This window comes from Equus asinus, chromosome 1, assembly GCF_041296235.1.
Source record: "Equus asinus isolate D_3611 breed Donkey chromosome 1, EquAss-T2T_v2, whole genome shotgun sequence".
NCBI classification, from domain to species: Eukaryota; Metazoa; Chordata; class Mammalia; order Perissodactyla; family Equidae; genus Equus; species Equus asinus.
In genome coordinates, this window is record NC_091790.1 from 115,623,352 (window position 1) to 115,695,440 (window position 72,089).

The 72,089-nt window shown below is 39.3% G+C and overlaps 1 long non-coding RNA gene across 1 annotated transcript; it reads left to right on the forward strand.

Annotated features, from left to right (window-relative positions):
- The first annotated feature begins 18,792 nt into the window (after window positions 1-18,792).
- Window positions 18,793-43,638, forward strand: LOC139041139 (uncharacterized). The gene is made up of 4 exons (XR_011495891.1): window positions 18,793-18,922; window positions 22,636-22,749; window positions 39,686-39,856; window positions 41,757-43,638. It is a non-coding gene; the product is annotated as an uncharacterized lncRNA (long non-coding RNA).
- The last annotated feature ends 28,451 nt before the right edge of the window (window positions 43,639-72,089 follow it).

A 72,089-nucleotide genomic window follows, 5' to 3' on the forward strand; every position in this document is an offset into this window, starting at 1 on the left:
CTTGGTTAAGTATTCAAATATTCTGGTTGAGTTGGAAAAGTTCTTTCTACAGAGAGTGGAAGTTTCCCCAAATAATTTTGGCTGAAATTTGTCTTCGTCAATTGACTTTTATATTCATACAATTGGCAAAGTTTTTTATAGTAGAAAACTTTAATATTTCTTAAGTATGGCAGATATAGATAGATAGATAGATAGATAGATACAGATATACATATATACATAGGTAGATAGACTTTTTAAAAAATTTACATCTACTAAAGCACAAATCTGAGGTTTGGCTTCCCACATGGCATAACCCAGGGAAAGAATGCCCTGGTGATTTGGACTCAATTACTCTGGTTCATGTCATGGTTGTTTCTCATCATAGATCAATAAGTTCTCACACTTTTGTCAGTTCTCTGCAGACTTCATTCCTTAGCACTGAAAGCTGTTTTTTTAAGGCATGGCGCCAGATCCTAAAATCAACATTTTACTTGGTGAGGCGAGCCAACCTTCAGCAAGCTTTCCTGTGGACACCAGTGCTGGCATCCTTCTGGGGTTTGCTATACATTTCTTAATCTAGATATATTATTTATGGTGACTATAGGCTTTTTCCACCTTAACCTATAACAGGCTTGCCATATTGAAGTACTAAACTGAGGATTCCAATACTTTTTCTTCCCCAAGGGTCACATTGGTTGAAAGAAAGGACAATTTCAAACAGAACCTATATGTGTTGTTTCCTTCACTTATTCCTTTATTCAGCAAATGTATATAAAATACTTGTTGTGTTGTAGAAATAATGCTCAACATTGGCAATACAACAGTGACCAGGTTAGAAAGAAAGACCAATGTCTTCAAGTTCATAGTCTCATGGTAGACAGAGATTATTAAATACACAATTATTCGGTGATGCTGTGTGACTGAGTTTGATGGGTCAGTAAAATTTTACTGAAGAAAGTGATGTGTCAAAGTAGAGACCAAAAGGATGAGTGGAATTTCTCTAGAAAAAGTACAAGTGGAGTGGTGGAGGGACCTTTATTTATTTTGACAACAGATATTTACGGATATGCCACATGTCACATCCCTGTTCTCAGGGATTTGCATTCTGTTTAGGGAGACAAGGAAAACCAGTTGTAAAATCTATAAATAAATCACCTCTGATGGCAACAGTGTCATGAAGAAGTGAAACTGGGCTGTGGTGCACATTATGTGTGCCTACCAGCTTCTAAGTGCTCTGATTTTTGGGCGGGTTACTCTTTCCCCACGCAGCTCATATACTTCTGGGAAAGCTCATGTCTCCCTTAGTAGGAGGTATGAACACAATTGTTGAAAAGAAATTCCATTTCTTTGCAAGCAGTTAGTCGAGCAACCCAAACTTCATTGAAGCAGCTTTTGCATCCCCTGACCCTAGATCTTAGATCAGGGTTGGCAATGAAACACTGTTCTAGCCACTGAAACACGAGGGGGAGATTGTGCTAAACCTCGAGGGAAGAGGTTGCCTCACTCCTACGAGAACAGGAAAAAGATGGCCTCTTTCTTGCTGTGGTTGTGATCCCCGTAGCTGCTGCCTCATATCCCTTTGTGGTCGAGAGACTCTCAGAGAAACTGAGCAATAAGTTGACTCCATGCTGGTTTCCACCTGCCTCTGGACGTTCAGTCACATGAGCCAGTGACCACACCTGTAGAAATCACCATTTCTGTTACTCATCTGGAAACAGTGGAAATGGAACCAGAGAAATGTTTGCTGTATTAGAAAAGAAGTGAGGGGAGGACAGGGGACAGTGTAGGCTCTGCTGTAGACTGGCCGGTCCAGGACAGTCTTTCCGAAGACGTAAGATTTAAACTGAGGTGAGAATTCAGCCACGCTAAGCCCTGAGCGCACAAAGAACAACTCAATAGTCACACAGTTCAGCTGGGAGTAAGGAGACACCACACGGGAGATGAGCGAAGTTCTGGTCATTCCAGGCTCATGAGTCACGTGCAGAGGGTCAGGATTCACTCTAAGAGCCATTAAAGCATTTGAAGTTTGGGGATGACAAATTATTGCCTTTTTGTTTCCTATGTAATAAAATTCTGATGTTTTCAACTACCATTAAAATGTGTTATTAGTTTATAGCAAAAACACTTCATTTTACAGTGTTGATAAAATTAAAATGGAATTAACATCATTCTTAAGACACGTGAACTTATCTTATTTCAAAAGTATTTGATGACAGGAATTTCTTGCAGAAGGCAATGACATTCAGTTAGTAAAATTAGTTAACAAGAAGTAAAGATCCAAGACAGTATAATTTTTATGAAAAATAAAGGAAGTTTGGAAAATTTGTCTTTTTAATTATTGTAGAAATCAAAATAAATTAAAGTTGCAGGATATAACTACCAAAGAATTTTTTTTATCTAAAATAATACTTTTTCAATGAAGCATTTTACTAAGAATAGAAATAGTTGAGATAATTAAGGAGGTATGGCTTGAAGGGGTGAGAATTTTTAATTTGCTTAGAGATAAATTTAAGGTAAAAATTTAAAATGGCTTTTCTAAACTTTCATATTGCTACTCTTAAGAAGTTGTATATCATAAATATTTTTCTTTAATCATGCACCTCTTCACTAAAATATTCACTATGGAAACCTACTGAGTAATTTCCACAAATATTTGCTGAATTCCTGTGTGCCATGCACTATGCTGGGGACTTTGAAGAGAAGTACAAGAAACAAACAAAATTCTCTCCCCACCATAAAATATGATGCCATCTCAAAGAGGATAAAAATACTATAAAAGAGAAAATCGTATAAAATAGAATGAGACACAAGTTGAAAAGAGGTGTGGACAGACATTAGAGAAAGATCACTCTTGCTGGAGATCCAGAAAGGCATCGTGGACAGGCATTCAGAAGAGTCTTCACACACAAGCCAGGTGCGTGCGGGTGGGGCAGAGGAGTCGGAGCAGTTTTGAATTAAATAATAGATTTTTAGTGGGTGTAGTGTTATGACTACAGCATTACTCACCTCTGACTGGCCAGCTGCTAATCTCAGGAAAGAATTCATGTTTAGAATCCCCACAGGGAGTCACACATACATGAAGGTTGAATGTCAGAAGCACATTTCCTGATGTCGAGAAATTAGCAATACGACGGAAATCTAGAGAGGAAAAACACAGAGTTTTGCTGATTTCCATGCACGTTTTTCTGAGAGTGACTAGGCGACAGCAAAGTAGATGGCAGAAACCATGGGTAGCCAGGGAGGCTGTGAGGCGTGTAATAAAAAATTACAGTCCCAGTTCCGTTCCTCAAGGCCTGTGTGATCCTGCTCGAAGCACTAAGCCACACTTAGCTTTACTTTGAACATTTGTACACTGGAAATAATATGCCCGGGCGTGTTCTAAGACATGAGAAAATGTATGGAGGCATTTTTTTAAGCTCTGGAATTGAACTGTCCAACACTAAGCCTCTAGTCTTACGTGGCTGTTTAAATTTAATGAATTAAAATCAAAGAAAATTTAAAGTACAGTTCCCCGGTCACACTAATCGAATTTCCATTGCTAGCAGCCACATGCGGCCTGTGGCTACTGTACTGGACAGCCGGACGTGGGACATTTCCAACACCACAGACAGCTCTCCTGAACAGCACTGTTCTAGGAGGCAGTGCAAATATCCATTGCTTTTTGTACTTCTCTTCATGGCCGCAGAATAAGGTGTTCCAGTAAATAAATGAATCCTTCTGGGTAGAAAAAAATTATCTGTAGGAAAGATAAGGAAAAGTGGTACAAAAATCTATCTTCATGAGAAAACGCCATATTAATAAACTGCTATCTCCACAGTGCTATGTGTTAGGTTTCTCCAGCTCCTCACTTATTTTCCTTGAGATTTCATGGAGAAAATAATCACACTTATAGTCTCAGGAAATGGAATCAGGAGTAAAAATCATTCTGTAGTCCTCAGGTAAAAGTAGAAACCACATCACATTTTAGAATATGCTCCAAACACTGTGACATGTACTTTTAAAATGTTTATGTATAACACACATGACACTAACGTGTATGAATCCCGAGTCTATGCTTGATGAAGTTTTACTTACGTACACACCTGTGTAACCACACTTCCAGTCCCAGACGGTCCCTGTGGGCCTCCCACTCGATAAATCCCTCTCCACAAAGAGACCACTCTTCTGACTTTGGTCACTAGGAGATTAGATTTCCTGTTTCTTGACTTTGTGTAAGTGGCACTATATAGTCTATACCCTTTTTTATGTGGCTTCTCTCACTCAGTATTGTGTCTGTGACATGAGACCATGTTCTTGTAAGAAACAGTAACTAATTCTTTTCTGAAAATGAGAGGAATTTTGATACTATGCTCTCCTGTTTCGGTGAAGTGAGATCACCATTCAGAGAGGACAGTGGAGTTGCCTAATTAGTTCTGACGATTAACAAACTGTCTTTCCATAGTTCTGATGCATATTAGCCACACACATTGTTAAGAACTCGCCTAAAGGAATAGATTTATTTTCCTGACTTTCTTTTCCCCCTTAAATTGCAGAAGGTCCCCAAAGATTGTTCTTATCCTTCCAAAACTGCACTGAAAGCTCATTTTCCAAGGTGGCCACATCTTTTCTGAATATGGTGATTCTGCAGCTCCAAACCTTCTGTGAATTTCTAGCTTCTTGAAGCTAAGGGTTTCTCTCCATATAAAGTGCACTTGGATGCGACAACTAAGGCAGAGGGCAAGAGCAGTCTTCTTCCTCAAATGTGGCTGTGAATCCTCTTGCCTTTTGTGGAAAAGCAGTTGTGAGTAATACTGTTTTTCTAATCTCTAGATCTGCAGTCCTATTTGAAGATTAAACAGCCACATAACTATCCTTGTGAGTCCAACTCTCTAAACGTTAGATCTGGATGAGTTTAACCTTTAAAAGTTCCCTGTGTAAAACAGTGCACATGAAGAGCCCCCGCTTCTTACTGTGTGCCAAGTGCCCTGAGACCCTTTACATAATCATCATTCATATAAAACTCTCCCCACTGCTCTTGCACACTTATGAGATTTTAAGGTAAGAATTATTTTCCTCCTTTATAGATGGAGAAACAAAGCTCAGGAACTTAAACGTTCTCACCCAAGGGAGCCGAGGACAGAGCCTGGCTTCAAATTCCTTGTCACATCAAAGCCACGAGTGCCCACGTCTGTCTTTCTTCTTTGTGTTTTCCTAAGAGAGAATGGGAATTGTACAGATTTTAAAGCAATATTATAGGTTCTGTGCATCTTTATATCTGTGTTTTTGTGTAAACCCTGTTCCTCTGAAGGCAGAATCAAATCTTTTAGAGAAGAGAGAATTCATCTAATTGTAAAAGCTAAATGCTAACTGGCAAAACGGAAATGATCTGAGAAATAACGCAATGTAAACAGATCAAGAATACAGGGTTTAAAATGTAGATCCCAAGTGATATTACACAGTTTTACAATTTGTAAACTATGTATATTGTTATAAAATGTGAAATTGTATTCTATAGAGCTATGTACCAACTACAGACTTCCAAATTTCCTTTTCATTATCCTAGAAAAAAGGGTTTCCCTTATTATAGCACAAAGAAATAGCAAAGCCATGGAAATAAGAACTTTCATTTTTTTCATCGAATGCTGTTCTCTTGCATATTGGAGGGTAAATTTTAAGATTAGCATATGTAGGTATTATGACTATTAGCATAATATTCAGACACATTCTAATCTAAATGTGGGGAAATGGATTAAACTGTGTTGGAAAAGTCAAAGTAACTAACGTAGAACATACAAAATCAGATGTTGCCAATAAGCCTACACAATTTAGGCCTCTATTTCAGGAGAAAAAATGCTTTAAAAATCCTTTTAAAGATAAAGACGTACTGGGTCTCTCTTGTTAGGTCAGCTTCTCAGCAAGTTTAAGAGCTGGCTGACACATAATCTTGTACACGGTAACTATAAACACATGAGATAACAACGGAGCTGTTGTCTTGGTCTCTAGGATTCACTTTATGGCAAAGCTTCAGATCAAAAGACAGAAGCAGCTACAGTCCGGTATTTAATACAATTATCTTTTCCTCTATTTCTAGGCTTTTAGCCGTTGTCTAAGGTTTTGCTTCTTCAACTAGCTTATTTAGGCAGATGAGGTCTCAAGAAACAATAGGTGAAACTTCCATAAATGTGCAGTTGGGTGTGGGGAGTGAAGTCAGTAAAAACTGCAGTTGTTGACGAAGCCTGTGGTCCCTGTAAATTACTCACTTTCAATAACCCTAGAAAGGACTGAATCAGTGGGTCTGACACGGAAATATGTTTGGAGTAATCTAAATAGTTGCCGTGATGTTTACATAGTAACTGAGCTTTTTAAGAAAATTCAGCCAGATTATGAATGAAAAAGGTGTCCATTCTCAGGTCTTGTTTGGCTGCCTTATTTGACTATGAAAGGATTTTTATTTCTGAGACTTGGAAAGGTGGATTTTCACAGGAGGCAGTTCTCGTGACTTAACGGGTCCCTCACAGGGAGTGAGCTCCAGCTCATCCAGCTCAGGAGGCCAGAGTCTATTTTCTATGAGATGAAGCTCTAGAGCAGACATTTATGGGAATTCTCCCACTTCACCCTCAGCTGCTCGGCCAGTTGGTTGGCGTTTGCTGCTGGTGAGTCAAAGGTCATAAGTCTGACACTTGAGCAGATCGCTTTGCGTCTCACAGAGAAATCTCTGTGACAAACACGTAGATTACTGCCTCATCTCTGCCAGCGCCTGCTGAGTTGCAAGTGTGAGCCTGTTCCCAAAGGGGACCAGACTCTCTCAGGGCCTGAGGGTCCCCTAGTCAGCATCATATAACTTGTCTTCCTCATCAAATAATTTCTGCCAAAATGGAAAGACAACAATCACAGGGAAAATGGGATTAGATTTCTTTCAGTGTTTTCTGGAGAAAGAATTGCTATTGATGTCAATCAACATTGAAAAAATGACATCCAAAGTTTTAACTAGAATGCATATTTTTTAAGTTGTGTTCTTTTATAAAGTGGACGGCATTTTTTTTTTAGGGGGAGAATAAGTAAGGTATTTCTGATCTAAGACAGAAAGTTAGGATGCTCAACATAGAGTCAGTCAAGAGTTTTAGAAGAATATTTTAAAATTATATCCATATGTGGTAAATTTTAGAAATGTGTGACTTATTTATGCCATGAACTTTAAATGCATTTATCCCTTGCCATCTTTGAAACTATTTCACTTAATTAAATCAGTCTTTTGTCAGTTCTACTGGGAGAATTTTGTTTTTAAATCTTATTGTACATTTTTAATGTAGAAGCATATAAAATAAAGAGAACTGAATAGTTCTTGAGCTTGGTCTTGACTTAACTACCCGCCTCCCACCATGTAATTGGTAACTAAATCCTATTAATCTTATCTCTGGAATCAGACATTTTTGTCTCCACATATCCTGCCAATACTCTGGGGCATAACCCTTCCCCTGAACTTCATAATGTCCTCCTGTTGGTCTGATCGCCTCCAGAATCACAGTCATCTTTCCAGAAGGATCTTTCTAGAGCGCCAGTTTCATATGTCATTTCCTAGCTCCCTGTTCTCTGAAGGTAAATGTGAAACTCTCCATGATTGGTGCCCTGTTAAGACGGGCTTGGTCTCAATGACCCAGCTAGAATGAATTAGTTACAGTTTCCCAAATGTGCACACTGCCTGATGGTTCCGTTCATTTACACCCTGTCTGAAATGTTTGTTTGCCTCCAACAGTCATCCTCATCCCTTTTCCCTTGCAAAACCAACCCAAGAACTGAATGTTTTGCTTCCTCTGTGTGGCATTTGCATGCATGGGGTTGAGCAGGGGTACCAGGCCCCCAGCAGTTCCAGGATGAATTGTGATTAGTCTAAGTCCAGAACCGAGCTTGTCTTTTCTCCCGTCCTCTCCTTGTGCCCCTCCCTCTCAAAGCAAGGAGGCCAGACAGGAATTTCCCTTTGCTCCTGCTCTTGGTTGACATTTCAGCAGGATGCGACACACTAAACACCGTTGAGAGAAGAGCTCAAGGACGACAGCTAAGAGCAGAGCAGAGAAAGAAAGGAACCTTGGCACTTTGGTGATGTCCTCAAGCCACCGCACTACCTCCGGACTGACTCTCCCTCCAGTCTTGTGGCAGAAGATGATAGTTTTCCCACTATTTAATCCACTTTTGGAGATGGATCTTCTGTTCTTTAACATCAAGAGCATCCTGATGGATACAGTTCCCACAGCTCCCAAGACACACGCCTTTGCTGATACACACTTATCTTTGTGAATCCTCACTTCCTCTGTGAAGACGCCCTCAATCCCGCCCCTTAGAGTCCACCTCCTCTTTTGTGCCATTACAGTTTATACACAAGGCTTCTACACACACTCATCACGTAGCATTGCAACTCCACTGCCAAATCCAAGATGGCTCTTGGTGTGCTTGGCGCATATTGTGTTCTTGCCACCTGGATGCGAAGAAAGCACGAGAAAATCAATAACTGTTTCAATTAATTTATTTAAGCTCATGGACTGACCTTCATATAAATGATAAATTATTCTTGTTGATGGAGATAAACAACTGTTCTATGTGCATAAGAGTGTTATTTCACCACAAAACACCAAAGCCATCAGCAAAAAATCACATTTCAGATAGTTTTGATAATACTACATAGTTTTGAAATATTATTATAATGACTTACATTGGTAACAACCACAGTAAGCAAAGCTTTGCCCCTCAAAACTCTTCATGTATGTAATTGCATTTTTTTCCTTGCACTATCTGTAAATATAGGGAGAGCAGTGTGTTTATTTACATCTTCCAGGTAAGACTCCCTTAGCTATAGAGCGGAGGATTCATCCACCCAAAGGATGAGCTCTTGGAGCTCCTTCTCCAGAGCTCCTTCTCCAGAGGGCCTTCAGCTTGCATCCTCCCCTTGGGGCATCTCCGTCTAGCTCTGTCAGGGCGCATGCTCCGTCAACAGATTTCCGCCCATGGATGGGACCTGCCAACGGATGGGACCCACAGCTCCAACAGAGAACCACTTGGACTCTGGTCCCCAGACCCCTGCATCAGGATCCCCCGAGATTCTTGTAAAAACTAGTTCCTGAGCCTCATCCTGGACCTTCTCAATCACATTGACTGGGCTCCATTAGAGCTGAAGAAACTAAGCTTCTTAAAGCGTCTTGGGTGATGGAGACGTCCGTTTTAGAACCACAGTTCTGTGGCTTCATTCTCACAGTTTTACTTTCTCACAGCTGTCTTCACTTGCTCTGACCCTTATTTATTTTCCTGGGCCGTGACTGTTGTTAGGGCAAGAATGACACCTGTCCCTTTTGCTTCCTGTCCATCAAGACAGGCCCCCTTCAAAGGACACGTCCTCTGTAGTAAGAGTTGAGCAGACGACACAAATGCAAATCTCGGAGAGGCTGCAGTCTCTAGTCCATATTGAAACATGCAGGCGAGGTTGCTCTCTGGCTGTTCGATTTCTTTGGCAGATGCTGTGGTGGTCGCTATATGGGTGCTGAATTTAGCTTATGGAATTCATTTCTCTTTACTTGGCAACAAGAGAAAACTTTCTTTATCATGTTATGCTTAGGCTTATTTGCTAGGTGCATAAGAAGTCCTCAATTGTATTCCCTTTTTATAATTGCATAAAAAATTACCAGAGACTTAGCAACCTAAAACAACACAAACTGTAGTTTCAAAACTGTATTTTTTCACACTTTCTACGGGCCAAGAGTCCAGCATAGCCTAACGGGGTCCTTGGCTCAGAGCCTCACAAGGTGGTAGTCAGAATGTCAGCCCGGGACGGCTCCCGGCAAATGAAAGCTGCCCTCCAGCTCCTGCCAGACAGGCCCTCCACACACGCCAGCTCACGTCTTCAAGGCCAGTAGGAATGTCTTTGTGACCTCTAAATCCTCTTTTAAATGGCATATTTCATTAGGCCAGACTCTCCCAGGAAATCTCACTATCGATTAAAGTCAACTGACTAGGAACTTTGATTATATCTGAAAAATCCCTTCACCTTTCCCATGTGTTGTAATATAATTACGGGAGTGAAATCCATCATGTTGACAGGCCCCACCCACACTCAGGGTTGGGGACGATACCGGGCACAGACACCAGGAGGCAGAAATCTGAAGGCCGTCTTACAATCCCAGCTATCACAACAATAAATACTTGTTCATTTTGAGTATTTTTTGCATTCCCTATTGTTCTTCATTAACATGTAAATGTAAAAAATGAAAAAACACAAAAGAGTATGTGATGAAAATATGTCTCTCTATCACCACTGACTTTTGGTCTCCTCTGTTGGTTGACAACAATATTTTAAGGGATTCTCATGTATGCTTCCAGAGTATTCTATGCACCTATGTGCTGAAATAACAATTTTCAAATTGCTTTTTCACTTAATCTCGAGACATATTGTTAGTATAGCAACACATACGTATCTACCACATATGTGTGTGTATGTATGTATGTACATTTATATATACATACTTGTAAAATTATTCCATTGCACAGATGAACCATAAATTATTTAACTAGTCCTGTATTGATAAAAAGATATTTACTCTTTTATTATTGTAAATATTCTTGCTTTTTATGTCATTTTGCATGTGTTCATCAATTGCAGGACAAATTCCCAGAAGCAGAATTCAAATTGTGAGTGCTCCTAATGTTCTCATAAATATTGCCAATTTTTTTCAAAGATGTTGATCAAGTTACATGCACAACTTCCTTCTAGTATTGCCAATAATGCTTTAGGAAATTTTTAGCTGTCCCAGGCTGAGAGGTGAACAAAACTCCATTATCACTATAATTTGCATTTTCTTAATTGGGAATGTGGTTGAGTACCATCTGACACTTAAAAGCCATTGTATTTCTATTTCGATAAATTGCCTACTTGTGTCCTTGACTGATTTTTATCCTGTGGCCCTTGTTGGTCTGAAGCAATGAGTGGAAAACTCAGGGAAGAGGACTCACTCCAGTCTAAGAATCAGAAAGTGCACTCTGATGCCTTAGAAATGGAATGAGTCATGTAACGTCCCCACCAACGGGAAATTCATAGCTGGGGCTTCCACCACAAAGCAGCCTGATCATCTCCTCCACCGCGCTCCTCTCTCCTCTGCTTCACCCCAGCACAGTCACTTGAGGTCCTTCTATGTCCACGGTGTCCTCCACCTCCCTCCTCTCTCCCTCTGCTTCACAGGAGCTCAGTCACGTGAGGTCCTTCTGTGTCCATGGTCTCTTCTTCCACCTCCCTCCTCACTCCCTTCACTTCACCCGAGCACGTTAGCTCGATCAACTTAACTCATTCTGTGTCCCAGTTCTTGTAGTTAAGTGGCTTTAAAAATCCTTATGCAGACTCAGAAATCTGAATTGTACTCCAGTTCTGATATTTGCTAACTATACCCCATATAAATTTAGTCCTTGTATAAATCAGTTAAGCCAGCCAAGCTCTTGGGATGTGAGTCTTAAAAGATATAATTTATGTGAATGAAATAAGTTAAATAAATTAGTATTTAATGAAATTAAATCTTTTTCCATTTTCCCACAGGTTTATTATGTGATGCCATCATGTTCTGAAAATACTTCTTTATCTTTCCCTTGTTTTGGAAGATTGTTCCTGAACAAATATCTCTTGCCAGTCTTCCTCTTTTTGCTTGAGGAAGAGTGGCCTCGAGCTAACATTTATGCTCATCTTCCTTTATTTTGTATGTGGGTGGCCACCACAGCATGGCTTTAATGGTATGTAGGTCCTTGCCCTGGATCCCAACCCACAAACCCTGGGGCCGCCAAAGTAGAGCGCATGAACTTAACCACCATTCCATTGGGCCAGCCCTGAAAATTCTAATTAATTTGAACCTACAAATGCAACAGATGAAGTAGCACAGATAAACACATAAAAATGTCAGTCTCCTTTGTTACTCAGAGGCGAAACGTATGCCATACCACAAAATAATGTTTTGGGAGTTGCAATTCCATGATGCCTTTAAAATGAAAGATTTTGAAGAGTTTCTTTTCTTTAGCTATTCATATCATTCAACAATCTTATCAATCTTGTCTTAAAAATGCTTATTCTGAAAGGTTTAGAAATAACTAAGTACAGGCATGCACCATGTAATTATGATCCGGTCAGTGATGGAGTGCCTAAATGACAGTGGTCCCATGAGATTAGCACCATATCACCTAGGTGTGCAGTAGGCTGTGCCATCCAGGTTTGTATGAGTACTGCAGGGAAGGGAGAAATTTTCCTCTCCCCTTCTAGATTCTTTTCACTGGTCTAAGAATTGAATTGCATGAGACAGATTAACAGGAGGAAAACAAACAGAAGTTTAATAACACGTCTACACAGGAGAAACCCAGGAAAAATGAGTAACTCCTCAAAATGACCAAAGCCCTCACCTTAAATACTATGCTCAGCTAAAGACAAAAGAAGATGTTGGGGGTGAGGAGAGGCAGGGACTTCAAAGGGAAGAAGGGCAGTTCACAGGTAGGTGACAAAGAGCAAATGTTTGGAAAACAAGTGTTTGTTTGGCCACAGAAACAGAACACAGAGGGGAGCCCAGCAAACAGACTTCCCCAGGTCCCTCCCTGCCTATGACCTAGTTCATGTTAAGCTAAGGTGATAGCTTGCTTCCTGAGATTTTTTTTTTTTTATCTGAAAACTTTTAGGCAGTTAAGGGGGAGGTAACAAGAAAAACCTGAATCTTTTGTTTCTTAAAAATAATCAGCCTAAAATAATTTTCATGTTAAAGAGATACATTTTAAGGTGGCAAATTTGTTCCCCTTCAGTACACTGCATGATGTTTACACAACAATGAAATCGCCTAAAGTCACATTTCTCAGAATGTGTCCCCATCATTAAGTGACGCGTGAGTGTACTTTAAAAAACATGAGGAATAATAATTTTCTGGTTCTGAGAATATGATGAATAAAAGCGGGTGTTCAAAGGAGAGACAACACCTGAAGAGATCGGTTAGTCCAATGAATAGGAGGAAAGGAAACTGTCCCTTTGAAAAGCTTGAGAAAAGAGGGTAAAATTGAATTGTCTTCACACTCATGCTGCTCCTAAGGCCTAAAGCAAGACTAGCATCCCATATAAACTGTCTAAACTGTCCTTTCTATAAAGCATTTTATTTAAATGTATAAATTCGTATAAGCAAATCGAATTTTTTTTAACTTCTCCATTTCTTAATTTGGAAGGAAATCCTTATCAGTTACAACTTTACACTGGAAAACTGTTGGCAGGACCATGAATACAGCGGCCAGCCTGGCTCCCTTATCCTCCAGCCCTCCAGCTTTCACATCTGGGGGCACTTGAATTCCACCTGTAGGGTCAGTTTCCCCCTCAGGCCATCCCAAGCTGGAAAAACGAATAAGGACGATTCCTGTCTCAGTATCAAGGCAGGCTTTCTGTTGGTCCCTTCCACTGGAGTGAGGAAATGGGTGTAGGGTCATTGTATGGGGTGAGGTGAGGCACTGAGGCCTCGTGAAAGGTTAATCCCCGTTGTGAGCCTCGATTCTCTTACACTTGGATATGCTCTTTCAGTCCAGAAAGTGAGGGGAGGCTGCCGTGAAAACAGTGTAGGATGTGCACATGTAACTTGTTGAAACACCCTCAGGAAATATACCTACGGTAAGAACTCCACAGGACATGTAACTTGGCCATAATTGCTCTTTCACCTGTTTCTCTATCAGTAAGACGCTAAAACACAAGGGGCCTGTGTGCTTGTCTAAAAGTGGAATAGCCCATTGGAGGGAAGGGAGAAAAGAAGGGAGGGTCTCTCTATACTTAGTGTGGGCGCCCTGCCAGAGGGAGACCTCCTTACAGGCAGAAGTTGAGCCAGTCTCCTCCAAATTTGTACCTTGAATGAAGGCACGAATGAGGAAAGATATCAACTTTATGTAACAAAGCTTCTCGAGGCTGGCCAGCTGGCAAATCAACCTAGAATTCATGACACTTCCCCTCCACCTGGTATTTCACACGTGGTGACCACATCCCTCACTCAGCCCTTTATGCTGGAGTCGCTCCGTTGATTTCATGCCTGCTGCCTCCGTCCATCCAAGTCCTCAACCCACCTTCTTCCAAAGCTGCAGATCAAGTCAGAAGCATCAGCCATTGGTTGCCTACTTGTGTGTATTAACCAAGTCGCTTTACATGCCTAAGGCTCGATTTCCTCATCTACGAAATGGTAATAATCACACCAACTTCACTGGTTTTCAGTAATTCCAGAATGCCTTGCACATGGTAGGAGAAATTATTGCCATCATTATTTCCTGTCAGTCATGGACACATTTTCCCTGGGCTCTGGAACCACTTGCTCAAGGCTTCCACCCCCCGAGACTTCTGTGGGTGTTGTCCCACCCTCCAAGGCCCTGCCTGCTGCTGAGCTGAGGGTCTCTGAGAGAACAAGATTTCTTGTTGGGTTTCCTTGTACCTGCTGCTGTTGAATCCTGTCCTGACTACCTGTATCTACTATCAGCTCCCATGGGCTCTATTAACACCCAGCACCCCACCCCTCCACTCAGTCTGCCACCCCGCTGACTCAGGGTTCCGTCACTGCTTTACTCAGTGAACACACATTGAATTTAGCAAAACCAGTGGTAAATCCAACACACATTCTAGTGAAATTCAACATGAATACTCTGTGAAATTTCTGCACTTCAGCCACCCTTCTATTTCCAGATAACTTATGAAAACACTTTAAGCTTCCACATGCAACACTTAGAAATCGTTAAAGAAACTGCTGTGGCTTAGTGTTGCAAAAGAAGCTAACCATTTTGAGAAATACCCCTAGTATATTCTCATGTTCTTGCTTTTAAATTTAATTTGGAGCTGATGCTGAGTTGTGTCATAAAACTGGACTGACTTGTTTGGCAGACTTTCAAAAATTTCAAAATCTCCATTACAGACGCAGTGTTTTCCAAATCCGAATGCACACACCCACACACACGTCACCAGCAACGTCTATTTCAAATGGCATTTTATTCTTCTGTTCTTTAGCAATTTTGTTATTTAATAGGGCCTAATGCTATTATTATTATTAAAGCAGAGAATATGAATGACTCTTTTCTTTTCAGCAAAGAAAGATAAGTAATTGTTACACCCAACTCCATGTACCTGAGTTCTGGGCTTTTCTGTCGTAGGTAGAAATTGGTTGTATTTGTTGCTAAAAGGGGGAAGCCCCTTGAAGGCATCCTTCTTGGGCCTCTGATTTGGAAGGTCTAAGCTTTTGAGGCTGGATTATTGGAGAACCCCTGTAGGTGGTGGAGGCCATTGACTTTCAGGAAAGGACGAGATTAGCCTGATCCCTGGTGGTTATTGAGACAGTCATGCGTTAACTCAGCCACCCCTAGAGAAAGAGCATGGGCCCCGGAGGGCGCTTGAGAGGTGCATGGGCTGCATCACCTCTGAGGGCTTCAGCCTTGGGCATTTCAGCAATGGTGCTTGAGGCCAGCCCTGTGGTCTGTGAAGAGGGACACTGTAAAGGAATCTCTGACCACAGCGACAACACTTGACTAGTAGAGACCATGAAGAACAATGGTGCTGACAGTGAGCGGCAGGGATGGAAAACCAGAGCTTTTCTCCATTGTTTGCCTGGGCAAAGCGATGTATCCTATAATCTATAATCTACACAGACGGGATGAGAAGGCTGTAAAGACGAGTGACACTGGCTTTGGGAGGTCAAGTCACAGGTTTCCCTAACACAGGACATACTCCCTGGTACAACTTGACATGTGATCTCGTGCGTGTCGTGGGTCTGTGTCCTTCACCCGTTTACACCCTCACCCACATCTAGGAGACTTGAGAAATTATCCTAGAATTACTGCTTCAGCCTCAGCTTGAAGCAAGACTCTACAATGGGCTTCCGACTGAAATCGCTCTGTAATGAGTACCTGTGAGTGCGGGACACTTGCACCTGGCAGGAACTGTAAACAACACGTCAGATGTCAGTAATTGTGAGTCAACCAACTAATCCAGCAGCATTGGTTTTGTATGTTCCAAATTATGGAGTCAGAGGCCACTCTGTTTCACTGGCTTGTGCACCTCTTCCAGGTGGATGCCGTCCACAGACACATCTTGGTGACTGTATGGAACCTTCGTGCAAAATAGAAAATTGTGCTTCTTCTCTTACCATGGGGCCACAACCTCATGGAACAGCTTTAGGGCTTGGTAAGCGGCAGGCAGGCTGAATTTCAGCTACCGCTTTCCCCTTTTGGCTGGGTGCTCTTATAGAAGAGATTAACAGCACGACCCTGTTGGCTGCCCTGATTCCTTGTCCAGCTTTCTGAAGCTGGTCTTCTTTGGATAGCAATCTATAAGCAATCAATAAACCTTTGTGATAATTTTTAAAATAATTGCTCTCACTTGCCCATAATTCCTGTGAAATATGCCAAAATACATAGATACGCAGTGGAAAATCAGGTCAATAAAAGTAAGAATGGCTTGCATATATTTCACAATGCATATTCATCAACAAAAAATGCGGGGATTTACTGTGGAAATTTAAGAACAAAAATAGAACGGTGTACTCGGAATCAACCTTAGGAACAGAAAAGCAAATTTTGATGGAAAAGAAAATAGACATTAGGAAGAAGCTCAGTGTTAAATGTAGGGATCTGAAGCAGAAAGACAGAGGTTGGTCAACAGAGGAAGAGAGAAAAGTAAATGCTAGAGAGAGAAGAAATGCTTCCTCTGGTGTCTTTAAGATAGCCTCGAACACCAACTAAGCTGCCCAATTATGGTCATAAATGTGACAGAAGAGTTTCCATACTTCCAAAGCATATTACCTTCCCAGAATATCAGAATAATAGAACACTGCTGGAATTAGGAAACATTTAAAACATTGACATCAGTTGTGACAGAGAAGGGAAGACTAGACAATGATTATTAATCCCTTTCAAGCAGCTAAGAGCTTGTTATCCTGGGAATGCTGAACATTCTTCTCCCTGGAGAACTTCAACAGAAAAACAATATTTAATTAGAATAAATACCTCTCTGTAGTTAAAAGAAAATAAAAGAAACAATAATAATTAAAGAATCAAAAGAAAAAGGGTAAGAGTGGGTAAAATCTTCATCAAAGGCTCATTAGTACATTGTCATTCACCTGTAGCTTGAGCAACACCACTGCCTCCAGAGGCTCCAGGGAAGAATCTGATCCTTGCCTCTCCCAGCTTTTGTGGCTACCAGCATTCCTTGACTCCTGACCACATCACTCCAGGCTATCCCTCTGCCCTTACATTGACTCTTCTCCTGTATGTATGCATCAGGTCTCTCTCTGCCTCCCTCTTATGAGGGTACATGGCATTTAGGGCCCACACAGATAATCCAGGATAACCTCTCTATCTCAAGATCCTTAATCTAATCACACCTTCAAAGACCAGTTCCAGAGAGTAGAAGCTGATATCTTTAGGAGCCATTACTCAGCCTCCTACAGTTGACCTACAGAGGAGCATGGCAAGAAGATGGAGATGAATAGCAGTAATCAAAGGAAACAATCTCCCGTATATGCCACCTGTTAGGAAAAACTGTCAGCTCTGAGAATGAGTCGACACTGGCATAGTCAACCACTGCACACGGCCACATCCTTAACTTTGAAGATCTTTAACACAGTACAAAAGTCACCCAAGTGCTGGGTTTATGAATGGCCTATTTAGAGACAAGGGACCTGGTCCTCTGGTGGGATTTTCAGTTCCCTAGTTAGAGGATCTTTTGATTCATTTTCTAATTTTAATATAATTTTAACATAACTATAGTTACTAGCATTCAAGGCCATATATTTTTTAAAAATTTCCAGTTTCACATACTTTCTTTTGAAAAATGCAAATCATTTGTCTCCTTAAAATTAAGTGCTAATGAGTGTGGGCTCATGTCTGAGGTCAGAGGTGAGAGTGCTCAGTGAGGTCCAGAAAAATGACTGGAGGCGTCAGGAGCCAGTTTGTGATGGGAGCTCCAAGGTCTTTCAAACTTGGAAATAGATTTTTTTTAAAAAAGACATTTTTCTTTTTATTTTATGGGAGAGCTTTTATTTACTTGAATTAAAGTGTTTCATCTCCCTTTTATCTTACCCAACATCCTCTAAGACTATGAAGGTCAGTTATTACTGTCTTCCTTTTATAAATAGGACAACTAAGACATAGCAAGATGAAATTGCTTCCCTTACATTACACTGTAAAATGTGTAGTGTAGTCAGTCTTAGTTATTATGACTACCAGCCAAGAATTCATTAAGGAATCTGCATGCTCAAAATTAAGAAAATAAAATGGAGACCAGGAAAGAAACGAACTTCTCAAGAGTCCTCACAAAGGTAGGAATTTTTCAGAAATATAGAGGTTAGCAAATGAAATGCAAGAAGTGCATCTAACATAGAAAATAAATTCTAATTAAGGATTAAATTAAATAAAATTTCTGGGTCAAAAAAGTCAAGCCAGTGAACTCAGAAGTATTACAGAGTCTTAGAAAACTGTCTGAAAAGACATCGTCTTGGTTGGTTTAAACTATTAACTAATGCTCTTTAGTTTTCCTCCAGCTCTGCAATATTCTTACTGAAAAAACTGTCACAGATTAATGTCGTTAACATAACACACACCAACATTTTCCGTATTGGCTGTTGTGGTAGAGACGGATTACCGTGTCCTTGGAGCCCATGTTGCTGCCTTCGTGTTTAGTTCCCGTGAGGCTGGGAGAGGATGCTGTTGCTTGGCAATCATGCTGCACACAACTTGTAAATCCGCGTATCCCCGTGTCTGTCTGTGAACTCAGCAGAAAAATATGTACATGCAGTTCGTTCCATTTCACCTCCCAAACCCCCAACTAGAGAGAATCACAAGTGTTGCATACGACGTGCAGGGAGAGCCCGTGGACACGGTACAGCAGAGCGCTGAAGCTCAGGGGAGGACGGACGGTGACCTAAGAATTCTGGATGCTCTTGCAGGACGTGTGGTGATGGTGAGTTAAATGCAAAAATGGAAGACCTTCAAGATAAAGTCCAATGGATCACTTTCATATAAAACTATTTTTCTAAATTAACAGCTCTATAAAACCAAGAATTCTTCCAAGGCAGGAATATGACACATTATTATATTTATTTCTAGTGCCTAACATAATGGGATGAATGAATAAAATAAAATATAAATAGACATATTAGTGGTTAAATCGGATAAAATGAATTTCAATTCTAAATATAGAAATTGCATATTATACATTCAATTTATAATTGAACTGGAAGGATTAATCTTCCAAATGTTTTGGTTTAAGATGTCTAATAGGAATTTCAAAATTAGTGAGACAGTATAAATGACTTTAAATATACAATTTTGACGATGATTTGGTCCTACTTTAATGATTTTTCTATTAAAAATATCAATCTTTTATTATAATTCAAATAGAATTTGACTGATTGTTTCATTACTATGTAGGTTGAATTTAGCCAAACAACCATTTAGCATATATTTCATCGAAGTTCACAGCTGCCATCTGAAAAGTGGCTTGGCATAGTGGAGATAAACCTCAAACTCTATTTTGACAGTCTAATTGAGAAAGAGAGTTGAGATGGTATTTTAGGCCAAAAACTCCCAAATAAATCCACGATCACTTTTGCCTGGACTACCTGGACATTTATTATGCGTAGCTGTCTCAAATTTTGTTTTCCACATCTGTTCTTGGACAGTAAGACACTAAAAGCTTAGGTTTTTTCATAAACTATAAAGTGGTTATTTTTTAAATATTTTTTTGTAATGTTAGCTTCATCTCTTTCTTCAGCATGCTTTTGGAAATAAAGCCAAGAGAACGTGTCTGCTGTGAATATGATATATAGAATCCACTTAAAGTAAGGTCAAATATTTTATATAAGCGTAAGAATCAAGTGATGTCAGATCTGCAACACCATTGAGATTTTTAAAAATGATTATTGGTGAAATTAAAAATCATTTCCTGTATTCTTTTGCCCTGGAACACCTAAAATGTCACAGTATTTTACACATATGTACCATGAATACATACCTATAGATTCATACTTACATACTTATATAATATATATTTATATTTAGTAAACAGATCTTTAAAGTAATTGAATTTTATGTTTGAAGCAGTCTTGAAAGTCCACTTCCCTTTATCAGAGAAATATCCTGAAAAAGACCATATGATGTCACTGAATGGGCCAGGGACCTCGCTTCTTCCAAGGAATGTCACGTGACTGTTGGACAATTGACTTGTTTATTCACTAAATATCATGTCTTCACATACAGTGGTTTCTCAATATGCACAATAAGTTAACAAATCCGAACACATAATTCTTAACTTTCACGTATTAACCCCAATAGCGCCTGTAGCGATGCAAAGTGAGTCTCGTCCTCTGCTCCATAAAACTCAGAGACAACTATTTAGAGCTTCCAAGTCTTTGCTTTTTCGGTATAAACACACCAATAATAGCTTTTCCCCAGGGCAAGAACTGTTTCACGATGGATGTTTATCAAAGTCATATCTCTCCTTTCTTCACATACAGAGCACACAGTGAGGCAGCTGAAACAGACTCTGGGCTTACATTTCCGCTGATGAAAGCCAAGGTTTTATTCATCCTGTGAGTCCCATCAGACTCTTAAGTTTCGCTGTCCTTATGGTTAAAATTGTTCCTGTTGTTGTAGTTCTTCCTTTTGCTTATAGGTTTGCTTTTATAGTTTTGGGGTTTTTTCCTCATTATTTACTGTTAAGCTAAGTTTTACACACCCTGTACTTTTAAAATCAGGGATGACAGAAATACAGCATGATACCATCGTGCCCCTACTGGCCCCTACCAACCCCTACATAGACACTCAATTAATCACAGCTCTTCTTCTTGCAAGGTCCAGGTGCCAGCTCAGAACTTCCCTCCAGTCTTTTGGTGTCGACTCATGATACTTCATTCATCTCTTCAAATCTAGACTTCAGGGTGTTCATTCAAGCGTATCACATTTAACCATGTTAGTTTGTACTGCTGCGTTATTTGAGATGTTTTTGATTCCAGACTCTGCCAACTAACCTCTGAGCTATTGTTCCCAACCAGCTCTCTGAAAATGTGATGAGCCTTTTTGCTTCTGTCTTCTTCCAGACTGTCCTAATCTTCTTAGGACTATTCTTCTGTTTTAAACACATGAATTTGGCAGACAATTACTTATCTTACATTTCTTTCTGTTTTTATGCTAATAGACCTCCTTGTGGGCCTACTGGTTTTGGCCCTGTTTTCAACTATTCCCTTGTCGACGAAAATAATCCATAACCAATCTGTAAATGAAAATTTGGGTGAGTTTATTCTGAGCTGAAATCCGAGGACCATGGCCTGGGGCCTTTTCTTCCCAAAGGAAGAAAGGGCACTGAAGAAGTGGGGTGCACAGAGTGGTTATATACCCCCAAACAGGGTGTTTCACATATGATTGAAATGTGCCTCCCACAATAGTCACAAGATTGCCCTGTCGGCACAGCGTTTGATAGACACAGCAGGTAGTGGGTCTGCTATCTCAGAGGGTGTAGCAGGAGGCAAGACTATTGTCTCGAGCTGGGCGGTCACAGGTGAGCGCAGCAATCAGTTTCTAGCCCAAGGAAAGATGCTTAATCCTTAAGTAGACGCCAACGTTGGGAGGGGCAAGGAAGTTGCACCTTTATCTCAAGGGCCTTTGTTCTTGCCATAGGGAATATCTAAAGCAGATATACAGTGCATGCTCAACAGCCATGGTCAGGCCCTTTTGGAAAGACAAGGTCAGGCCGAATTAGGTTTATACCAAATGGCTTCCTCATATTCTCCAATATATCCTATTGCTTGCCATTTTTATTTGTCACCCTTCTCCTAAACTTTCTTTTCTAGAAGTTTCTTCCTTTCTATCCATGTGATCATAACGTTACCACCGAAGGGGAGTCATCTGCTTGCAGCAAGACATGCCAATAAGGCAAGGTGGTAGGAGAGAAAGGACTTTATTATAGCTTGCTAGCAAGAGGGAACATGGCTGACATGTCTGAAAGAACCATCTCACAGAACAAAGACAACAGGCCAGTTATATACAGCCTGTATATATATAACTGTATATATATATAACTGCCTATATATATATATATATATAACTGTACCTATATGTACAGTTATATACAGCCGGTCTCCAGGTAGGGGAGGCAGCTGGTCTCTGGGTGGGGCAGACGTCTGGTCCTAGTTCTTAATAACCCTTTGTTTACTGTATACGCATCAGAGAATGAAGCAATGCCTATACCCTGATCTTTCCATTGTCATTGATGATGGCTATCAGCATGGGCTCTCTGCCCGGGGGTCATCACATTCCTAAGGAACTCAAAAGAGCAAAGGTATCATCTTAAAGCAGCTGGGGGGGTGGGGCACAAAATCTACAGAGCATGTCTGGGCTAGTCAGAGGTCAATTAAAGTTACCCTATGGTTTCTTTTCTATGATGTGTCTTGCCTTATGTCAACCTTGTGTTGAGCTGGTATCAATAGGTGTGGAGATAGGCAAGGTAATTTTTATAAAGAGGGAACTGTTGGCATTAGGAAATGATCAATTTTTGTGTTTTTACTTTCCTGAGTAAAAATTCAGCATCTGTAAACTTACAGTCCTTAAAATAGTTATAAGGTTTCTAACTTTGATCTTGGGTCAATTAGCTTGTTTCTTCTATTCTTTATCTTTGAGGATTATTTACCTTAATTGAAGAGATAAGAGCCAAAGAAAGAAAAATCTCTGCAGCTGAAATCAATTTATTTGGTCTCCATGATATTTTAGAGGATTGAAAAGAAACTATTTTCGGTAAGTATTAAATATAATTATGTTAGATATTGATCTGTTATTTATGGAGTTAAAATATCCTAGACAGATTAATTTTAAATATTGCATAAATATTTAAAATGACAGAGTTCATTTAGATGACAGTTTGTGGTGTATAATCCACAATTTATTTTAATATTATATCTGTTTAACACTAATCACTGCAGATTCATAGTCTTCTATTGATTATTATTTTTGGTGAGGAAGATTGGCCCTGAGTTAGCATCTATGCCAATTTTCCTCTATTTTGTGTGTGGGATGCTGCCACAGCATGGCTTGATGAGTGGTGTATAGGTCCCTGTACAGATCCAAAGCTTTGAACCCCAGGCTGTTGAAGCAGAGCACATGAACCAGCTGGCCCCCAATAAAATTTTGCTTTTCTTAAAGATTGACACCTGAGCTGACATCTGTTGCCAATCTTCCTTTTATTGTCTTCTTCTCCCCAAAGCCCCCAGCACATAGTCTCACACTCTAGTTGTGGGTCCTTCTGCATTAAAAAGCAAACATCCCTGAAATGCTTGGACACTGTCTGTCGTACAGTTCCTGCACTGACTCTTCCTGCTCCTCGAGTCAGGGCCTCACCTGCTCTCTGCTTCTCTGATATTCATGGTTGGTAGCACTCTGTTTGGTCTCTTTGATGTTCCACGCCACTAATTTTTAAACTTTGTTCATGCTGAACACCTGGGGGCAGAGAAAACTCACAGCAGCGATTATGAGCATGAGCCTGTAGCGCACACGCCCTTTCAGAGGGGGTCCTTTAAGAGGCATTCTGGAAACTCTTAGAAGGAAAACGCTTTAACTGAGGCTGCAGGTTGGAAGTGCCATCACCGGCTATTAGAGCCAGGGGTGTTTAACGTGCCTCAGAGGGTGGAAAGGGAGACGCCGCACAACAGGACAGTCCGCGCAAGATCACCGTAACGGAGAAGACTTGAGGCCACTTTCATCAGACTTAGGGAAAATATTGTTATTAAACTAAAAATACTCTAGATTCAGTGATCTCATCTAATTTTGTCAAAGGCCATTTTAGAAGTATTTCATAAAAATATTTTTATAACAATGACTATAAATCTATGTTGAACAAATGTCTGTATTGGAACTGGATTTCTGTTCGGATCACATGCAATTTTCTCAGGCCGTATTCTGATACTGTCCCTAAAGATAGAACACGCATGTCCTATATTAGCATTTCTTTTTCTAATCCATTCCCTGTTCCAACTTATCTATGAAATATAAAGTATTCCAGGTATTTTTAGGAACTAGAGATAAAATCGATGCCTTGGCGTGAGGCACACACAGGAACACACGCAACGTGAGATGGTCCATCCTATCAATTTCGTAAGGTAGGGATTATCCTGACACTACATTTCTGAGTTAGGTCTTGTCTGTGAGTGTGACTTTATTTTATTGCCTCTTTGACAGTTGGCAATTTGTACTGATGAGATATCCTATTTGAATATCTTCCGTGTGCAAATACGTCTGGTTTTAACCTATCACTTGTTTCTGCTCCAGTGTTTTCCCGCTGACAACACAGCTCTCTAGCTGGCCACCCCCTTCCTATGGAAAGGCTTTCTCTTACTTCTCTTAAATCTAAACTTTCGTATTCCAAATGAGTGCAAGCACCTGGTTACTTCATTGTATCTTCTACTATACTTGTAACCAAACATTTGTGTATTTGAATACATGTTTTTAGTCATAAATTGCTGTCTTTCCAGTTTTCTTTTCTGTTTTAGTCATGGGCATGAGACTATACATTCATGCAGAGCCCTGTGCTTAGAAGGCCCTTGCCCTTAATTTAATGAACTGTTGTCACCATATTAAAACTTTTAATACACTTTGAACACAGTCCCCACATTTCATTTTGCTCTGGATCCTGCAAATTACTACAGTGAACAACCTGAAAATGGCCCAGAGAAAACACTGATATCGTTTTCCTTGAATGAGCACATTTCTATAATCTCTTTCTAGAAAATTCATCTACTCACCAACTTCAAAAACAAAAGATAATTTCCCCAACAATAAATTCTCGGATAATTAGGACTACTAATTTGTTATGCTGCCCTGCGTCACATCACATCTCTCCTTCATGATCTGCTTGATCCTCATCATCCTGATTTCACTTTCTCAATTATTATTTGCAGGCAACGCCTTATGTCCATGCATGCCCATTTTCATCTACATTATTATACACTACTAATGAATCTCTTTTGATTTCTTGTTTCATAGCACTATAACTCAACCTCTAAACCACACCTTGAAAAACCCTGTTCTATTTGAAACATAATTCTTATCACTTAATTATACCACATTAAATTTTTAAATAGTACTCCATATATCTCTGAATTAAATTGCAATCATTTGATCATAAGCCGCTTTAAGACTAGTTTCTCCCTAACTCTTCAGTCCCATTTTTGACATCTTTTCCAAAACTATGCTTAGGTTTCGACCAAACTGAACTTCCAGAAGCTTCTGACAAACCTTGTTCTTTTAAGCCCCTGTGCTGCTGTGTATGCTACTTTGACTGGAAGATGCTCAGTCATCATGTTGTGCTGGCTGGGTCCTCCTGAAGGCAGATCGTAGGATGCAGCTGTAAGTGCAAGAGATTTATTGGGGATAATGCCTGTGAAAGATAAATGGGGTAGAGAGAAGTGAACAAAGAAAGTCTTCAGCCTAGAATGTGTGTCTGGCCTTCTTTATTCAAAGGAGAAGAGGAAGGAAGGACGACTGGGTGTAGCACAACCATGAGGAAGTCTTGGTCAGCCCAAAGAGGAGCTCTGACACAAAGACTCCCTCATGTGGAGCGTCCCGTTGGGCAGACGTGGTCAGGTCCTGGTATCTCCACCAGGCTCTGGTATCAGCTGGGGCTGTGACTACCCAGGAAATCATAAACTCGGCACAAATGGTGTTGTGGGTCCTGACAGCAACTGTTGGCTGGCTCTCTCTTGAAAAGTAAACAAAGAGCACACTCCATGACTGCTACAACTCTCCATCGGAGACAAATGCTTTGTTGGGATGTGACAGGGAATAAATCAGTCAGCCCATAAATTGAGAACTCCAAAAAATCCTTCAAAGTCAGCTTGAACTATTGAGTCTTGGTCCTTGACCTTTCTGGAAGAATAGCTCCTTAAACATTTTGATACTAAAGGACACTAATAAAATTATGTGTTGACACCTGTCTAGCCCTATTGACTGTGTGCCTTGCCCCTAGCGATTTGTTTGGGTCAGGGCGGCCCCACGACCAGCTGGTAGTTAACAAGCACAGGAAGAAGGCGAGGTTAGCAGAACCTTAGCAGGGATGGGGGTGGGTTTGAAGAGAGTCAAGGTCCATGAGGCAATCATACCAACAACAGCAACAAATTCAAGCAGAATACAGTGGGTTCCATTTCCCAAGCTCTGTATCAGACACATGAACATGAATTCCAGAGAATTCTTTGGCAGACTGCAAGCCCTTTTAAAATACATGTTTTATAATATCTCTTTTAATACCCCAAAATGAAAATCATAGATAAAATACCTACCTAGTCCCGTTGAATAACAAAATCATTATTATGCGCTAATTGTTCTATGAAGGAAGAATCAAAGGAAAGTAATTTGTCATAAAATAACGTGTATGTCAATGTTTAAACCCTCAGTCACTAATTCACTAGAAGACATGATGAGGCGGTCAGAGCCCTTCGCTGATAGGTAAAATCACAGTGAATGTGACAATTATAAACATTGACTGATTACATGTTTACTGCCAACTCAAATACCATAAGTGGTGGTAGGATTTTCTAAAACGTAAAACAACATCTTTTCTAAAATTCTGATCATCACATAGTTCAATGTTTCCTGAATTTATTCTGTAGTTGTATTCCTGGTAAATTTGGTAGATAGTAAAACTGGGCAAAAAATACGTTTTTATGTATAAGGGAGTTAGATTCTAGTCTTGAATGATTGCAAACCTACTTTCCACCTGCCCAAATTTCTGTAGGTCTGTCAAAAATTGCAAAAATATGGGACCATCTTTGGTTGTTTCAGACTGTTCACATTCTGCAGGGTGTCTAACACCCCTCAACGGTGTTGCTGAATCATCATGAAACAAAAGATGCCCCACAAATCCCAGAACATCATCTGGTCTAAACTTCTCCCATGAGAAACACTATTCCAGGGAGTGTGTGTGGAGAGGACGGAGACTCGTCTGTGAGACGGTCACACTAGGACGTCCACGGCCACTCTGGAGCATTGACGAGGCATCAGTGCTCTGGGAAGATGGGAAGACATTCTGAAAATGAAGAGGCAATTGTGAAGTGCAAAAGGAGTCAAACAAATCTAAGGGGCCAGCAAAGAGCTGGTGTGGGCTGGAGGACGAGTTCACACAAGGCCTTAGAAGCAACAGAGATTATAGTCCAATGGAAGAAATGGTGCAGGCCCTGGGGGACAGTAGAAGGATGGAGAGATGGTGAGGCCAAGTTCTGAAAGCCATTTAACTTAGTTTAATTTACCCAAGAGCAATGGAAGCCATTAAGAGGGATGGTGAAATCAGATTTGTATTTTGTGATCTTGCTGTCACTTGGGGGGGGGGGCACGAGCTCAGAGTGGGTGGCACAGTTAATTTTCTGATGGCGTCAAGTGAGAGGTGTAATTCCAGTGAAAGATGTTAGTCCCTGGATGGGGTAGGTGCTGGGGTGTGGAGTAGAGTAGGCAGACAGGAGAGCTGTTTACAAGGTAGAATTTGCCTGACCTGGCGAACCATGTGACTGGGTGAGTCACTGGGTCACTGGGTGAGACTGGGGAGTCAGAGAGAGACGACTATGGGGTTATTGCCAGAAATCTGGCTCCTGCAACCAGGTTAAAGCATTCCACTCACAAGGCATTTTTCATAAGGATGGGGGCAAGAGGTTTAGTTTGAAGGGCAATAGGGAAACAACTGGGAAGAGAATATGAGGGGGGATTAAAAAATATTTAAGGCAGGGCCAGCCCCATGGCCTAGTGGTTAAGTTCGGCACGCTCTGCTTCAGCAGCCCAGGTTCAGTTCCCAGGTGTGGACCTATACTACGTGTTGGTGGCCATGCTGTGGCAGTGACCCACATACAAAACAGAGGAAGTTTCTCATGGATGTTAGCTCAGGGCGAATCTTCCTCAGCAGAAAAAAAAAAAAAAAGAAAGAAAAGAAGAGAAAATTTAAGGCAAAAGTAGCAATTTCCCTGGGGCCTGCCTGGTTAAGTATCTACACTTCCCTCTCTCTCTCCACTTCCCTCCCCAAACTGGCTGCATTAATTTTCAAAAGGACACATTCCATGTTTCCTGCCAAAAGATTTCATTTTTGCATACCAAAAATGGATTTCAAAATCCAACGGAATTGGCAGATAATGAGATCACAACTGTGTATTTAGTGATAATCAAGTAAACACAAGATAGCAGGCTTTAGTGCTGCCAGTATTTTGTACACAGATCATTGAGACTCTTTAGCTTAAAAATACTAGCATTAGACAAGATGGTCAATGTGTGAGATAAACAAGATGAAGCAAGAAATATTGCTCTGTAGATATTTGCTAAAGACCAAAATTTGATATCTGACATTGCAACGCAGGTTTGACAACAAAAAAGTTAAAATTTCAAGATTTAGAAATTCTAGTACCAGATGAGCAGTTTCCAACGGGCTGCAAACAATAAATAATGAAGGAGTTGACGTCCTTAAAATCCCAAATTAAACAGTCTAACTATGACATCATACCTCTGTAATATTACAAGCAGAACAACAACCTCTCCAGGAAAAGTCTTAAGGAGCCAAGACTAATTGGAGAATATAAACATATGCATTCATTTACTGTTGCGAGGACGTCCCAAGAGGATTTACAATGCAGAGAATATATGAGGAATGATCTTTATTTGTCACTTTATTCATTTAAACGTTGATGCTGATGGAAGCAATTTTAAACCCACATTGTTTTGCTAGTGCTCTGACCTCCCAAGGCAATTTTAGAGTTAGCCTGTTTTTTTGTTTTTGTTTTTATTTTTTTCGTGAAGAAGATTGACCCTGAGCTAACATCTATGCCAGTCTTCCTCTATTTTGCGTGTGGGACACTGCCACAGCATGGTTTGATGAGGGGTGTAGGTCTGCCCAGGATCCGAACCCCTGAACCCCAGGCTGCAGAAGAGGAGCCCAGGAACTTAACCACTGTGCCACCTGCCCAGCCCTGCAGAGTTAGTCAGTTTTATAGTAAATTTTTCGTATGTCTGTGTGCCTCTCTAGATCAAAACCCTTTGAGGATAAGAACTTCATCTTATTTTCTACGCTTGCGAAGACTAGCACAATAGCTTGAATGCAGTAAAAACTAAATAAAGGCATATATTAAATCAATTTGTGTCCTGAGGATTCATATATTACGTATGAATCAAAACCGCATCTTAATTTAATGCTGATACAACTTCACAGTTACCATTTTATCTGGATGAGTTAGACACAGAGATAAAACAAGATTGATTCTTGATTCCGATAATCAAAGATTTATGATATAGTTTCACAGGTAGAAAAAATATTGGGAGAGATTGACAAAATGATTTTTCCTTGTGTTTTGAGATTCAAGATTAAGAGATTCTCAACAGCAAGTCAACAAAACATTCTAGATTCTATATTCTGGGTTCTCTGGAGACATAATAGATTCGTTAGGTGAAATAAGTTTAAGTAAATCAAGCCTTGTTTACCCAGTCTTTGCTCAGTAACCTGAATTTTCACATCCAATATACTCTTGACAGTCTGTAGACAATAAAATGCAATAAATGGATGCAGCCATTTCTCCTTTAAAAGTCTGTTTCCATTTTAATCTTATTTCTAAGAAAGTCTTCTTGATAAGATGTAGTTGGCTGTTGGCCTTTACTCTTGTTCAATTTAAGAAATGAGTGCAGGGATTGGAATTTGTTTATGTGACTTAGGAAAAAGATGGAAAGATGACTTAATCCTCATACTCCATGATTTTATAGTCCAATAAGACAGAAAAAAATTAAATAAATACTTCAGATATTGAGAAGTAAAATCAGAAGAAAGCAGCAAGCTCTGGGTGAAATTTCCCAAGTGGAAATTGTATCACTCTCCCTGAAAAGAAAAGTACATAAATAAAATGATATATTCATACATATGACTTTTATTTATTGTTTGTCTGTAGTTATCTCAAATTCACACATTCCTTTTCAACCACAGTAAGACTGCCTTTTGTGTAACTCTTCTCTCTGCTGCAAGTTTTGAGTATCAGAAGCTAAAGCTCCTACTTGTAGGCTTTTCATTTTGTTTGTTTCACCCTCTTTTGCATGATATAGATCTGGAGTTCGATGTTACCTCTTACCTGCGCTGCCTGGCACCTGCCATCACAAATGTTATCCCTGTCTCTCCCCATCCCCGTTTTAACATAGCCCAACAGCCTAAAGCTCCTGCTTGTATATGTGGAGTCGCTCTTCTCGTCCTTCCTTCTGTGAGAGTGTCCACGCGGCTACTTGTCCTATGTTGTAAGTCACACTGGGAAGGTGGCTTCAGAGCGAGGGGTCCCTGACAACCTCTGTTGAGATGATCAGTTTTCACACAGGCGACTTCTATTGGCCTGTTTACACAGTCTGCGTGCATAGCAACGAGAGATTCCGTCCAAATAAGTTAACACGAGCTGCAGGAGCTGTCTTTGCCATGACATTTGGAAGAAAATAGACAGATGTGTCCTTATCTACAATGTATAGACGGAAAAGCAATACCATTCATTAAATATCACCGACACTTTCAAAAACTCTAGGATACTTGAGAGAGCTCTGGAGAGCTTTTCCTCTAATTCCTCCTCCGATGCTCTCTATTATGTAACTTCCATACACTGTAAAGTGCACTGGGGTGCTCTCTCTCTCCACATGATCTTACTCACTTTCACAATTTCTTCTATCATCTGGGTTTTGCTAGATTGTATGCACCTTGAGAGCGAGCGTTGTAGCTTTTCTTCATTTCCTAAAAACTTCCTTCTCTTTTACGGGAGTACCATAAATATTAACAAACTATGGGAGAGCCTCTGGAAACTCAGCCCCAGTCTCCCCAAAGTTAAGAGGATCCTCACATTAAATCAGGCCTTTAGGAATGTGCAGCTACACTTTCATGTCATCAAGATTGTTAATAATCTGACTTGTTATTTGTACTACAAATTCTAAGCAACGTATTTCCTGTTTTCAGGAGACAATGTACAGGGTAAAAGTTGAGAACATAGAGGATTTTGTTCTTAAAAAGCATACACCCATGAAGGCAAATTTCTAGAGTTTATTAAATTAATAGCATGAATTGTTGTGTAAAGCTGGAATTCAGATCAACCAAAGAAACTTTGTGCTGCCGAAACCTCAATTCGAGCTTGCTTTGATCACCAAGTGTGAGGCCACGCTCATCCCAGTCCTGGTGACTCCTGTTACGTGCATCTAAGCAGATGATGAACAGTTACAACTAACGCATGTGTAAGACAAATATGTTCACTCTTTAAAGTAACTTATAAAAATTTTCAGTGTAAAGAATAATTTGAAATTTATATATTGAAATTTATAGCATAAAATCATATAGGTTTACCTGTGAAACACAGTACAGATGAGCTCCCAAAGACAAACGCTTTGGAATTACCAATGACTTGAAATTGTGGGATTCTGTAAAGAGCATAGTCTCCTAATCTTATTTGGTGGCATGGAACACGAAAACACAGTTTCTTCTCTTAACTAGGATAAGAGGTTCCTAAATGATAATATATTATGAACTCTACCCTCTTCTAAATTATGGATCTGAGAAGTGACAGAAGTTTGAAAAAGCAAAACTCCCTGTTACTTTCCGTGGCTGTGCAGCCACATGCTCTTGGGCAAGGAGAGCTCTGCTTGTTCTGCACCTTCATGTGAGCTCACTGCCATGACTTTTTTCCCAAGTAATTTTATGGGGATTATAGTGGTTTATAACACTGTGTAATTTGGGGTGTACATTGTTGTTTATCAATTCCTGAATACACTTCATCGTTCTCACCCTCAGTCGTCCAATTTTTATCCATCACCATACAAATGTGCCCCTTTATCCCTTTCACCCACCCCCCTGCCACCTCCTTCCTCTCTGGTAACCACTAACCTGTTCTCTTTATCCATGTGTTTGTTATCTTCCACATATGAGTGAAACCATGCAGTGTTTTTCTTTCTCTGTCTGGCTTATTTCGCTTAACATCATACCTTCATGGTTCATCTATGTTGTTGCAAATGGGACGATTGCCTTTTTTATGGCTGAGTAGTATTCCACTGCGTGTGCGTGTGTGTGTGTGTGTGTGTGTGTGTATGCCACATCTTCTTTATCCATTCATCCATTCATGGGCACTTGGGTTGCTTCCACATCCTGGCTATTGTGAATAATGCTGCAATGAACATAGGGGTACATATGTTACTTTGGATCATTGATTTCAAGTTATTTGGGTAGATACCCAATAGTGGGATAGCTGGGTCATATGGTATTTCTATTTTTAGTATTTTGAGAAATCTCCATACTGTTTTCCATAGTGGCTGCACCAGTTTGCATTCCCACCAGCAGTGTGTGAGGGTTCCCTTTTCTCCACAGCCTCTCCAGTGTTTGTTGTTTTTTGTCTTGGTGATAGTACCCATTCTAACAGGTGTAAGGGGATATCTCATTGTAGTTTTGATTCGCATTTCACTAATAATTAGTGATGTTGAGCATCTTTTCATGTGCCTGTTGGCCATCTGTATATCTTCCTTGGAAAAACATCTGTTTATATCCTCTGCCCATTTTTTGATGGGGTTGTTTTTTTTCTGTTGTTGTTGAGTTGTACGAGTTCTTTATATACTTTGGAGATCAATGCCTCATCTGATAAATGATTTTCAAATATTTCTGCCCATTGGTGGATTGCCTTTCCATTTTGTTTATGGTTTCCTTTGCTTTGCAGAAGCACTTTAGTCTGATGTAGTCCCATTTGTTAACTTTTTCTTTTGTTTCCCTTACCCAAGTCGACATGGTATTTGAAAAGTTGTGGCTAAGGCTGATGTCAAAGAGTTTACTGCCTATATTTTCTTCTAGGAGTTTTATGGTTTCAGTTCTTACATTCCAAATCTTTTATCCATTTAGACTTTTTGTGTATGGTACAAGATAATGTCTTCTTTCATTCTTTTGCGTGTGTCTGTCCAGTTTTCCAAACATCATTTATTGAAGAGAATTTCCTTTATCCATTGTATGTTCTTGGCTCCTTTGTTAAAGATTAACTGTCCATAGATGTGTGTTTTTTATTTCTAGCCTTTCAATTCTGATCCATTTATCGGTGTGCATGTTTCTGTAACAGTACCATGCTGTTTTGATTACTACAGCTTTGTGGTATATTTTGAAGTCAGGGATTGTGATGCCTCCAGCTTTGTTCTTGTTTTTCAGTATTCCTTTGGCTATTCGGGGTGTTTTGTTATTCCATATAAATTTTTGGATTCTTTGTTCTATTTCTGTGAAGAATGTCTTTGGGATTCTGAGTAGGATTGCATTGAATCTGTAGATTGCTTTAGGTGGTATGGACATTTTAACTATGTGTATTCTTCCAACCCATGAACATGGAATATCTTTCTATTTCTTACATCTTGTTCAATTTCTTTCAATAATGTCTTATAGTTTTCAGTGTACAAGTCTTTCACGTCTTTGGTTAAGTTTATTCCTAGGTATTTTATTCTTCTTGTTGTGATTGTAAATGAGATTGTGTTGATTTCTTTTTATGCTAGTTCATTGTTAGTGTATAGGACTGAAACTGATTTTTTAAAATTGATTTTGCACCCTGCAACTTTGCTGTAGTTGTTGATTATTTCTAATAGTTTTCTGGTGGATTCTTTAGGGTTTTCTATATGTAGAATCATGTCATCTGAAAACAGGAAAATTTCGCTTTTTCCTTTCCAATTTGGATTCCTTTTATTTCTTTTTCTTTCCTAATTGCTCTGGTCAATACCTCCAGTACTGTGTTGAATAGGAATGGTGAGAGTGGACACCCTTGTCTTGTTTCTGCTCTCAGAAGAATCAGGTGACCTGCCATGATTTTTATAATGGAAAATATAATACTTTTAATTTTTTTAAATATGGAAATACCCATTTTAGACTTTATTAATGATGTCTAAAAAATAGCTTCCAATTTTACATCATAAGAAATGCAAACCATAAAAATGTCTACAACAGTCATTTATCTACATTTACTTTAATTATAGACACAGAAATGGACGTGAGTATTCTATCTTCCCTAAATTTTTGAAGCATAGTTATACATAAAACATAACTGCTTTTCTATTATATAATGGTGTTTCAGTTCTAGGATCATTGATAAAAATTCCCAAATTGTTATAAAATTGGGAAAAATATTTTATTTATCCTTAAGTATGCAAAATTGATTTCTGCATATCTGGAATCCGATGAAACTAAACATCACATTTAGTTATTTACATAATAAATCAAAGTACAAGTTATGTGCATGGTATCTCAATATTGAAGCTGAACAGACATGCGTTTAAAAAGTAAGACTTCAGATGTGCCAGTGATTCTAAAGTCAGTGGGTCTGGGGACGACCACGGAGACAGACCGCCAAGCCCCAGCCATGGCTCTGCAGGGGCTGTGGGTCCCAGGAAGACTGCGAGTTAACAGCTCGTTCAGATGCACACACCAGGGAGCATTTGGAATTTATGAAACCAATCTGCTCAAACTGGATTAAAACAGCCTTTTCTTCACCTTCATAAACAGAGGTGCTGCACTCCCAGCATGACCGAGTGCAAAGATGACTGACATGAGGAAGGCCATCATCATCCAACCACAGGACGGAAAAGGGCCTTCCCAGAGCGCCAGCCCGGCACTTCCTCAGGTGTTAAGTGCATCCTGCTGGTGGAAAAGGGAGGAGTTTAGGTGGTATGTTGGCATATATATTAGTTTCCTAAAGCTGCAGAAATTACCACAAACTTGATGGCTTGAAACAACAGACATGTGTTCTCCCGCCGTTCTGGAGGCTGGGAGTCTGAAATCAAGCGACGGCAGGGCTGTGCTCTCTCTCAAGCCTCTAGAGCAAGATCGTTCCTCGCCTCTACTCAGCTTCTGATGGTAGCTGACAACCCTCGTACGTTCTGCTGGAGACACATGGCTCTGGTCTCCGCCTCCACCCTCACATGGTCCTCTCCCTGTGGACCTGCATCTGGGGCCAAATTTCCCTCTTCTTATAGGGACAGGAGTCACTGGATTGGGACCCATTATCCAGTAGGACCGGATCTTAACTAGATCACACCTGCAAAGGCCCTATTTCCAAAGGTCCCCTTCACAGGTACTCAAGGTTAGCACTTGAACATGTATCTTTTCTGAGGACACAACAAAGATGAATGGTTTTTTTAATAATATGTTTTAGTTCACATCTGTAAAATATAATTAGCCCATGAAACTGTGATTTCACTGATACAGTGTCATTGCTTAAGTTGACTAAAGGCTAAAGTGAAAAGGAATGAATCTATTTGGAGAAATATCTTGGGTAAACCATTCTAGGTGTTACTCAGACACAGCAAAACCTGTGAAGATGGCGCACCAGCGTCTGGAACTCGCTGAGCGAGTGCCCCCCTCTCATCAGGCAGGAGGCTATCGAGAGGAAAATAAGGTAAATCACTGAGCCTCTCACTAAAAGTTTCCCAAAGGAGACCTCCCAATTTCCCTCACGATTAGGTCATTGCTAAAAATCTCACTGCCTGGAAGCTCTTCATTACGTCTAACCCCAATCCCCCTGCTTCAGTTTAAAAAATGGCTGCTGGAGACATGCCCTTTATGCAGTTCAAAACCATTCGGTCATCCAACATACAAGTAGACGAATTATAGGCATGGAGAACTTCTGGTGGTTTAAGAATTTAATAGAACAATGACACATGGATTGCTTGTTACCTATAAGAAAAGTAAGATTTAAGAAAAAAAGTACATGATCATAGTTATTTAAATATAAAAATTAGAGTTCATACCTAACGGCATGTGTCAGATTTTTAATCTTGTGATAATAAAATATATAGCATTAGGATTGAATTTTAAATCAAATTCATTCTTAAAATACTTATATAAATCTCTTCAAATCAATAAAGGTTAAGGTTAGTATGATAGTACAATCTCATTTCTGAACTTCTGGAATACTATTTTATGATTTAACTAGTATTTTGGTTTCAAGGATACAGATGCATTCTTTCTTATGCAGTATCTACTCAAAGCCTCTCCACCACAGATAGTATTTTATTTGAATAATTTTCATTCCTTACTGTCTTCCCTGCTCACATTCTCTTTTCTTTACCCTTTGCAAAAGAGCAATGGCTTTAATTTTGAATATTGGATGACCATCACTGCTTTGTGCCTAAAATCTTATGAGACTTGTTTCTAACAAAACTATATAACAATTTTATATTCATGGTACAAAATTTGATAGATTATTTTTCAGAGCTTTGTGGCATAGAGAAGAACTGTTTTTAAAAGTTTCTAAAAATAATTTTAGACATTTTATAAATTTTTACTATTAACACCTAAAATAAAAAATTATATTAAGAGCCTTGTCAGATCAAAGAAATTATTTGGAAATACAATTTAAATCAAAAACATAAATCAAATTTAAATCAACTTTTTCCTCAACACCGTATTGCATTTGGAAGCACTTAGCATACAGGACAATAAGTAAAGCCATAAATCTCTAGTGAAAAATGTTGTTGACACAAATTCACGAAATCTGAGAAATATAAACTGATTGAATGGAAGAACTATCAGAAGACGCACTGACATTGATGTAATGAATAAGTATGTTTGGAACACAATTTTTAATGATCATCAACTTTCCAGAATTTATAAAGTATTATTTAGGCACTTTGCTTTCATCTCTACTGGTCAAACTGATACAATGGACGTTTCACAACATATTCCATCTTCTTTGAAAGATAAGTAGGAAACAGTAGATAGAGAGCAAATTATCATTAATAATAACGTTAGGTTTCTGGGACACATATAGATGATCATTCATCATCTCTAATAACCGTATTACCATTTTGTTCAGAAATACCTTAATATAAAGTTTCTATAGGCTTTGTGCTAGCTTGGATAATCTTCAGAAAATCTGTCAAATATGAGTATATTTGGTTCTATCTAGTTTAAGAGTGGAATTGAGCAATAAAAAATATCCAGGCAATTCCATTATTAAAAAAAGAGAGATGTTTACTTCTACCATCTCGTTAAATCTATTTGACACTCAAGTTTGTTATAGTGCATCTTTGAGAATCCTGGAAGAAACAGACACTTTCTTGAGTTGTGTGCATGGAATCTCAACACTGAAGCTGAGTATTTGGTGAAGTGTACTGAAAAGCATCCTACAGTATCCTTCACAAAAGCTGTTTGACCCAAAACTCTTCCAGGTCAGAAGGAGAATCACTCTACAGACTAGACACTCAGTGGCCACTGGTTTCTAAATCTTTGCAGAAATCCTGATAAATCCCCACTTGACTCGCTATCGCCAAAATAATTCCTCTAACGTACCCTTTCTATTGAATGTTTGGTCTAATACATCAAATATACTTGGCTTTAAAATCTTATAATCTGGTTTGTTTCCCAGTATAGGACGTACTCTGGTTGTGAAATTTTTTTAAAATTATGAAATCATAGAGAACTTCAAAATCCTCATCACTCAAGGGAGATAATTTTGTTAACTTTGCAAATATTTCTGTTTACAAACTGAGAAAGCAAATGTGAAATGCTTAGCCAGTGGCTGGCAATAATAATGCAAATTCCACATAGGATAGCTAATGCTACTTATTATTTGTTTTTTCCTCAAATCAGCAGTTCTTGAACTTTTTGCTCTCAGGCCTTGTTTACAGTGTTGAAAATTACTAAACACTAAAGAATTTTGTTTATGTGGATTATAGCTCTTGATATATTTAAAATTAAAGTTGAGAAAATTTTATACTATTTATTAACTCATTTACATAAAAATAAATTAAGTATTAATATAAACAATTGCTACCAAAAATAATGACACTTCTAAAACAACTTTAAAATGGCAAACTGCTGTGATATGTTTCATTCATTGAAGTCTATGAAGAAAATCTGGCTTCACAGAGATGCAGAGTCAGAAAAGGCTAAGATATTCCATTAAGCTTTTAGGTAACAGTGAATATTCTCTTCTTGATACCACAGGAAACTCTGCAAATAGTTTCTAAAACGTTAGCTGCAGTCTAGCTACAGTTTAGTTGCGCAGTAGCGAGGAAAGGAAACTGAAACAACATCCACGCACACTTCATACTCTGTTACAGTGAATCTACTGGTCTATCTTACACTGTTGTTGGGTTTTATTGGAAAACATTGATTCACTGAGATGTGCGGAACTCCCAAATGTCGACACGCTTCATTCTTGTGTTAGTCAGCTCGGGCCCCATAACAAAGGAACACAGACTGGGCGGCTGAAACAAGGGAATCTGTGTTCTCAGGGTTCTGGAGGCTGGACGTCAGAGATCAAGATGAGGGCAGGAATGGTTTCTTCTAAGGCCTCGTTCATAGATGTCTTCACAGGGTCTTTCCTCTGTGTGTGGTTGTGTCCTGCTCTCCTCTTATATGGACACCAGACATATTGGATTAGGGTCCATCCTCATGACTTCATTTAACTTTAATTTCCTCTTTTAAGGTGTTATCTCCAAATACAGTCATATTCTGAGGTAATGGACGCTAGGAGTTGAAAATATGAATTTTGAGCGGGGCCGGCCGCATGGCCGAGTGATTAAGTTCACACACTCCGCTTTGGTGGCCCAGGGTTTCGCTGCTTCGGATCCTCAGGCCATGCTGAGGCGGCGTCCCACGTAGAGGAACTGGAATGACTTATACCTAGGATCTACAGCTATGTACTGGGGGGCTTCAGGGAGAAAGAGGAAGAGGAGGAGGAGGAAGAAGAAGATTGGCAACAGATGTTAGCTCAGGTCCTAATCTTTAAGAAAAAAAAAGAAAAAAATATGAACTTTGAGGGGACACAATTAGGCCTTAAAAATTGCCCAATATAAAAAAATCACATCTGTTAATACTGCCATCAATTTCATCCCAAAAATCTATAGTACTGAGTAGCCATGGTGGAAGATACAGGTTTTTCAAAATTCTAATTTCCTCTTCAAGCTTGAATTTTGCCATTGATAACAAAGAGAGCTGGATACTTACATTGAAGAGACAAGCTCACTTTGATCATTAAAAAAAACTGCCAGATACTCAAGTTTGAATAGCTGTAGTTTATGAGTTTTTCTTCAATAAAAACTCTTGTTCTGTGAGCTCCACTCTGAAATTCAATGTCCCCAGTGTGTCTGATTGTGGCAATCTCATTCTGATATTCCGCAGAAGCACTTTATGTGAACGTCCCATTTTGTCACAAAGCATATAAAAAAAGACGTTCTCCAACCCTGAGATTTAATAAAATTAACAAATTTTACAGCTTCATCTAGGACAGTCTCAAGTGAAACAAGCATTTATTTAATGACAAGTGCATGACAGCGAAGACTACAGTGACCCCCAGCTGTTTGCTGCCACTGCCTAGCTGTGGCCGTGATGCCAGAAATTGTATCCCCCACAGCTTCTGCCCCAGTGACGCAAACGTCAAGACAGAGAAAAAAGAAGAAAGTCTTTGTGTTATTAAGAAAATAGCGTTGACGTCGTGGACACCCTACAATTGTGGGGACTTCCAAGGTCCTCAGCCCACATATTGAGAACCACTGCCTCAAATGCATACGGAGCTGTAAACACGCTGTCTCACGTGAAACTGCGTATAAGGCTTTATAAAGGGATTCCTTATGGGGATTTGGAGGGAGGTGAAAGATTGTAACAGAGGTCAGGACAGTGTGCATTAAAGAGATTCTTTGCATGATGAACCCAATTCATCTCTTTCCTTTTTGCTTTGGCTCTTCTGCTTAGAAAATGACGAGGCCAAGCATTCCGGAACTCTCTCTGAGTCCCTAGGTCAATGGGCATGTGTGCGTCACTGTTTGCTTTCCAGCAGAATTGCGACGATGTAGTTCCACGGCCCCGTGTCTGTCAACAGCACCTTTTGGAGAAAGTTTGGTTCAAAGGAAGGAAGAATCAAAGGTGTGTGGCTCTTTATTTGTTAATTAGGCAACAAGTCTGTATTCCTTTTTTTTTTCTGTCTCACAGTCACAAATCCCTGGCAAGGATTTAGCCATGTTTTCAGTTCTAGGAGATTCCTGAAATATTTTTAATAATTAGACAAGAAGTGTAGTTACCAGAACTTCTCCTTTTTCAAAGGCTGTTCTATTTCAATGGCTGCTTCAGAAGTTCCTGCTTGTGGTACTTAACTGCCACAAACTGCCTCTCCTCCCTTCCTCCCCTCCACCCTCCACTCCTCCCTCCTTCCCTCTCTGCCTCCCCCACTCCCTCTTTCCTCCCTCCTTCCCTCCATTTAGTTTGCTCAGCTCCCATCCCTGTCGATAAACTGTATTAATTCCAGGATCGTGTTCACAGAAACACGTCTTCTGGAGAGACAGCCTGGCGTGAAAGTCTTCCGATGAACAAGACCAGGGTTAGAGAGTTCGCTCTCTCACATTGATTAAGCACTGTCCTTTCAGGTTACATACACTCTCTGTCTCAGCCTTCTTATCTTTGAATCATATCTGTGTTACATTTCTCTGGGATAATTAAAACTAGTCTATGTAAAGTACTTACACGTAAATAGCTGTTAAAATATTAGTTAAAATTATCCTAAAATTATAAAAGATGAAAAGTAGTTTAAAATATATTTTCCTCTATGCGGGGAATACTACTAGTTAAGATTAAAATCTATAACCATATATAACTTTATGCCTTTGAGGAAAACCAATAAAAATATTGTCTTCAGAATATCTCTCTCAACTGTCTTTTTTATTATATTAATATAACATTTTAGTTACTTTTCTTCTATCATAGTTTTCAGGTATGGACTCTCCAAGCACCGCAAATTCCGTATCTCTAAGACCAGTCTTATTTAAAAGCATGTCTGTGCTTGCTTATTGTACCTCACTTGAAGCATTCATCGACCTTCAAGTTAGACGTCATTTAGAAAAATTATTCCAACTTATTTTAAAAACCACAGGAAAATTTTGACCTTCTGAAATACATGAACCAGTGGTTTATGGTATTGATTATTTTAGTAAAAGTAAAGGAGAATAAATGCTCTTTAGTTGGCATAGTACATCAAAGTCTAATTCGGTCACATAGAACAGCCTCTAGGTATTTCCATCCTGAAAGAATTATTGAAGGCTTTGATCTCAACATGCATGTCCAACTCCGGATCAAATTTTAACCTTCAGCGGTCTTTGCTGTCCACAATTTACTTCTTTTCTTTTCTTTCTTTCTTTCCTTTTTTCTTTTTTCAATCCTGAGGAATATACATAGTCCTTGCTCACTGTTGGTCTTTAGGCATTAGGGTTCTAGTTCTGATAAACAAACATTCAGAAATGAGTTAAACCTTACTTTGATCTTAAGAGGCAATATAACATAAAAGCGTAAGTTTCTCTTTATGTCTCTATGACATATATATATATATTTTTCTGGTTAATTTTTTTTTCCCAATCAGAATAACAATTTGCTCCCTATAGCTACTGGGGGAAAAATAAAAGGAGACAAGCGACATACATGGGTCTCACCCCATTCATTTTTATTCTTTATTCCTTGTTTACTTTAGAATCTGTGTGTGGCAGGGGTGAGAGAAATGTTTTGGCAGCCAGAACATCTCTCTCATCATAAAACCCTAGACTGAAATTTGTGCCACAATGAGCCTCGTGCCCTGAGAGAAATTCTGGATATTAGCGACGTTTAGCTGTCAACAACTAGTCGGGCACTGTTTATTTTCCACTTTACAGCATCATAAAAAGGCATCCTCCACATCAGAATCAAAATTTGTCTTTTTTCTTATTAACTAATTTGGTGGGACTGAATCAACTGTAATTTAATTTGCTGAAATGGCTTCTCAGCTGCCTTTTCATTTTTGCAGAGACAAACATGCAGGGCCCCTGCCTGCTGCCCTGCCGTCTTCAACTGGTGCTGAGGTCCTTGCCGCAAAGATGAGAGCTGGGGCGTGATGGAGACGGCAGCTCGAGAATGGTTGACTTTCCCTGCTGGGTAATCGTTCCTCAAGAAAAGAGAGAATTTCTATAGGGAAAGGAATAAACTCTTATCAATTTGAGATAGAAAACTCATATATAAATATATAAAGGAGGGAGGGATGACTAACCAAACAGCGTGTCAAAAATTTCTATTTTTATTAGAGGAAAGAGCGTGGGTCCAAAAACGACCTCCGGAACTTGTTTTAAAATTAAACCACTGGTGTGCTTCCAATACTTTGGCATCTCCTTCTTTTCCTCAATGATATTTCCATCTTTAACTCTCCTAAACTTCTGGATTAAGAGTGGAAACCAAACTAGAGTTTGTTTCCAGAAATAGTAATGGAATGGACAGCTGCAAAATTTGGGTTCTATAGGCACAGAACATACCAAAAATCATAGAAGAAAAAGTAAAACTCTTTGGAGGAGAGTTTTTGTCCAATGTGGAAAGTGCAGGATGTTAAAAAAAAAAAAATCAGGAAACCTTTTAATTTTTTCATGGAAAGTAGACTGGTGATTTAATTAAGTTCAATTTAATTAAAACTTTTCTCCACACTCCTACATATTAATAAAATGACCCTATGATATCTTTGGGTATACTAAAAAGACTTTTCAATAAAATATAGTTATTACAACAAACCACATTCCACGAAGGGAATTTTTTAAAAACTGAGGTGTAGATATGGTGTCACGTTCCTGAAGAAAGTTAACACTGTTTGAGAAGAGCTAATACCAGCAGTCAGTCTTAATGCACGTTTCAACACAATGAGAAATACAACTGCTCAAAACAACCCCCTTTCTGAGTGAGAGATTCAATGTTAATATGAAGTAACATCATCATGGATGATAAGCTAGAGGGTAGCTCCAAGTGCTAAAGAGTTAATGGATTTTGTTTTCCATTTAAAACTTGAAACAAAAGGTGTGTGTGTGTGTGATGGAATGAAAAATTAAAGAAGTTTATTTCTGAACTATTAAGGTGTTTTGAGTATCAAATGTATTAGAAGATTCTTTGGGAAGTATTCAATACCACATTTTTTTTATGTTAGGTAATTTTCCTTATTTCCCCAATTGCTGACAAAGAATCAGAGTGCAGTGCCTAATTCTTCCCCATAAACTACCTAAGGTGTGAGTCAGCCTTCCTGCGTTGTACACATTCTCAGGATCCCGGTGGAACTGTGTCTTTCGTGCTGCCATTGAAGTCATCGTCTGACTTAGATGACAAATGTATATGCGTGTGTTTATGCTTTATATATAATTATAATTCCTTTCTGCAAAAGTATATGTAGGATAATTTTTACACTGTTAAAATATAATCCAACATCATTTTCTATACTTTCTGAAAATTCTACTCACAAAGTGATAAGCTTTTCGGAAGTATTTTGTGAAGTGGCAAGAAGCTGGCAGCAATGCAAATAAATTGGAAGATTTATGATGTCAATGATAAAGTTATGCATGTGAGACTTTGTTATATCATATCTTTAAATATTTAAAAAACCCACATTATTGATTTAAATTCACTTTCTTTATAGCTATTTTCTCAATATAAGGATAGCCTCTTTTTTCATCTATATATTAAAAGTTGTAAGGAAAGTATGTTTTAATTTAAATTACAATAACTTTTTGGCAAAATGGATGTTGACAAAAACTTTAAACACATCTCAAAATATGCTGACTCTACTCAGTATTTGTTGAGTAGCAAGTGTTATGATTTTTTATGGGAATGTTTTCACTGACTAAAACAATTCTATTAAAAATTAGACAATTATCCTCATGAATAATGAGTGACAGACTTGGATTTACTTTTCTATTTTTTTAAATTTGGTTTTATTTGTAGGTGTGTGGACAAACTCGGAAAGAACAACATGGAGACAGTTGCTAATGGTCTCCATCTATCCACAGGATGAAAGGGAGCAGACACGTGGAATGGTTGACAGGAATAAAGGGAAAAAGTGCTACTTATGTGCTAGAAACCAAATAAAAATTTTCCATATCTATGTACTTTATAAACTATTTTTTAAATCAGAATACAGCATAATGAAAAATTTAAAAGTCCAAAGCTCCACTCTATTTCTAGTGTTTTCCACTGTAAAAATTATTAAGATCCATCCTTTTTGACATATTGGCTAATTGAAAGTCCATATTAAAATTTTCCAGAGGAAATTTTACATAAGAAGTTATAAATGTGGCAATTTTCAAAGTGCAGACCAGTGGTTTCCATTTATTTTTATACACAGCTCATATCTGTGATTTGAAGTCACTAAATTTGTAGAACTTACTCTGAATATTTTCAATTCCTGGCTACCTCACCATGTTTAACTGTGATTTAGTTTTAATTAGAGAATGTACCCAAAAAAATGTCATTTGTCTTACATAGATGTGGTTAGTCTGCATAAGTTTCTCTAAGATAAGCAAAGAATTCTCAAACGTTTTTGTTTGACTTGCTTTGTTCATTCATTCTTTCATTCATTCATCAAGCCTACAGCAAATATTTATTGAACAAACTATGTAGAAGTCAAGTTCCCAAAAGAATTTCAATTAGAACTTGCTCCTTGCTTTCTTAAATTGATCTCTTACTTTAATCTGTTAAGTCAGTAATTTTTGACTATGTAAACACTCAAGTTAATTTATGTACTTAAACTGATGAATCATGGCACTCGTTGAGAAGTGACTGTCACATTTCTATTTAGGGATATGATTTGATTTTCTTCTTTTTTAAAAGCTATTGCTATTTTAGTGACTTTGAAACTGAGAAGAGAGCTAATCCACTCCTTATTTAAACTCTGGCTGTTTGTTTGATCTCTGTCCTTTTTTAGACATTATATTAAATTCTGTACTGTATTTATTTATAAGCTAGGATGTACTTATCATAACAAAAATATATTAAAATTTCATTTTACAATTCCCACCCTAAACAGAATTTTTGTTGGAAGCCCTATGTGTAGAAGTCTAAGGGCAGGTAGAAGATAAACCATGCCTGTGCCCTGGAGATTGCATTTCATTATTAATATGTGCGAACTTCATTATCTTGAACAGTGTAACAGTCTATGAAGTTGCCATATTCTTTGTGATTTTAATTTTTAGTGTCATCCAAATTAGAAAAATAATTTTGTTTTTACATTGGAGTCTAATTTCCTAATAATTTATGAGTATAAAATGGCAAGGAAAGAAACCTTGGCAGTTGCCTATGGAAGGGCATACGGTCACATGAAGAGACAGGTCAGGGGCAATGAAATCCTCTTATTAGCAAATGTAGGAGCAAATTTGATTGAGGATGAGATCAATGTTGTAGAAGTGTAGCCAAGAGCACCTTTTAATTTCCTTCGTATCTTTTCCTCTGATCATTGCCCAAGATAATATCAGAAGTAATTATTTGAAAAATAATTCGACACCTTACTGCCTTCAAGATAGTGGCATCCTTTTAACTTAACCCTAAAATATTTTCCACATAATTTATTTACTAGTAATTTATTTTTTTGTCTTGAATATTCACTCCATTAAGGAAGACCCATCTGTTTATCAAAGGAGTGGAGGAGATTTCTCAAAGGCCCTTGGCAAAATCTCTCTCATAATTTGGTGACTATCTCCCCTTCCTTCAGGACAAGTCACATTTTTTTAAGTAGCCTTTACAAATAAAGAAAAGAAAGCAAAGAGAAGCAAAGAGGAAGGTAAGGAGGGAGGGTGAGATGAGGAGGTGAGCAGTCCCAAGCTTGTACTGTCTTGTGCAGTCTCCTACGACGAGTTACCTCTCCAAGGAGAATTTACCTGGGAACACAAGTCAGGTCAATCTAGTAGCAACAATCAAATACAGAGATAAATAAAAGGTTTGAACAATAAACGTTTTGCAATAGGAAACAGGAAGAGCAATGTTTAGAATCACAGTAAATCCTTAAGAAATACGTAATAACATTATCCTCCAATCAAACTAATTTATAAATGAGAAAAACAATTTGGCCAAAATCACTGAAAGATGCGAGAATTTTGTCATTTTCCTTCAGGAGCTAAAACATGTAGTTTTCACCCAAATATAAAATAATAATCTCCATTTTAAAATAGGCTCAAAAAATTATACCAATTTGGAAGTCTAATTATTAGTACAATTGTGATTAAAGCTAGATATTTTAAATAAGTGTCTCATTTTTCTGCTTTTGGCTTCTAGCTTGTCTTTTTTTCTTCTGTCTTTACAGTCACATCTTGACTTTCTACACATCATCTCTGGAAAAGTGTGAACTTTCTGCTGCAACATGTATTTTTCTCATTCTGTGCTGTGCTTGTTTCTCTGTACTTTTCTCATTATAGATTTAGCTTTTACTGGGACTTGTTTAGGAAATTGCTAAGTACTCGGAAAAAGTCCTGTGCATGGCCCTAATTAATTAACATAACCAACATATCAGAGGGACGGATTATATGTAAAAGCACGCCTGTGCTAAGGCAATTTACTCTAAAGGTGCTTCAACAGATGGGTGAAGGCACTTGAAATGCTCCTTCAAGATGAGTGATTGATATAAAAGAAGTGGCCTTAACAATAACACCACAAATACGTTAAAACAGTGCGTCTCAAATACTGATGTGCACATGAATCACCAGCAGATCTTGTTGAAGGGTGTGTTTGGGGCGGCGCCTGACACTCTGCATTTCCAGCAAGGCTTCAGGTGACGCTGATGCTGCTGGTGCATGGACCACATTTGAGGAGCAAGGGTCCAAAAGACCTCTTCACGTGCAGCCACGGCAAACCCCATCCTAAGGAAATAAATGTAGAAGCAAAACCAATCCCTCGTGCTTAGGGCGAGCATAGTCTTCAAAAGAGATTTCATCCAGTTCTTATCATTTAACAATCATTTTAAAGACAGCAAAAAAATGACTCAGAGTTTAAGCGTCATGTCCAAAGCCACAGATAATAATTAAAGAGAAAAGTCTGAAATCCAGGTCTCCTAGATGAGAATTTTTTTGTTGCATTCAGCAGTTACAAAATAATTTAGCTCATTTTGAAGCAGCAAATTATTTTTTTTTGGAAGGGGGTAGTAAAGTGTTTCAGTCCTATTTTTACTTTGTACAAATAGTGATTTGTGGTGATGTTTATTTAATTCTACTATTTCCAGGAAACCTCACTATATTTAGTGTAGTTATCTGCCATCAGCACATAAATCAGTTTTTCAGTAATGGTGACAGATTCATTTTTGATCCCCTCACTCTTAAGCAGGCATCTTGGTCAATCAATAAAGCATTTGACACCAATTCTTTGCCTCAACACGTTTATACAATTGAAAACTCCTAAAGACATAATTAGCAAACTCCCTATAGAATTTGTCGTTTGATGGAGAGCCAATCTTTTACTTCTTGAGTTTGCTATTTCCCGTCTAGACAACTACAGAATGGTATTTTTTGGGATAACTTTGCTGTTCTTTCAATTTTGTTTCAAATGTCACAAAATGATGCAGTTGATTTCTAGCACCATGAACTTCGTAGAGTAAAACTTTTCTCAAATAATCACAAATATCCATGTAGGAGTCTTGTCCATTCTTTTCCATGACCCTTATCCCCAGCTCCCTTGTCCTTCCCTACCAGGACATATTGCTATATATTTCAGATTCTTTACACAATTCACACTAAGTTTTTGGTGATATTTGTATTAAGGAGCAGTCAGACTAGCACTAGATATTTGAAACCAGAATATTTCAGAGGTGTATTATGTTTTCTCCAGTGATATAAAATCATCATATCCCCTAATTCTATTAAATCTTATACTAATGTAAAAAGATATTCTTTGCACTTCCATTTCAAAAGATTTAAATGTGTAGTGATTTATTCTTTTTATAAAACTTTTTTTTTTAAGCTATGTGTTTTTTGGTGAGGAAGATTGGCCCTGAGCTAACATCTGTTGCCAATCTTCCTCTTTTTACTTTTTTCTCCACAAAGCCCTCCAGTACATAGCTGTATATCCTAGCTGTAAGTCATTCTAGTTTCTCCATGTGGGATGCCACATCAGCATCTCTTGATGAGCGATGGCATGTCCGCACCCAGGATCTGAACTGGCAAACCCCAGGCCACTGAAGCAGAGCGTGCAAACTCAACCACTTGGCCACAGGGCCGGCCCCTAAATGTGTAGTGATATATTTGTATGAAAAAGTTTTTTTAAAAAATGTGATCACAGTAACCTAAAAAAATACTTCACTGTGCCACAATGTCAGGAATGGCCTGATAGCACTATTACAGTCAGTAGCATAGTCCAGTGAAGACTAATTTCCTAGATTTGGAGGTGTCAGAACATAACTCCAGGTACACGTTTGCTGTCTGGTTACAAGTACCTCCTTTTAGCGCAGTATAAATTGAGACGTGTGAGGAAGGGGGACGATGCCTGACTGCAGGGCAGGTGTAGATGCACCAACAGCTTCTTCAGGAGCACGGCCCTCATGCCCCCAGAGACGTCTGTGGCTTTGTTCCCTCCAGCCCCACCTTCACTACTTATCACTAGATGAAACACACGTATTTCGATATGGATTGGTTAATAAACACTCTTTCTTTGTGATTAAAGTTGATTTCAGGGTTATAGTTAGACAGTTTAATTCTTCTTATGAGAACTCTGTCATGTGTGTATCAATTTTTTCTCAAAGTCTTTTGATATTATAAGAGAATATCAAAGAAAAAGCATATGAGATTTTAATAGAACTTTATATAAAATGCTGGTAGCCTTAACATAAATGTTATCTGCTGATATAACAACAGTACTCCATTTTGGTAGGCCTGAAAATAGATTAAAATGCAATTAAAAGAGAGCTGTGAACATTTATTTTTGAATGGCAGCTCCCCCATGACTGACTGCCACAAGGTCCTATATTGTAATGCTTATTAAAATAACTTCTTTGGATAGTATCACTCATGTTATCTGTGGAATGCTAATTATGTTTTAAAGAGGAAACCAATTAAATGTAGTCTACACATCATTATTCTCATTTTGTTTTATTTTAAAAACTAATCTGTATATAATCCAGGTTTTGTTAATATTACCTATAAAAAAGAAAAATATACTTTAATACTTTCTAATAACTAAATTGATATTGAATTGCAATTAAAATATACTATCTATCTATCCATATACATTTTACTACTTTCTAAAACATTACCTCATAAGGCTCTAATTAAATGGGAAACATGTATATATTTGTATTTGATTATACAGATAAGTGTTGAGCCCAACTTCCCAGGACATTAAAAAAAATCTTTATATAATTGGATTTCCATGGGATAAATCCAAATCTTTGGCAATTTGTCAAGATAGAATTTTATAATAAAGACATATTTCTTATTCTTCAGATAGCTGTGTTAATATTTCCCATTTTTAATAAAATAAATTTGATTGAGTATCTGATATACATCCCTCTAATAATGGGGTAATACGGAAACCCAGAATGGTATGAGCTCTTACTAATCAGAATAAACATTAGCCTTCTCGGAACAAAGTTCAGGTGTGGACGACTTGTCAGGCCTGAACTACATACAGCCCTGCTTGCAATGGGAAATATGATTTTAGAATGCAAGGGCCCCTTCCTGGAGGAAGCTAACAGAAAATCAATTTCTTGATTAGTTTTTATGCATTGTAAGACCCATGAACCAAATACTTGTGTATGCCAGTTCATATTTTTATACTTCCTCTCAGATTTACTCTTCTTGCACAAAAACTTTATTATATTTGGCTCAAACTTCTTAATGTACAATCTTGAAATCCTTGGAGTGTTGTGATTTCGTTGCAAATTGATATGTATAGTAACTTTAAACCTCAGAATTGTCATTTTCTAACACATTATGAGTATATTTTAGGGGCAATTTGGTTGATTCTGCACGTCTAATTTCTAAAACATATTTTATTTAGATTAGTGGTATCATTTGACTAAGATGTGTGTCTCACACCAGTGAAGACATCCACTCAATAAATATTGATGAAGGCCCACCGTAACAGGAAAAGTTACAGTAAATGGGACAGATACTGCAAATAGCTTCATGGCAGCACTGCTTATGGTACACTCACTGAATCTGGCAACAATTCCATGAGGTCGTCATACATTCTAAAAAGTTCCTGTTATTGCCATCCCTATGTTTCTAATGAGCAAACTAAGGCACAGACAGGTTGAGTGACTTGCCCAAGGTCACAGAGATAATAAACGACGGAACTGGACTTGGACGCTGGTCAGTGTGGCACAGGTCTACAGTCTTAACCTCTCGCCATGCTGACTCTGGTTTTAAATGAGACATTTTATGATGCCTGGGAACTTGATTTATGCCTCAAAACTGGAAATGATAGGAAATAAGATCCTCCACATATATCAGAAATTCTAGTTACACCCAGCTCAGTCAGAGTGTGGCGACGTTCCCCTTTCTTCCCCAAGCCACCGCCTCGGCACAAACGAGGAGCACTTCAGATGAGTATCGCGACAACCACTCTGCCATTGGATGCTTCCTGAACAGCAGAAGTCCATTAGGCCACCTCTGAGGCTACCAGGCCAGGGCAGATGGAGGTGATTCTTGAGCGAGCTTGACATGCATCTCCATGATTTGGGGAAAGCTAATGAACAAAGCATTTGGTGTCACTCACCATCTGGGTCCACAGGCAGAGCAAGGAGAAAGTCCTGCAGCGCAGGCAGCCCACACCCACGGAAGTGACATGTAGCAAGGATGCAGCAGTTACCTATCGGTCCAGTGAAGATGCTGCACAAATGGCCAGGCTCAAACCACCCTAACAGCATCCTATACAAGAGGGTGTCCTGTCAGGGAAGAGGACTCCGGTGATGGAACTCCACGGAGGGCACTTCCAGAAGGTGGGAAACTGAATGGAAACTGAGGCTCCTGTGGAAGCAAGCATCCACAGGAGCCTCAGATGACTCATTAACACAGCCAGTGGAAGAATCGACACCCGCGGCCTGACTCACAGGGCACTCAGATGACAATGCCAATCACCAAAGGTACTTCCTGTCTTTCTCCAGACACACTGGAGGAGGCAGTGAGACCAGGAAGGACAGAGTGAGAAGCAGAGAATAAAGAGAAAGAGGGGAGCATGTTTGCCTTCCCACGGCCGGAGGAGAAGCTTTGCACTGCACGTGAGGTTTAAGGTTTAAATTAAACCGAACTAGATTTTTTAAAACCGAAAGGAGTAAATTTCTAAAGTGAGCCTTGTCCTTACAACTGAAACTTATAGCTAAAGATGCTACTTAAGGCTGGAAGGATCAGAAATGTTTTGAAGGTCTAGTTTGGAGTAGAAAAAAAAAAAAAAAGCCATTTCTTCTCTACTCATTGTATTCAGTGCACCTAATAAAGGGTTTGAAATACAGGGGACCCTCGTCCAGAAGCTCGCAGTCCAGTGGGGAGTTCGTTTCACAAGTTGTTTCAGTATAGTCCGATGAGTGAAGAGAAGCACATGTGTTACCACGAGGGTGCGGAACCCAAGGAGCCTGCGAGAGCACTGACGTCTACACTGCAGCCTCAGGCGTGACCCTAGCTCTGTAGCACATGGCGGAGCGCGGACGGGCCGTCGCCAGGGTTCCAGGCGGGGTCCGCTCAGGAGGACCCCTGCGGGAGGGAAAACACGCGCTCAGAGACTGAGTCCCACGCGAACATTCCTCTCTGGATGCTCCGCGGAGACACGTGCGAGAAACCCAGGGGGCAAGGAGGACGGCGGTGAAGCCACGTCTCCTTCTGCTTGTTTGCATCTCTGCAAAGACGTTTCCTAAGCACGGGTGGAAAATCAGCGAATAGACCTCAGAGGCCCTGCAGCAGCGACAGCGAGGGCTCAACGAGCAGGCGCACGTGTCCACTGCAGAGAAGCCCCGGACCACGGAGTAGGACGCTCCTTACCGGGTCCAGCGGGACGCCGCGTCTGCAGGGCGGCCCAAGGACATCCGACCATTCCGCTACGATCGATGGCTCTGACTCCTCAGGTTCTTCCCTGGACGGGCGCCTCCTCCCCGCATCCCTTTTCTCCCTCTGGGGTCCCTCCACTACTGAGGCGCCCTGTTCTCAGGCAGGCAGCGGGTGGCTCCCTGTCCTCAGTTTACCACCTCTTCTTCCAGTCAGGCCTACGCAGCCCTGCAGCGTGTCCAGGTGTCTCGGCACCTGCTTGTGCACCCGTGGGCCTGAGCCGCTGGCAGTGCGCCCCGTACTCCGTCCGGGTCAGGCGTCCAGGTGTCTCGGCACCTGCTCTTGCGCCCCGTGCTCCACCCCGGCTGAAGGGACCCGACGCCCGCGTGGTCCTCCTGCGTCTCCGAGGGAGGCGGCTGGATGCTCGGGGTATGCGGGCTCCGCAGCTCAGGGCTGGCCCGGCCGGCGGCCTCCGGGGTCGTCTGGGTGGGGACCTTGCGAGGCTGTTGCTTCCGACGTGAGGTTCCCGCGCTGGAGCAGCGGCTCTGTGTGACCGGGCGCGGCCTCCGGGGTCAGGGCGCGGTCCGCGCCGCCAGCGACCGTCCCCACGGCGGGTCCACAGCCCCCAGTCCCCTGGGCCGGGGCGGAGCGCTCCGGGGGTCCCGCAGGACGGACACACAGACGCGGCCTGCAGGCCCGGGTCGGCACCTGCCCCGCCTGGGTTCACGGACGCCAGCCCTTCGGCCCCTTAGGGAGCGGCCGGAGCCGCCGCCCTTCTCGCGGCTGGACAGCTGGTGACGAGGGTCCGTGCCGATGGCCTGCCCCGCGGAGCCTCGTGTCCCCTTTAGGGAAGTGGGGGCTAGATAATAAGCAATTCTGCATATTTTTGTTGAGGTTGTGCTTCTTAATCTAATCAAAACAGGATGAAATATGACAGAAATATCTATACATCTGTTAACCTATTGTATTAGTCGAGGTTTTCCAGGGGAACAGAAGCACTAGGACAAATACATATAGATACGTATAGATACAAGAGGAGATTAGCTGTAGGAACTGGTCCATGAAGTTACGATGGCCGAAGCGTCTCGTGATCTCTGCCCGCTGGAAACCAGGAAAGGCGGCGGGGTGACAGTCCAGTGCGAAGGCCTGAGAGCCGGAGCCCACATCAGAGGGCAGGAGAACGTGGACGGCCAGCTGAGGAAAGGGAACAGGACTCCCCATCCTCTGCCTTCTTGTTCTGTTCCGGGTCTCCAATCCGCGGTCGCACGATGCTGGCCCTGTGGGTGAGGGTGAATCTTCTCTAGTCGTCTAATGAGTCCGTGCTGGTCTCTTCCAGAAATCCTGTTTTACCAGCTATCAGGGCATCCTCAGCCCAGCGAGCTGACATAACATTAAGCACCACATCTGTCTATGTCATATCTGTCTGCACTTATCTATAGCTAACTTTCTGTAGTTTGCTATTGATAGCTAAATAGATACACAACTGTCCATAGCTGTTATAGCTACACTAACATTAAAGTAACTTTCACTTCAAAAGGTAGTATCTTCTGCAACATACATGCATGCTTAGAACAAAGTAAAGATTATTTAGTTTTATTCCAAATTTGCAAGAAACCTGAAAATTTACCTCTGCACACAGAGTTAACCTTGCTATTTAACCAATTCAAATTCAGCACATATGTTCTCTGTTAGTCTTAAGTACTGCCTGCATTGTTAGTCTTTTTTTTTAGTTTTTAATGAAAATTTTTTTCAGCTTTATTGATGTATAACTGACAAATAAAAACTCCAGATATTTAAGGCATACAACATGATGTTCTGATATAGATATATTTTTTGAAATGATTACCACAGTCAAGCTAATTAACGTATCTATGGCCACATAGTTGCTGTTTAAACTCAGAAGCATCCTTCAACACTTATTAGCAGTAGCACCATAGAGAGTGGCAAGAAGAAGGAGGAAGAGAAGAGGATAAGGAGGAGAAGAAGAAAAACTCTACCATATTCCCTTTCTCTTTTCTCAGAGCTGGTTTTAGATGATTTGACATACATATATATTGTAAAATGATTACTACAGTAAGGTTAGTTACACTTCCATCACCTCACAAAGTTACGTTTTTTCTTTGTAGTGGGAACTTTTAAGAACTACTCTCTTAGCAACTTTTAAGTATACAATACAGTACTGTTGACTAGTCACCAAGCTGTACGTTAGATGTCTAGAACTTATTCATCTTATAGTTGGAAGTTTGTACCCTGTGACCACTTCACCCATTACCCCTCCACCCCTGGCAGCCACCAGTCTAGTCTCTGTTTCTATTAGTTCAGTGTTTTTAGATTTCACCTCTAAGTGAGACCATCCAGTGTTTATCTTTCTGTCTGACTTATTTCACTTAGCATGATGTTCTCAAGGTCCATCCTTGTTGTTGTAAATGGCAAGATTTCTTTCTTATGGCTGAATAGTATTCCATTGTGTATATATACCACACTGTCTTTATCCATTCATCTGTTGATGGACACTTAGGTTTTTTCCCTCTCTTGGCTATTGTAAATTATGCTGCAGTAAACATGAGAGTGCATAGGCCAAATAATTTGGCACGTGTGGCCACTGGGCCTTACAGTTTAGATCTGGAATGTTCATTTCTTTTGAATGATAAAGAGTCAAACCAAAAAGAGAGGGTGTGGAAGAAGATTAGGAGGCATTTAGAGCAATGCTATGTGACAACATGGATTGAGCATCTACTCTGTGTGAAGGACTTTCTAGGTGTTGTGGAGGCAGGGCCAAAAAAAGAAGAATAAGATTGCTTCTCCAATCTTGAAAGTAATCTAGAGCTGCACGACAATGAGGAGCAGCAGGCAAAGAGAAACATCAACAAGATAAATTACATTTTCTTAAGTGTTCGATGCTTTTCAAGAGCAATTCCTATAATGGCAACAAATGGCTTGCCAATGTTACAGTGAAAGGAGAGTCAAAGGTCCCTCTGTTGACTGACTATTCATCCTCACCCTCTCTTTTTCATAAAGAAAGAGCTGCTCTTCCATAGGATCTAGGGTTTAGAACTATAACCCTAAATTTGAGCATTGCCAGGTATTCTCATTCTGTTTTTTCCTCCAAAAACATGGACAGTTAAAATGTATTTCTGGAAACACTGGTTAGGGCAAATTCATAGAGATGTTGATGGAGACGAAGTGCTGTTTTGGAGATCACCAAATGCATGAATCAGCAATGGAGATAGAAAAAGTTGGAATTATTTTAAGTGTGATAAATTACTTTAAATATTCTTTAGCCATTTCAGTGAAGTGTTACTTATACAGTTACAGGATGAGGAGTCGTGAAAGGGTTGATCTATCAACGTGAATAATACACACTCTTTGCTCTTAAGTAGCTAATAGTCTAGTGAGAAAGGCACTAAATTTAATGCATGTGTGATGTGTTCAGTTGTAATTGTCCAGCCATTAAGTCTGGTGGAGTGCAGGAGAGAGAATCCCAGAGGATGCCACATTTGTCTTCGAGTAGTTGAATTTCTTCAGGGGTGTGTGTATCTGCGTATGTAGCAGTAAGAAAGACATCAGAAAACTCAGAGGAGATGGTGAGAAAGGACTTACAGTGTGACAGCCCATAGTCAGGAAGGCCCAGTTAAAGGACACTACAAGTGAAAATAGTGTGTCCCAACTGATGGCCTTTCAAATTATTAGAGCGAAGTCCTTTTAGCTTATGTAAGGAAATGGAAATCTAACTTTGAGGGTCTCACTGCAGCACGTTCTCCCGTCCTGGGTTCCCCAGGCCCCTCTGATTTTACAGATCTCAGAGCAAATGTTGCAGTTATTTTGTTCTCGTTCATGAAAACTGTGTTAACCACACAGCAATGCATATTTATACTAGTCTGTTTCCTGCCACACAAGCCTGCTCTGTTCTCTTTCTGCTGCCCCTGCCGCTGACATACAGATGCACATGGGCACACACACGCACGTACACTAAGACAGATTTACGTTTCTGCTTGATGACTAGCTATTAAATACAGCCTTTGGCTATGCGAAGATCACTAAAACATACACAGGTAGGACACATTTGTTTAAAGAGAAGCAAAATCAAATTCAGGAAGTTCATGGTAGAAACCAGCCATCAAACTGGATTAGCTTTACTTCACTGGAGATTTTCCCTTCAGATGGTAAACTTTCCTTCCTCCTGTAAAGATTATTATTTTGCATTCCAAACATCCAGAGCTAACTGAACAAAATAACCTGCTTGTCTAGACATTGCCTAATATACCATGGGGAGGAGGGGGGGAACCGAGGAGGTTTAGAGCAGAAGAAATATCTGGACAATCAGTTAAATGTCTGCGTGATGAGATGTTTTCAGAGTAGAGGTATTTATTGGGCTCCACGTGTACATTTTGTGGGGGAGGATTAATTGACTAGAGGATATTCAAAATAGAGAATATGGCATTTTAAAAACTTCCTTTATGAAAATAATGTGGTGCTAATTTGGAGAGACTTGAGTAATTCAGGATAATTAAGTAAGCAGTAGGCACATAGGATAGTGTATTTACAGAAAAGAAATAAAGCTCTACCTTACTCTGCTATTATGTATGCACCCCAAGTAGAACAGAACAGAATTTGTAGGACAGACAGAGGTTCACGAGAAGTAATTCCATTTCCTATCAATGTTGTTCCAAAAATCAATGTAATCAAAAAGATTTTGAGAATACAGCAGGACTTGTGTGTACCTCAGTGGCTGTTAAATTTTCATGACAAGCCCCTTTGTTCTGCACCCTTAAAGTTCCCCCTGCCCCCCACAGACATAACATCAACTGTAACTGCTTTCATACTCTGTGCACTTTCCTGGATGACAGAGAAGAGTATTATAACTAATGCCTGGAAGGGCATGACGTCACCTCTGTGATTTCAACACAGGAGGATTGTCCACTAGCATAACTGGAGGGCTTTGTTGTAGGAAAACTGTGGTAAAAGCTGAGGTGAGGGAGAGTGAGAAAGAGACCCTGTGTCTAGAACACATAGTAAAGTGCAGATAAGAAAATATAACCTGAGAGGAGAGGGAAGGAAGGTGAGACAGGGAATAATGGATGGGGGTAGAAGAGTTTGGAGAGCGGATGAAGAATTAATTGAGAGGAGATGGCATTGTTTCTCTTTCTCTCTCCTAGTGTGTGTGTAAGAAAGAGAAAGTAGACTTTTAAGATATTTTGCTATGCTGAATATTATCCCCATTTGGCATTTTCAAGAATATTTGGAAGGGTAATTTAACTTTATCTTGGCTACATCTGTAAACACTGTATTTCAGTCTTGTAAAAAATATTTTTAAAAGATAAAATAGTCACACTCATACAAATGTGAAATGAATATGTGCCAAATATTTTATTTAACTCATTAATAAAGGATGCAGTGGGGCTGGCCCTGTGGCCGAGTGGTTAACTTCGTGTGCTCCGCTGGAGGCGGCCCAGTGTTTCGTTGGTTCGAATCCTGGGCGTGGACATGGCACTGCTCATCAAAACACGCTGAGGCAGCGTCCCACATGCCGCAACTAGAAGGACCCACAATGAAGAACATACAACTATGTACCGGGGGGCTTTGGGGAGAAAAAGGAAAAAATAAAATTAAATAAATAAATAAATAAATAAATAAAGGATGCAGTAAGATGTTACAACCAGTTCAAAGGAAAATTCAAAGTGCTACCCTTATATAGGTAAAGCAGGAATGCCAAAATAAATTTACAAAGAGAAGCAAAGTTGGCATTTTCCCCAAGAAAGAAGGGAAATTGGTCATCCCTTCACTGGAGAGAATTCATGTGCAGATGGAAAATAAAGACGCAATGCTGTGAATTGGTGGAGACCATCCGGAGGGTTAAGTCAGGACATCCACTGATTGTTTTTGCCCATTTCCAAGTCTTTTATCACTTTTCTTGCCTCTATGTACCAGGTTCATAGTGGTTTTAAAATCAGAATTTAGGAACCATATTTTAAAGATGCCGTATACTTATAAACTGAGGAGAAAATGAAAAAGCCAAAATTTTATCAATTTAACTTGCTTTTTCGTTTTTGCAATGATAGTCTGGTGTAATGATTCCTCATATTCTGCCAGTTATCTAACTTTCCATGTAAATAAATGTTTCAATTATTATCTTGAAAACTCACATTGGTAAATGTCCCACTTCCCATTTTTACTACATCAGCGCCCTTTGCACCTTACCAAAGGATAGGCTCCATATCATGCACATGATCTGTTGTTCTCGCCCCATTGGAGTGGAGTTAGAAGTGAGAAAGACAATCCTGATAAAGTGAGAATAGGGGGCATTAATTACAGGAATTTAATTTGTTTAAAGAGAAGTCCTCGCTCCCAAGTCCTCAGTTTCAAAAACTTAGAAAAGCCACATTGATTTTCCTAATGAATGGATATTGAGCCATAATAAAATTAAAGTAATAAAATTAAATAAAAATATAAGTAATCTTAGCACTTGGGTGGCCACTAAGTTAAAACTACACAACAGCTTTTCTTCTTTTCTGGGAAGCCCTTTAGCAAAATGGAGAAAATCGTTAGTTTAAAAGTTAGATGATAGGTAAAAGTGTTTTACGAACTCACAATGTAACACTATAAACATGTTTGTGGTACTATGTGGTATCTACTGATTTTCAAATTTCATGCAAGGGACTTGCACTTTAAAATAATACATTTTATTTAAAGGTGAATTGCAACTATACCTAAGAAAAGCAAAAATCAACAGATTTTAACGTTGTATGATGAGGGACTCGACACTGTCTTTTAACATAAAAACCAGTCTGAATTCACGCATCACGAGAATGGGTTACCAAGCTGGTTCTGGTCTGCTTCATCTGTGAAATAACACTTCGAGCTCGACGATGATGTATGTCCCTATTAAAGTGATGTAAATGGAGGAAGTTTAGTCTGAGAATTGCTTGTGTAATTTTTCTTCTTTTGTATTTTGGTGGCACCTAGAAAATGAGATTAGTTACTTCAAAGCAGTTTTGTGTCATTTCCTAGGTGATTTACTGTGTGTAGGTATTAAGCTTTAGTTCAGGGTTTGTACCAAATAAATCACGAAGAGTCAATGGGAACAAATTTCCTGAAAACGATTTAGTACATTTAACAAAAACAAAAATAATTTGAAGTGTTAATTTTAATTAGGTTTTTGAATAAGGCTTACATTATTTAACGTTCTTGCCTCAAACTGGCTATGGAAAACATAAATTTTACGACTCGTTAAGAACAAATTACTATGATTTTCCAAGCAAACACGAAGCATAGCAACATTATATGGGAAACACAAATTTAGTAGCTTGTTAACCACAAAATACAATACTGAGGCTTTTTATGCTTTCTCCCATGTTGAGGGGCAAAGAAGCCATAAAATAGTGCAAGCAATAACGTAGCTCCTGCTAAACATCACTTAGGCTCCAAGAAACGTGCAAGCTTATTAATCATCGTTACAGTTATTATCGGGCCGACAGTGTGGAGAAGTTAGCAGTTTAAACCCTTTGCTTTGAAACTCGGTTCCAGTTACAATGATCGCTGCAGTACAATGCGCTGGTTCTGACCAAAACTCTCCCCGTGGCTGAACTTTCGTGACCCTACTCTGAGCCTCTTTCTGGACCAGGCCTGGTCCTTGGGCCTTGTCCTCAAGCCTGCCTCGCCAGTTGCAGCACGAATCCTGCTGAGCCAGTGTAGACAGGTCCCCCTGCACACCTGAGCACCCTCGCCTGCCTTCACCGTGGCTTTGTTGAGCAGGTTCGGCAGAAATCCCCCTACCCTTGGTGTTCCTCTGAGTAGTTTCCGGCCACTGACACCCAGACCCAGCCTGGCCCTTGGCCACCAGTGCTCTCTTGTCGGTCGTTGCTGTATTTAGAGCTGAACCCCAACTCTCTCCCCTGTTGAAATAATCTTGACATTTATAGCAATCGTCTTGAAGAAAGGCTTCCTATTGTTAACAAGGGTCAGAATAACTTTTTATTTAACAATTCAAAGAATATATTTGAGCCAGTGTAAAAACCAGGAAAATGCATTAGATGCCCCCAATTTTTGAAAATATACAGTAATTACTCAACCTCCAATTTTCTCATACACAACTTCAATTTTTAACATCATTTAATATTCAAATCATTTTATAAAAACAAAATCAATACACATACCTTAAGAGTTCAAATTTTATATAAATGCATTACTTTAAAAATGTAAAGACAACTTTGATCCTTTTACCCTTGCTCCTCATGATAACCTGTATCAATATTTGGTGAATATTTTTCTTATATTTTTCCTCATGATGCTTATTTTTATTTTCCCTCATTTAATTAATTAATTTATTTTTGAGGAAGATTGTCCCTGAGCTAACATCCATGCCCACCTTCCTCCATTTTTTTATATGTGGGCCACCTGCCGCAACATAGCTTCATGAGCAGTGTGCCGGTCCACGCCCAGGATCTGAACCCACGAACCCCAGGCCGCTGAAGCATAATGTGGGAACTTAACCACTGCGCCACCAGGCTGGCCCTGGGAATGCTCATTTTTCAAGCATGAGTTGAAGTCGTCAAAGCACCAATGATTTCTCCTCGTGACTGAGCTATAAATGTGTTCACATCTTGTACAACATTTAGTATATGTAAAATATAAAGGGACAGTAACAAGCATACAGCTGGTGCTTTATAAAACCCAAACACACAAAATCATTACTGTGAAGATTCTTGAGGGGTTACATGTGTTTGTTTGGTGGTGATGGTGGTAAGAAGAGGACTGGGTAACATTCATATTTTATTTTTTATACCTCATTTGATTTTTAATTTTTTAAAAAATTTGCTTTTACAATTAATAAAAATGCAAAGTTTAGTACTTAGTATGTCTTTGATCAATAGTTGATACAATAATGATGATAAGGTTTACTCCAGATATCTGTTGCCCTGTCCATTATATCAAGTCTCTAGAAAAGGTTCCTCATGGGGCCGGCCAGTGGCAGCGCGGTTAAGTGCACACATTCCACTTCGGTGGCCTGGGGTTCGCCGGTTCAGATCTCAGGTGTGGACATGGCACCGCTTGGCAAACACCATGCTATGGCAGGCTTCCCACGTATAAAGTAGAGGAAGATGGGCATGGATGTTAGCTCAGAGCCAGTCTTCCTCAAAAAAAAGAGGAGGATTGGCAGATGTTAGCTCAGGGCTACTCTTCCTCAAAAAGAAAAGAAAAGAAAAGGTTCTTCCACGGTGTGATAATAGGGTTGGACTGAATTAATTGGTTTTCTTCTACTCATCTGAAAGCATAAATGAAGACATTGTGCTATTTCCTCCCCAGCATCACTTTTGAACCAGAGTCCCAAGCTTCCCTTTTATTTCCATTTGAATGCTATACACTTTGTCTACAACCTTCTTCAAACCATCGCTGTTTCCATCCAGCCCCACAATTTACTTCTATCTCTGTGAATAACTTCAGTAGATCGTTTATAGATGATAAATTTTCCAACCAACTTCAACTGACCTCATTCTCATGATTTCCAAATTGATGTTGGCTATCAATGTAACTCTTCAAGTTCACATCATCCTACCCTCCTCAATAACCCTGACCTTTACTTTCTTCTCTCTGGACCGACCACCCAGTAATGCAACCTCACTCTGGACCTCATCAGCGCATCCACATCCAGCAACTCAAACTCTTGCACTTGGCATGTATAATCAAAACTTCCTGTCTTGTTTTCTTTCCCATTTCTCCACACCCACTAAATCTGTTGTCTAACTTGACAGAGAATGCCAATTTCTTAGCTTCTCTCTTTCTTTAACTCTTTCCTTGCTTTTAAATATATTTGTAGCCTTCAATGCATCTTTGCTCAGGAAACTTTTTTATCTTCTTCCCAGATTCTCTGGTACCAACCTGAAGTATTTCTGCGGGTTGTGCTCATGGCAGTTCTTGAGGGCGAGCCATCCAGAGTTCCATTGCTGGTGGCTGCATTCGAAGTCTCACTCTCCAGCCTTCCATAGGTATAGGAACCCAAGTATCTATTGGATGATTTTGCTCTTTGCTTAAGCTAGTTATCTTTTTAAACAATTTCATTTGTCATCATGAGTTCTGATAAGTGCAACTGATGAAACCCAAGGGCCCAATGAACAGCCTAGCTTGGCTGGAGCACAGGGCATATCTGTGCCGGAAGTGACGGGAAGGCTTGAAAAGAGGTTTGGGAGCTCTCAAAACTAATCTTTTTAATAATGCCAGTGATTCTTAAATTGGAGTTCAAAGTTACTCAAGATATCTGTGGATAGAAATTTATTTAATAGAATTGACATTCCTAGGAGACAGCCAAAGATAACACTGGTAGATAAATGCAGCTCAAAGTCCAGAATCTCCAGTTGATAAGCAGCAATCACTCCGTTGGGATTTGGTGTGGCTTCTTTGGCCATAAGACGGAGGAACTAAGAGGACAGGTTATCTGTCCCATACACACCCTGTATACAGTGGTAGGACAAGGGCAGAAGAACCACACGCAACAAAAATAGTCTATCTTGAAAGGGAAGGAGGGGAGTCATAAAGCAATCAATAGTCCATAGCTTTTCTGAGATGATGTGAAGGCCTCTTATCCTGGAGGTCAGAGGTTCCTTAAAGAGGATGTGATTCTCCTGGGGGAGCTTTTTGTTCATCCCTTTTATTTTCCATTATCCTCTGTGACTGGTTGTAAACCGAGGCTACACAGCCTTCCTAGCTTACTTCCCGCTCACTGAAGTCTGAGGACCCACAGTTACTTTACGTCTCAGAGTGATGGGCGTTCCTAGTGCAGGTTCAAGGCTTCTCCAACCGTCTCTGCCCCTTCTGCTTGCTTCCAGTCTGTGCTTGTGTCTGGACTGTCTAGATGCTTATTATGAATGCAGATTTCCATGCTCTACTCAATCACAATCTCGAGAGATGAGGCAGGAGGCAGGGTCTGGGAACAAGCATTTTAACAAACTCGTTAAATAATTTTGGTTCTCTGTAAGTTTGGGGAACTGCTTGGCTACACTGAAGGTGATTCTTTGAGGTAGGGAACCTTTTTGAGCTTTTTAGAGGTAAAAAGACAGAGGCTGGAAACCTGAATTAATGTAGTGACAGAGCTGCTTGACAAAAATACATAGATTACAGAAGTATTTTGGAGGTGACTCCACAAAAATTGGAAACATTGCAAGTAGGAGATGTCAAAAAATAAAGGGATCAGGATAAACTTTTAGTGATAGAGTACAGAGGAGTGGTCTTCATCTAGGGAAACAGGCAAAAGGAAGAGTCTCGCTTGTGGATGTGGAGGCATCCTGGAGCATGGGTGGGCGGGGTGTTACCTGGGGGTCATCACAATGAGGAAGTAAAAGAAGAAAGTGGAGTTTGTAGTCTTTGAGGAGAGAGTATTTCTGTTCTGTCTCAGTGCTGTTCACCTGAGGTCTGATTAGCATCCTACACTTTCCTTAATCCTTATGCTAAACAAGAACTCATTGTAGTCTTTTATGCACTGGAGAGTGATTATGATTCTTTTCTTTTAAACTTACGAGATTTCCTTGAAACTAAGATGTTCTATGATGTATCTGTGGAAAAAGACTTCTGCTTGACAAATTATTTTTGAGCATTAAATTATTCAATTCTATTCCATTAACTCAGAATCCTATTACCACTCAAAGGATATGCGGTTCTGTCCCCTTCTACTTTGTCTGAGACCTTGAAAGAGTCACCTCTTCCCAGCACTTGGTGTTAACATACATAAATTACAGCTGGGAACGTACTCAAGACAAAAATTCCCGAGCCGTGGAACCGATGTGCATCTCCCAACTTCCTGGGTCCCCGCTCAGACAGAAGGAGAGAGAAAATGTGTGGCTGAGCAGAGCACGTAAAGTGTCTGCTACCCAAGCCTTTGCTCTCTACTTTTACTCTAGAAAGTCAAGAATTTTGATACACCTAGCAATGGTCTACCAAAAGTATACATTCACTCTAGTTTCCTCTGACTAGGACTTTCAGCAGAAGTTCTCCATTTAATAAAGATAAAAAAGAAGAGGGAATTCAATAAATGTGCACATGCCCTAGGAAGATAAAGGAAAAGTGCCTGGAGGATCTCTGGACAACGCTGACTACGACAGCAGTGGGTCTGGGGACTTACCGACACCTCGGGGTGTCTCCAGGAAGCCAGATCCGCTTTTCTCTCCCAAGCAGGATCCTTGGGCCTGACCAAAGTACTCTGACCTCTACCCTACGCCACTGCACCGCTCCACTTCCCTGGCTGTGCTTAAGACAACCCCCAATTCTGTAAGACACCTGCACTCTCATTCCAGAGAAAGTTAAAAAATAAGAAATCAATGAAAAACATTTAATCTTAAAATACATATTTTTAGTAATTTTTATCTCCTGAAAATACATACATTTAGATACATATTCTAACTTGTCTTCATAGTTTTAAAATTTTTACATCCATTTCTATCACATATTAGGTAGTTATGAACTTTTCATTTATTCTGCACAAAGTTTTCTATGTGTTAAATAGGAAAGAAAAATATATATAATATATTTGGCTCAATATGAATCACATTTATAGAGCTTGTTTCTCAGCATGAAACAAGCTTTACCTAGTGTGGTTTTGGTTACTGGTTTTTGTTTTTTTTTTGTATATTTGTGTGACAGTAGAAAGGAATAGCTTCACAAAGGAGAGGCAAGTATTTATTTACTTTTTAAAAACCTTAAGATCCACTTAAATCTGCCCTTTAAGTGAGAGGCCCTGAAACCGGATCTGGTGGTTGAGTTTGTGAGGCCCCCTCAGCCTCTGGCTCTGAGGTTCCCCACACAGAGAAGAGCAGAGTCCTGTTTCTACAGCACATTCGGAGCAAATGGTTTGAATGATCTATATTGAATGATCAGTAATCGGTAGAACACTGATGTGATTAAAATGGATGAATCAGTGGAAAAGTTCTTCCACAGGAGTCATAGTAATGTCTTGCTGAGAATGACTTTATATGAGATAATCTCAGTTCACCATTAGAGACACTTTCCTTGAACACAGGCCTCATTAATCTCCTAGAAATAAAATGCTACATATTGAGTTAAAAAAGTATTCTTTGTTGGTTTAATCCATATATATCTTTTATGTCCAAACGAGGTGCAAAACATTCTAAAACTGTTTGAAACAATAGAGGTGGTTGGAAACATTTGTTAAACAAAGTAAAATAGTGAAAAAAAAATCCATAGAGGCAGAGTTCATTGATGCAAAGTTTTCATCATCGTCAGGAAGTTTTACAAATATTTCTTTGTTCTGCCTAGCAGATCTCAGATTTCCTAGTTCTTACAATAACAATAATATACTTGACGTACTATAGGGATACATTAGGAGTTATTATTTGCTTTATTTTTTCAAAGAAAACATAGGCTGTTTAGATAGTTATTTTAGGAGATTTATCGGACCATGACCACCTGGATGACTTTTCTCGTCATTTTCTGTTACTACTTATATTTCCTTTGCATCTCACACAAGTAAATAGATGGTGTGCTCCTAACATATGAGCAAATTTAGCCAAACTGCAGAGGGGTTTTAAAAACCTGGTCTTTTTATCCGATCATTTGAAATTATGAAAAATAACTTCTGTGAACCAGGCTTCCTTCCATATTTTTGTTTACAGCCACACATATAATTGACTTTAAGCAATATATATTTGAAGGTTTTTGCATTTAACTAAGTCATATACTCACATTGGGTGTGTATGAATTTGAGTTTTATAAAATATTGTTTAAAGAGAAAGAAATAGCTCCAAATAATTTCCTTAAAATTAATTAATGTTTTCTTTATTTTTCCATGAGCCCAAAACAATAATTTAAGGATATTATCCTTTTTTTTGATGTTCATAATCCTTTGAGTGAACTTCTGATGAAAGAGGTGAGCCAGGTGCTTTTCCCAGCCATGTTCTTTACCAACGAACAAAGAAAACAGAAGTGTCCTTCTCGTATATTTTAGGCAGATAATTTTCCAAGGATGACTTGGCTTCGACCTCACGTGATTGCCGTGCACAGGGCGATGCTCTGAGCACTGACACACCTGTTACTCAGGGCTGCTCAGCCGAGCCGCCGGCATCCTCTGGCTTGGCCACGTGTTTCTTCACGTTTGCATTTTTTCTACCTTGTCTCATTCTTTAAAAGTAAGTATCTTGAGCACCTGCTATGTGCCAGGTGCTGTGCCAAATATTTTGAATATGTTTTCTCTTTTAATTCGCACAGCAACACTGTCGATTTTGGAGCTGTTCTCACAGTACAGACGAGGAACTGAAGGGTCAGTAAGTGACTGATCTGAGAACCAAACTTCAAAGCGAGGAACAAACCAGGCCTTACAGGCTCTTGAACATAAATATTTGGCAATAAATAATAATCAATGGATTAGTTGACTTAATCTTTATTGATATAATTACCCTCTCAAAACATATTCCCCAAAACTATTGGCTTGATTTTTACAAATGCCGTACGTACATAACTGGGTTTTACACTCTGCACTTGTTTCGTGAATTCTCAGCCTGGGGCGATAACACAGCACTGCCCTCTCCAAACTTTGGAAATGTATGGGGTGGTTTTGGTTGTGAAGATCTGAGGGGGACTCCTGGCATTTAGTGGACGAGGGGCATGAGCAGTAAATATCCCACAATGCAGAGGAGACTCCCACACAACCAGGGACTATCGTGTCCAAAAATGCCAGCAATAATTTTTAGAATAACACTGACTGGAGAAGAAGCACAAAACAGAAACAAGTATTTGCATTGATGCCACCATCATTGTGATCTTCTTGAGAATTATTTCATGAAGTGGTTTTAAATTTGGGGTCTGATAAATTCACTAGTGGGTCATGAAATCAATGTAATGTTTTGTGACTAAGACTTTTCTCAAACATAAGAGAATAGACATTATGAGATTTTACTGTATATAGTTAGGGTAAGTATTGTATAATTCTTTTGTTTCAGTATATATCTAGGTGCAAATGTCTGTGTATACTGGATTACCATGAAAAGTTATTGCTTTCTGAAAATTGGCATTGAAAAAAAAAACTTTTAAAAACCTATGTATTTATTAGTTTCAAAGCAACCTGGAAATTTTAACTTGCCTATCTTGATTTATAAAACTAATTCTTTTTAAATTTTTCAAACTTGAGAGTTCATAGACAAATAATTTTAAAAATAACTGGAAACTAATATTCAAGAGACTTTCCCTTAATGACAATAAAATCTGAAATAGCAGGTGATGTAATTCCCAAAATAATGTAACAAAAAGGAGTGACCTTGTATATATGCCAGATGATATGGATTTTATTTTTTCAGCCTCTCTTCAACACATGTTCAGTCAGCTTTGATATAACATTAGCATTATATTTTGAGCTTGGTATAGTGTTATCAAATATTTGTGGAATAAATAGATGAGTGAATCAAATTGACTATAGAAATTAAATAATTCTTCAGAGTATTGTAAATCTTTATTTAAACATAAAACTCTTTAGAACTCCACAAATATAATAAACAATGGAAAGTAGATTACTGTTTTTATTTTTTTATCCTCTTAAAATATATGAACTTTTCATTTGTCAGTTGGTGATCATTGCATCTCTGTTTAAACAATTCCATGTGGCGTTTTCTGAAACAAGTTCATTTTCATGAGTGAAATGAAGCCATACGTAATATTTATTATGAATATTTCACAATGTATAAACCTTTGAGTATATAACTCCAATAATATTTCAATTTGTATGTATTTTCCTTTATGAAAAAATATTTGGGAAGAACGTACGTGTACCAGCTGTCAGAACTCCTACGTTATGAGACAGTTAAAATTATCTCAAACTATTCCCCCCAAAACTTTTGCTTCCATAATCCACATGTAACCACTTTAGAGCCAACAGCTGAATTGCATTCTAGTTTTTGCTATAAAAGAATATATAGAAAGAAAATGAACTGTCTTTAATGATAAGTCTATGATATATCTCTGGAACTGAAGAAACGTATGTCTTTGTATACAGTGATTAAAGAAAAAATGATCAAAATGACAGCTATTTCCATATTTAACTTGTAGACTTGGAAAAGTATTATTTTAAGAAATAACTATTTGTTATATACAGACTTACCCAGAATTATATCTATTCTAGCTAGATTTACGTTAGAATATTTATCTTCTAAATAAAAATAGTCTATATCACAAAAGATGCCGCAAGTAAAAATTTAGAATTGTATGGCATTTGTATGATTTTTCCCACTCATTTTGATATCGACCCTGGTATCAGTTTCCTCACACTAAAGCCAGCATATACGGGGTTAAAACCAAAACACTCATTGCCTGCTTACTCTCTGGCTTCCTGGCTCCAGAATCCACTATGCTCCATGCAGACAGACACCATCAAGGACGAGGACCTGGACCACCTCCTCCCCACAAAGAGATACAGGCTGGTGGGAAAGCTTCTGACCAGCAAGGTCATGAGCTCCCTCCTCTCTGCAGTGTCTCAAGGCCAAAGACAGGCTGGTGGGAAAGCTCCGACCAGCAAGGCCATATGCTCCCCCTCCCCTACCTAAAACCCCAAATAAAAACCCTTCCTTTTAGCTTTTTCGGGGAGTTTGGGATTTCAGCGTTAGCTGCCCTCTCTCCTTGCTCAGCGCTGTGCAAAAATAAAGTTCCTACTTTCTTCCACCACCCCCGGTGTCAGAGATTGGCTTGCTGCGCAATGGGTGGATGAGCGAACTCACTTCAGGTTCGGTAACAATTTTATGTCTTTCTCTTAGATAAGCAAAAAACATTTGCAAGACTCTTATTCTGATTTTTAGATTGGGTCTTCATCCTTTTACCTTTTATTCGGAATCTGTTACAGAAATTGTATTTCTTGAATTGTATTTTAACTGGATACAAGCCCCTCACACTCCAGACTCATTCATACGAGCATGAGACGTGCGGTTGCTCATCTTCCAGAAGCTGTTCAGCTGCTGATGAACGAGAATCCCACGCCCGGTGCAGTGTGTATGCTTTTTCACACCTGTGCAGATCACCATTTTCTAAGAGAATGAATCTGGGTGGTTAGATTCCACCACACACACGTTTTCCTGGTTGCAGCTGATTTGGGCTCGAGGGGTAAGCACCTGACTCGAAGAAATTAATCCAATCACAGGTGAAGGGATAATTCGTCTCTTTGTCAAGAATTTTAGATAAATTGGTGGTGGACTTCTAAGTTGAGTAGTCATGGACATTTTTAGTTTGGCACTCTGGCAAAGGAAAACCAGGGGCAAGCGAATTATGGGGATGAGAAACTATGAAATAGATGGGAAAACTGTGCTGTTGATAAGTGAATAGCATTAACAAGCCAAGAGCATCGGAAATGAAAAATCTGTACAGTCCGAAAGAGAGAAAGAAGAAAGGTGTTGTTTCCCAGTCTTTCTGCATGAGACATGGCTGTCCTTCCGCAGTTTGTCTTCAAGTTCGTATCTGTTGATGCTTTTCTATTATTGTTCTGTGTGTTTCCATCAGTTCTTTATAAGGAAAGAGCTTTGGCACTCAGGATGCATGGTAAGCCCTCTCACCACACGATCCTTTTGCCGTATGCAGAAAAGGACGAAGGATGCATACATATATTCCAGGCAGTGGACCCGTTGGTTACAACCACTTGTGTCTATAGAAAAATAACACCATTGCAAAGACTTCTGTAGGATAGCTTCATTCCTTGATTGCAGTGGGATTTAATACCTTCCAATTAGCAAGAAATTATATTCCCAGTATTCAGATCTAGATGTGAAGCAACCTGATCCACAGATTCCTTACAATAAATTAGCCAGGAATAAAAGTCCTTATTTGGACAATGCTATGGTCTGAATACATGTGCACCACCCCATTCATATGTTGAACACCTGATGCCCAAGGTGGTTATTGAGGTGGGGACTGTGGGAGGTGATTGAGTCATGAAGGCAGAGCGCTCATGGATGGGACAGAAAACCCCATTCGCAGCAACATTGACTTCTGTCCCAGATGACCGCAGGCCTTTGCTATAAATGGAAAGCAGGATTAAATTTTTTTTTTTTTCCATTCACTAACTAACCTACTTGAGCTGTAATTGATTTTCTGTTTATCTCTTAAGAAGCACTTCTTCCCTCTTTCCTTCCATCCCCTCCTGAAGGGAGCTTATTATACAAGATTTCAAAAATTCTAGGACTAAAGAGACGTTTCCCTGAATTTATTTAGTACAATTACTCTCTCTTCAGAAGCAAATGCTGAGATTGCTAATCGCAGAATTAGGTCACCGGTGCGAGAGGTGAGCATGACTAATTTTGGACATTTTCAGGCAGAGAGCATGTGGAATAAGTATTTATCCTTTCTCTTACCAAGAATTATAAAAGCAGACGCCCATGTACCAGTTTATGACATATGTAGTGGGAATATATTGTAGAAATCCCGCAGACCCCACTGCAACTTATTATAGTTGGTAATATTTTAATCCCAATTTTACCACCAAGGACACTGAAACTTCAAGAAATGAAGTAATATTTTGAAAATGTCTTTCAGTCAGTAAGGGATGAACTGGACCTTGAATGCAAGACTTTTGATTACAAAGCTCAAGTTCTTTTCATCCAATAACACTCATCCTTTTAGAAAAATGCTTTACAACATAATGATTTCACATACATTTTCAAAACTCCTATATAGAATGACATCAAGATCATTTGTTGATCAATTAATCAGAAGAAAATATATAGAAGGAGCAAAATCAAATGTATTTTATTTATTTTATCCATATTTTTCTCACATCTGCGTCCTTTCTCACAATTTCTGTTAAGGCAAGAGAGCCTTTGATAATTTTAAATAAGATACATGTTGAATATTTATATGTATGCATATTACATACTATAAAGAGAGGTTAAATAGTCTTTTTAGTTTAATTTTTGTATATTTATGGTGAAAAGTTTTTCCACTTTTCAAATTTTGTACTTTGAAAATCTGTAAAACATAAGAAGCTTCTCTTTATTAACAATAAAAGGAAATTCTGAAGGTCTCCTTTAATTAAAAAACAGAAAAGAAATGTGCTGTGCAGTCCAAGATGTAGCCAGTAGTTACATGACAACTTAAATGTAAAATTAAATAAAGTTTAATTGTCTTCTCTCTCACTAGCCACATCTCAAGAGCTCAGTAGCCACTCGTGCCTGGTGGCTACCATATTGGACAGCACGGACGTAGAACATTTCCTTCGAAGTGGAAAGGTCTGTCAGAAAGCACTGGATATAATCTTAGCATTATGATTTACAGCAGATCTCGAGGGCCAAGTTGGCCCTTCACTTGTTTTTGTAAATAAAGTTTTATTAGAACGTAGCCACATCCATTTGTTTACATGTTATTTATGACTCTTTTCTCACTACAGTGGCAGAGTGAATAGTTGGAAGAGAGACCATATGGCTCATAAAGCCTAAAATATTTAGTCTTTTACCCATTACAGAAAACGTTTCCAAACTCTGACCTGGAGCCTCTCTTCTAAGTAGTCAAAAATTGGTGTGCTTTTCTGGCCAAAATACCATTTTTACACGAGTATTTATAATTCTTTGCCATCTTCACTCTCCTCTTCCTTCTCCCTTCTCTCTTTTATGTTATTTCAGTTATATATTTCTCTACCAGAATTGCAAAATGTGAATGAAAATCTCTTCAGGAATTTCTTAGTTACTTGATAATGAAAAGAAGTACCTAGACTTAGATTCCCAAATTCTCTTATAAATTTTTAGCCACCATAACATTACAGTAAAAATACAGTAGTGGTTTTAATAAAAGTCACAGAGAACATCATTATCCTGACATCTGGATCTGGATGTGGAAAGGAAGTAATCTTTCTGTTTTATGGGCCTGAATAAAGAGGAAATTTCCCGAGGGATGGAGTCCCATGCGTATCTCTTTTTGCTTATTTTTTTGCAAGAGAAAGTTCATATTTCCACTATTGATGCATTCTGCTATTTTTCACTCCAGATAGATTTATTTAAAAAAACAACGACTCTAAAGAAAGGATAAAAAATTGTCCACTTTTCTTATTTCATTCTTATCTAAAAACATTCTAAGATCCCCTGGCTCTTTCATGGAATAAAATGAGAGAGACAGAATTGTCTTCGATTCATTTCATATGGGACAATAATATCTACATAAAATGTAATTTATTTGAAAAAAATATCCCCTGCTACTTTAGGGTAATTGCAGTTAAAATTTGAATTCAGCTACAACCTGGAGCCATGTAATAACTGCAAATAAAGTTTCCCCTGTGTTTATTGATAGTTATGTCAGCCTGATGAGGAAATCGGTTAGGTTTTCTCCACAAGTCGCTGCTTTGACTCTTGGTGGATCAACGATTCACCTAATATTTGGTCAGACACTTTACTGTGCACCATTTTACCCATTTCGCCCGATGG